General features: G+C 33.9%; 4 protein-coding genes across 6 annotated transcripts in view; 2 read left to right on the forward strand and 2 right to left on the reverse strand.

Annotated features, from left to right (window-relative positions):
* LOC132055770 (ABC transporter B family member 25-like) overlaps nt 1-1,249 on the reverse strand; it is a 6,088-nt gene extending 4,839 nt beyond the window's left edge. The window contains exons 1-2 of the mRNA XM_059447753.1: nt 694-1,249; nt 1-29 (exon numbers count right to left, since the gene is read on the reverse strand). The exon at nt 1-29 is cut by the window's left edge and continues 40 nt beyond it. Coding sequence (XP_059303736.1) covers nt 1-29; nt 694-765 — 101 coding nt within the window. The 5' untranslated portion in view covers nt 766-1,249. The remainder of the gene's footprint in view (nt 30-693) is intronic.
* Nucleotides 1,250-43,745: 42,496 nt separating this feature from the next.
* Nucleotides 43,746-46,222, forward strand: LOC132055771 (cytochrome P450 78A5-like). Its single transcript, XM_059447754.1, has 2 exons — nt 43,746-44,810; nt 45,286-46,222. Exons 1-2 carry the CDS (start codon nt 43,866-43,868, stop codon nt 45,886-45,888), a joined length of 1,548 nt encoding a protein of 515 aa, XP_059303737.1. The 5' UTR covers nt 43,746-43,865; the 3' UTR covers nt 45,889-46,222.
* Nucleotides 46,223-46,968: 746 nt separating this feature from the next.
* Nucleotides 46,969-47,535, forward strand: LOC132057526 (uncharacterized). Its single transcript, XM_059450167.1, has one exon. It carries the CDS (start codon nt 46,969-46,971, stop codon nt 47,533-47,535), a length of 567 nt encoding a protein of 188 aa, XP_059306150.1.
* Nucleotides 47,536-53,868: 6,333 nt separating this feature from the next.
* Nucleotides 53,869-59,896, reverse strand: LOC132055772 (psbP-like protein 1, chloroplastic). 3 transcript variants are annotated; one of them, XM_059447756.1, is made up of 9 exons: nt 59,769-59,896; nt 59,431-59,515; nt 59,231-59,345; nt 58,166-58,249; nt 57,913-57,995; nt 57,467-57,589; nt 57,208-57,279; nt 55,102-55,198; nt 53,869-54,138 (listed from the first exon to the last, which is right to left on the reverse strand). In XM_059447756.1, the coding sequence occupies exons 2-9, from the start codon at nt 59,491-59,493 to the stop codon at nt 54,035-54,037; spliced, it is 741 nt and encodes a 246-aa protein (XP_059303739.1). In that variant the 5' UTR covers nt 59,494-59,515; nt 59,769-59,896; the 3' UTR covers nt 53,869-54,034. The 3 variants fall into 3 exon arrangements, with proteins under 3 accessions (XP_059303739.1, XP_059303738.1, XP_059303740.1); XM_059447755.1 differs by having other exon boundaries at nt 59,718-59,870; XM_059447757.1 differs by lacking the exon at nt 59,769-59,896 and adding an exon at nt 59,588-59,638.
* Between the last annotated feature and the right edge of the window lie 9,302 nt (nt 59,897-69,198).

Consider the following 69,198-nt stretch of genomic DNA (forward strand, 5'->3'; position numbering starts at 1 on the left):
TCTTCAGCACCATTTCTCTTTCTCCCTATCTATAAAGACGATATAAACAGTAAAAACCAAAAAAATAATCTGCTAAAAGACAAAAGATCTCCTTGCCCAATCAAATCCTAAAACTACTGGTGCTCCTCAACATTAGCAAAGTATTGTTTACAATAGTAACTCAACATTACATGCTCTATGATTACAACAACATACCCAGTGTGTCTGGTGAGGGTAGGATGTATGTAGACCTTACCCCTACCTTACATGCTCTATGATTAGGAATCTCAAACAACATTTTTAAGCAATAAACTTCTCCTTAAGCCTAACCGTAGAGAAATGGATTAAGTCAAGTTTCAATTGCCATGTCAATATTCTAACCAAGCTAAACACCCAAACATACGACTATACTTTCCATTAAAACAGTTCAATCTACTCTAAGATAGCCTTGAACCATAAAACCCCATGCAAACACAACAAAACTTGGGTTAATTAATTTGGTCACAATATAAGAACATCATGACCTAACAGCCTAAATTAGCAGAAAATTCCAAATCATGCTATCTGACACCGTAAAATAAATGCTACGTATGATTCAAATACATAAAAATGATGGATAGGAATCCAAACTCGCAATAATCCAACAAGAAAAAAGGGGATTTAATTTATAGATGAAAACAGAAATTGGAAGAAAGTAGAGAAAAATTAACTTACAGGAGGTCTGTCTAATAAAGGAGTTCTGGTATTACCCAAGCCATTGCCATGACCATGCATTCCTGAATACATGGAGTAGTGAAGTGTGGTGACCACAGGTACAGCTACAAAATTTATACTGAAAATTCAAAATCACACAAAGTGTTTGGTCAAGTGAATGATGAAATGGGTGGGTTTATTTGTAGTACATATATAATAGCAAAATAAATTGTCGTCTAGTATTTGACAGGTTATACTCCCTCTGTCCAATTTACGTGGCACATCTCAATTTTAAATTTTGACCGTGAATTCATAGAAGCTTAGTATTAAATGTATATCAAAAAAGTATTATAAATCACAATAATCAACAAATTCAAATATTTAAAAGGCATATAAAGAAATTTCAATCAGATAAAAATTTAATTGACTTTTAAAGTTTTAACTGTATCACATAAATTGATACGAATGGACTATTAGTTTAGAATTTCTCGGAGACCAAGACGCAAGACCCCATGTTCGTATTGCAGTGAATAAAGACAGATTTTGTTTAGGTAATTGCTTATGTCACTAGGAAGGCTGCGGAGATATACTAATAATTTTTTCACTGTGTATGTGTTCTGAAAATTCCCATTACGAGAGCTATAGATATAGACAAATTGTATTTTACGTACCTTTGACTCTTTTTTTTTTTTTCTTCAATCAAATGTCGTATATTTTGGGGGGATTTTACTACTTTCTTGATTGTAAGCCACAGGAAAATTAGCCAGTACAAATGGCTGAAAATAATTAAATAGAAATGAGTTGCTTCGTGGAACTTCTTTGAAAGACGATATAAGTCGTTAAAATTGTCGTGATATCATGCGGGCCCGACCCGGCCTGCGTTTGTTGGTTGGGATCTTTTGACTTTTCAGCATCTTTTCCCTCTACAAAATAAACGGTTAAATACTTACCAAAGATTCAATTCATAAAGGTTAAGCAATTTAATATAATGAAAATGTAAATTATTAATTGTAATTAAATGTTAAAATTCTATACAAATACATAACATGCATCTATTTTTTTTTTGTTTTTTTTTTTGGTTATATTTCACGTATCACTTGAAATATCGAAAATAACTACCTTCACAAGGTAGGGATAAGGTTGCGTATAGACCACCTTCCCCAGACCTCACTTACAATGGCTAAGGGATTCAAAAAGGTAAAGAGAATGTAATTTTTCAAATTTTCCGCCCTTATCCACTTGTGAAATTACATTAGGTATGTTATTGTTGTTGTATCACTTGAAAAAATATGGTAGCCTATTGGATAACAAAGGCTACTATTAAGCTTGTGATATATCGGTTTAATTACAACCAGAGGCGGACCCAGGATTTTAAGACGACGGAGGCACCATCGAAGGAAGATGCACGTTAGTCGAAGCATCAACTTCAAATCCTGAGTCCGTCTCTAATCACAATTTTCTGCAACATCTCATCATTTGAAAATATTGTTAAACACCCATAGAACCGATATAAATAATATATAAATGAAATGGCATAATTGTTTAGAACTCGCTTGCTGCTCGGGTGGTTTGGTGTCAAGTTATACACGTTAGGCTCCTTGTTCGAAACCTGCCAGCAACACGTTTTGTTCCTATTATTTTTTAACTGTCATCTTAAAAAAATGTTGTAGTCTGGACTAGAACTTGGGTCGCGCGCTTATGCACAAGGAGCTAAGGGGCATGCTTACCAACTAACCCACTTCAACAGATATTTCTTAGGGATTTTCTAAGCGCGCACAAGAAGCTAAGGGCATGCTTACCAACTAACCCACTTCAACAGATATTTTTTAGGGATTTTCTTAAAATATATGATAGGTTTTCAAGATATATATATATATATATATATATATATAGTTTTTCTCGAAGTTAAGGGGGGACACGTGCTCCCAACCAGGGGCGGAGCCACCTTGGCTTGAGGGGTGTCAAGCGACACCCTTCGCCGGAAAATTACATTGTATATATAGGTGAAATTTTGATTTTATAGGTATGTATACTAGTGTTGACACCCCTTAACACAAGTTGAAGGCTTAGCTTAGCGGTTAAGGGGTTGCAAAAAGGCTCTAAGATCACGGGTTTAAACCTAGGTCACGACATTTCTATGTTTTTTGACACCCTTTAATATGAATCCTGGCTCCGCCATTGCTCCCAACCGACCAAGTAGGTCCGCCCCTGAAATTTACAACTTAGAGCCTGTTTGGATGGGCTTATGCCTATAAGCTGTTTGCAGCTTATAAGCTAAAAAAAATAGGCCAAACCCATCGACAGACATCCGTACGGTCGTCTACTTAACTTTCACTGAGCACCTAAAGTGACCCTTGTTAATTTAAACAACGAATTGGGTCGTTCTATTCCACCCCAGACAACTTTTTGCCTTGTTTTCGGAGCAAAACCAACACCAAAAGGCGCCACTTCATTGCACATCCACCGACCCAAAAGCCCCACTTTTTAATGGTCAAAACTCCACGAATTTACAAATTAGTGAATTTACAATTAAAATGAGTTGGCACAATTTAATTGAGTTGGCACAATTTAAATGAGCCCAGGCACAATTTAATTGACCACTTAATCCACGTAGGAGACGATTAGTGTTGGTTTTGCTCAGATAATTGCAAAAAGTGTCTAAGTGGAATAGGAATGGCCACCTAAAGTGTCTAAATGGAACAAGGGCCACTTTAGGTCTTTCGAAGTGAAAGAAGTGGACGACCACAAAGTGTTTGTCGATGGGTTTGGCCAAAAAATAAGTTGGGGTAGTCTAACTTATTTTTTTTGGCTTATAAGCTTTTAACATGGCGCTTTAGATAAGTTAAGTCAAATGGGCCCAATTATTTTATTGAGCTTATTTTAAGCATAAAATAGCTTTAAGTCAAGCAAACCAAACAAAAAGTGAAAGCGAACATAAGCAACTTATAAGCCAATCCAAACGGGCTCTTATTGACTACTAAACTGTTCTATTGAGACTATGAGATATGCTTAATCATTATACATATAAAAATTTGCGGGAAAGACACGGAAATGGCCTATAATTTTGAATGAGTGGTTGCTTGGAAATTCAATATGCAGTAGCCAGTAAGTCCATGCGCTGGCTCTCAGGTCTTGTTCTAAAGGATATTCGCACAAGTTCTTAAAGTAAGTAAATATACTCATACAAAATAGATTTTCCACAGGTAGCACACGTGGCTTACCACTTTTTACCTAAAAACAATATTATTAGCAAACAGAACAGCATCTCCTCTGTCCCACAATAAGTGTCACATAAATAAAAAATACGCATATTAAGAAATCAATGATGACGTGTGAAGTTTACCAAATTATTCTTATTTAAAAAAAATTATTTTTTCCTCTTGATGGTTACAGCATGCACAAGTAGTCCATCTTTTGACATTGGGAATACAACTATCATCATTTAGAGTACTACTACTTCTTTTGTCCAAGGGCAAAGTTGGAAAAAACTAGACAATAGATACATTGGTTTCCTAAGGTGACACTTATTATGGGATAAAATTTTTTGGCTAAGGTGACACTTATTATGAGACGAAGGGAGTATTTTAGTAGTCCAGAGCCCACATGTAGATTACACTGGTTATGTTGTTGTTTGTTGTAAACTATTTTAGAGGCGGAGTCAGAATTTAAAATTTATGGATTTTTTTAACTTGTTACTTAATTCATAGTTTGTCTTAGTTATTGAGTTCGCAAATAAATATTTATACATCTCTAATGAATTTTCTCATACAAGTACAAAGTCTAATAAAAAAATTATTGAATTCGACCGAACCCACATATGATACTCTACCTCCACCCCTCCTAAGATCCAATGCGAACAAATCAGTCAAAGGAGCGGAGCTTAGAGCTAAAACAAGCCACCGCCGAGAGAAATAAATGAATTCCAAGATCTTACTTAAACAATTAGATGAAAATCTGAGTAGGATGGTATCTTCAAAGATACCATGAGATGAAAATCTGCTTTCCTTAGTATTTGGAATTGGGCCTCATCCTAAACAGAATTACATACATTGGTATGTTTACATTGCGAGTATTGGACCGTATGCCCAAAGGACCCAATTTTTTGCGCTCATTGTCCTTCAGAGGCACTGGTCTTTAATTTTTGTCCCTCAAATTGCTGGTCTTTAATTTTTATCCTTCGCTTAAAAAGGTGGCCAAAAATACCTAAGGTTATGGGTTCGAACCCCCCCCCCCCCCCCCCCAATTAAAAAAAAAATCGCAAGGCAAGACTTTGCAAAAAATCTGTCTTATGCTGCAGAGTTTGCCTTAAGGCATAACTAAAGTCTGCCTTATGCTGCAAAAGTTGCCTTAGGGCATAACTAAAAGTCTGCCGGAGGCAAACTCTGCCGTATAAGGCAGACTTTTTGCAAAGTCTTGCCTTGTGAATTTTTTTTTTGTTTTTATGACTAATCCGGGAGTAGAATTCAGAAACTCGGGGTATTTTACGCGAAGGATAAAAATTAAAGACCACCCCCAAAGACCCAAAGGACCTCTGGTTTTCCGGCCCCGCTTGCTGGTCCCTGCGACAAGCCCATAGTGAGCATCCAATACTTATGGGTATGTCAGAATTAAATTGGGCTGAAGTTGCAAGTGTGCTGAAATTGGAAGCCCATAGTGAGCATCCAATAATCATTGCAAGTTTCATCATGATTTGAGGTCAAAATCTTGAATGATTATCATAATTTGTTAGTTAAGACAAGTTTTTTGATTGAAATATTGGCGATTCGTCAGCATTTGTGGGAATAATCATAACGACCAATATAGGTTATTGTTAAGGCAAGTTTTGCGCAATATCAAATAAGAAATCCTAACAATCCCCAAACACTTTCCTCAAAATTCTAACGAAATGACGAAAAGGTTATTTTGCACCATATTTCTTAACGAGGTCAAATTTTAGATGATGACACTGCAAGAACCTATTTGTGCAAATCACACTTTTAAGTAATGTGGTTTTAAATCAGTTTGCTTCCTTGAGGTATGAAATTTAGTCACCTTCGTGTAATGGAGATTAGTTAAAGCGAGATAAATTCTTAAATTGATATGCCACTTTATTTTTCAAATTCCGAATATACAACTTCTGTTATAAAATATTTATGAGGAAATTTCACTATAGAGACAAAAGTACAATTAATGTTGTAGGGTACAATCTATATATATAATAAAGCTAGGCAAAACAAGAGTGAAATGGCACCTCTCTTTGGTCAAGGATCCTACTTATCTTTTTTCTCATTTTTTTGACAATTTCTCCTACTTTTCTATTTCTTATTATATGATAAATAATAAATATACTACTCCTCCATTCATTGATATTCTTTAATGTAAAAACTTAGTGGTCTTTATTTCTATTACTCCCACAACTTTTTATTATCATAACCCCTAAATAATTAACAGTCATGTTCGTGGTCATGGCATAATTTGGTATTCCATATTGTAGTCGTATAAATAGATGCATTATAAGATTTTGTTGCAAATATAATAATAAAAAAAATGATCACATCACATTAGTCTCGTGAACGTTACCTTCATATTGTAGTAGCCCAGGCAAACCGATCATTGTCTGTCTTTTGTGCATTTAATCTTTTATGTATTTTGTATTCCATCATTCCATGCGTAGAATTCTAAATAAATTTGTTCATAATTTGAACAATGCAAGTATTTCCTTATACACTTTCGACAAGGAATTCCCAGCAAATCATGGTTGTCTATGGTTGGAGAGGCATTTCATGGCGAGAATGTTTCACACCGGTACATTTTTTAGAATAATGTTGAAGAGGAAGTTGAAAGACAAGGCAAAGATCCATGTATTTCAAGTTGAGTAGTGATTTTCTTCTATATGCAGTTAAGATTTTGGTATTATTTTTTTCGTGATTATTGATTTATGTTATTATTTGCTGTAACATTGAGTTATGTTTTATGTTTCAGTTATAAATTTATTATTCATATAAATTTTTTTTGATATAAATTCAAATTTTCTTTTGGTTTTAAGAGAAAAAGAAGAAGAAAAATAAAGCAAAGGCAATTAAAGATGAGAAAAGAAGCACTTAAAACGAGGAAACCATTTTATGAAAAAGATCAAAATTTTAAAATATTTTATAAAATTTATTATATGGGTAAAATGATTGTGCAGCAGTAAGAGCTTTAGAGAAGAGTTACTATATAAATATACAAAATGTTATAGTGGGTACCCAGTAATAATTAAGATTTTCACTTGCTAGCAGATTATTGAAAACTTATATCGACTATTACAGAGTTCAAATCTATTTAGGATATTCGATAAATAAATGTCTGATGACTTAGGTTGAGGGAACAAGGAAAAAAATTGTAAATTAGATGGTAATTACCTTTTTAATTGTTAGGTTTTAATCAAATTACTTTTGGTTCCTTCTTTTCCTTAAAGTCTATTACGAGGACTCGTGATTTTTTTCTTCTTCTGAATGTTCTGTTATTAGAACGGTATTGGTTCATATTAATCTTTATGTCTAATATTAACTATTTTTTTGTAAAGTGAATACATGGTAATTTTTATTCCTTTAATGGTGTATCTCAAATTTAATGTTGCTGTTACTTCTGCATTATATATGTATATTTGATATGCATTAATTGTTTGATTAGATAAAACTTAAAAAAGCTCAATCGGTAATATATAATACTATACATTACATATAAGTATTTGGTATAAATAAACCAAATTTATGAATTAACCAAAGTGTAAGGTATTCGCCTATTATAAGTCTTTTCTTTGTCACAGTAAAGAGGGAATAACATCTAAATTTATTGTTGGCTTGCTAATCTTTTTGTAATTTACTACATTTTTGAGACCGCGCGAAGTGCTGATAAATTCACTAGTGAAAATGAAATCCTTGTATCAAACTGTAAAATAGGATAAGTATTGGCCAAAGTGGCCAATTTCCCCTTCTCCAAGTTACCACTTTATAAACTTAACCACAACCACTTTAGTATACTTCAAATATAGATATTGCATGAGATCTCAACATGCCGCATTTGCCTAAACATTATCACAAATTGTACCAGACAATTATTTTTTTCCACTCTCGTGATTTGGATATTGGAATTCCGAATAACACATATGGTATCAGTCAAAATACTTTGAAACTTGTTTTGGTTTTATATAGGGGCGGAGCTAACATTCCACTTTAGTAGAATCTAATAGTAGTGGCGGAGCCAGAATTTTCACTAAAATGATTCAGAATATGAAGAAGTAACACACAAAAAAATTAAAGGGATTCAATATATACCAGATATAAAAAATAAAAAAAAAAAACCTTGAATATATAGTATAATGTAGTGTCGAAGGGTGACCCCCTTTGGTCCTACTTGGCGCTGCCCCTACCCATTAGCTTCAACGCATGTATTTATGTTAAGACTTTCACTTATATATAAATAATTTATCAAGAACTCAATAATTTTCATTTTTCTAGAATCTAGAACCCATAAACTTAAAATCCTAGTTCCGCCTCTGGTTCTATATGTTAGATATAAGTAATAATAGACGAAAAATAATTTTATTTGATAATTAAATAAAATATAAAAAAGAAATAATTAAATTAAAATTTCGTAATAGTTGAGTAGGTTGAATTATGACCCGTTGTTTAACTCTTGACCGAAGATACTCATCGTAGCACAAGCAGCCCTTGGCGGGTTATTAACCCACCAATTGACCCCCTTCCCCCCTCTAAATTTAGTGAAATTTGCCCATTTGACACCCTAAACGAATTTAGGGGCTGCAAAGATTATCTGCAGTATGCAAGGTTAAAATTATTTTTGATGTATATATAGTATATGCTAATTAATCCCTTTCACTAGGTATGTTGTTGTTGTTGCTAATTAATCCCTTTGACTTTTTAGAATTTTATTTCTTTATATTTGAATCCATCGATGAAAATTCTAATTTTTTGACTGCACACACTTGTGTATGTTAAATCTTAAATAATGTTTATGTATACGAAGTCTGTAGCAGTTTAAAATGTTAGATTTGCCACTAAGTTTTCTTGAACTATAATTATATATCCAATGTAGCAGCTTCTAGTTTATTATTCGACATCGTTTGCTTCGATTCTTTACCTTCCTAGTTCCTAGTTTGGCCTATGTCATTAGCCTATTCGATCAAATTTTTGAGAATTTAATAATGCTTGTTTTTAAAGTACTTATGTTATTAGAGATTAAGGTGCTTTGTCAAACTTCTGATACAAAAATAAGTAATTTTGGATGGTAATAGAAACAAATTTGTAGGCCCTCATTGGAAGCAGAAGAAGGAGGAGACAACTAAATTTTTCAGGACAATAAAACATGTACCGAATTTTAAAGTTTGATCAATTAACGATTCCAAATTTTTCAACTGGAAAATTTTCATAATATATTTGTACAATTTTCAGATAATATTCTTTACTTTTAAAAATATAAAGAATATCTTTGTTAAAAAATTCAAATTATATGAACTATGAATATACAATTCATTGTTTTTCCTTTCCCACTCACATGCAGGAACTCTCCCACAAATCATAAGAAGCCGACAAGATCACTTCCACTAGGTTAAAACTTATTATAATTGGAAGCAAATCCATATCTAAAATTGGAGGAACAAAAGTAAATCTTCTTTGGCATGTTATCTTGGTAACATTAGGCCAAATGTAAATTAACATTTTTCACTTAAGCACGAGTATCAAACATGTTAAATTATAGATTTGTCTCCATCAAAGTCGGAATCTAATCATTTAGTGTTTATAAAAGTGGAGGAATTTAAGTCAGAAACAAAGGTGATGGATACTCTAATATATAGTGCTTAGCAGCTGTACTATGAGGCTGCTAATTACACCTATTGCTGCATAAATTCTTCAATAGAGAATGACAAAAGAATTATTTTTCTTATAATATAGTAAAATTTTGCTTGGATGCATATCTTATATTTTCGTCAAAAAAAGCGTTGGAAGTTGGTGTGTGTGGCTGCCACAATAAAGCACAAGCCCTTTAATTATTTGTTTTAGGAACAACTTCTTTTGGCATTTCATGCATGTTTCCATACTGCTGGTTGGATCAAGAAATTGATTTGATCTGTGCGAAGAAATTATACCCACAAAATTAAAGTTAGATTTGGATTCTCAATATTATGCTGATACGCGGCATATAAAGAGGGACTAGCAAAAGAAAAAGTAAATATCTGGATTTTACTTTATACTTATTGCATCATGAGTCATGACTAGAATATTGACAGCATAAAACTTAATATCAATTTGAACTCCCTGTGTCTTACCTAATCACCTAGGCATTTAGAAGGACTGTTACATATGCTTTACATGAGGCTACACACGAGGAATATAGTAGGAGTTAATATAGTAAGAGTAATATAGAGAAAATTAAACATGTCGTAAGTCTTAAAAAAGAAAAAGACATTATCAAACACTATATATAGTGATATTTGAAGTTAAATTACAAAAGAATATTTTTAAACCTATTTTTCCAAATCTAAATTTTATATTTCAAAGTTGACGTTGAAATAATTACTCCTTTTTTCTTTATTTTTACCCTCCCTAGGAGCTCCACCTTTTTTGCTCCATTGAATGAACCCACAACCTTAAGGTTGAAGGTGGTCCGTGCTTATACCATCTGAGCAAACACCTTTTGTAGAAATAATTTCTCCGCCAACACTATTAGGCTTAATGAACATTACTAAATTTGGGTTTCAACTTTCAAGTTTGAGAGGGACACTATTCTTTTCAAAGAATGGACCAGATAGGAGTCAACCTTCACCAAAATTTGTAGTAACTAGGAACATTGCAACTTGTGCCTTTTGATGAAGATATTATTATGAACAACTTGCACCTTTGCAACGAGTAATATTTTTTTTATTTGCTTGATCATCAAATTTTATTGACGAGACCAAGCGATCGAGCACATTTTTTTGGATTACAAGTGGTTGGAACTTGTTGATCAGATATAGGATTCTATTCCCCTTCGGTTATAGTATGATGATTTTCTATTGATGGAATAATAGTTGAGGCAGGTTTAGAGCTTGAAATTTATGAATATCTATAGCAACCTCAAATTAATATCATAATAATAATAATCATAATAAGTGAATTCACAGTGGCAAAAACTAGGAATTCATGGTGAACCTAATCCCATAAATTACTTGCTAGGTCCCTGAACTATAGGATTTCATCAATTTGGACCGTACCGTATTAAAATTCCTCATGACCTTGCAAGAAGGGAACGTTCTTGCATTAAACAAAATGTCCAGTTTGAGATGAGAAAATAGTCACCATCAGATTGACCTCCATTAATTCAAAATGGACAAGCATTAACATGATCGAGGTGGCTATAATATACACATTTGCTCCTTTAAGAGCTCTAAAGAATGATGCACAAGTGACCACAAAGTTAGCAAGATAGTAAATAGGTTGAATTTTTTTCTTAGAAAGTAATTAGAACTTACGAGGATAACCTTTAGGGAAAATTTCATAAAGAGCAAACATTTGGGGTTAAAACACCCAGCGTAGCTATAATTTACATAATTACACGGCGTAGCAAACATTTTAGCTTCCCCATCAAAATTTCCTGTATTCATGAATGTAGTGAGTAAAAATGTATTTAAAAATTCTTTTTGTTGTATTCAAGTTAGATTTCGCTGTATTCAAGTCGGATGTATTCAACTAAGTTATATTCAAGTCAAATGTATTTAACTCAACTGTATTCATTGTAGCTACTTTTACATTGTTTTCACTTTATTATATTTAAAATCGATTGTATTAAAAAAAATCCTTCAAAATACACCCCCAAACACTGGAATTTGCACTTAAAAAATTAATAATACACTCAAAAACTGAATACAATAAATAAAATTCATTGTATTCAAAATCAGTGTATTCATTTGTATACAAAAAGATCTTCTTCGAAATACGCGAAAAACATTGTATACACTTTATGTATACACAGATCTGGAAAAAACACTCCCGGTCAGATCTGAAAAGTCCAATCAGATCTGTGTATAAATCAATCTGATATGTGTATTTTCCGGTAATTCGAATGTTAAAGAAAACGACAGATCACAATATGTCTTGCACTGTTGCACTTTCAAAATCACCGGTATTCTCACCGTCTAGGGTTACATCACGGTCTTCTTCTCCTTCACCTTCTTCTCCATCATCATCACCGTTAAGGATACTTAGTATGCAGAAACCTCTATTAAGTAACCTTATTAGAGGTTCTAATACTATTACTACTAGTAGTAGTGATTTTTGTACTGTTTTGAAACGGAAGAGACCGACTGATGTGGTGGTGAAGGGGCATGGCTGCTCCGGTGAACCGGAGCTAGAGCTCCTCGCCAGAGCAATGGGGGGAGGAGGGGAGAGAGAGATGGGAGGGTTTGGTTGGCAGTGAATAACGTGATGATGGGTATTCTACTTTAAATATATATATGTAGCTATTAATTGTATTTAACATATTATTTTTAGTTATAGGATGTAATTAATATAAATTATGCTGCTAAATCTAAATATGTACTAGAGTTAGTTATGCCATATAGTTCTTCCCAACCTTTAAGAACAAATGAAATAGAAAGAAGGAACAAGGCCACGTTCTTAAAAAAGACTAGGACGACGTTAACAGTAACCATATTGTTGCTTAGGATTCTTTTAGTTTTAATGTTTGTCCTTTTATGAACTTTATCTTCGATTTTGATGTTTAATGGCCTGCTTGGCTGTTGGTCATAACTCATAGGTGTAGTTATGTTGTTATTAGTAATGTAAGGTTGGATTATTCAAGTATTATATTTATTTCATCTTCTACCCTACATAAATAATACATAGATCCTTCATAACTTAAACATGTACTAGTTATGTGGGATTGTAAACAAGTAATCAAATACTGTACTTGGTGTGCCAAATTTTATACATAATAAATAAAATGCTACCAAACGTGATACTAGTTATGCTGGTTTTAGTACATGAATAAATCATTTCTTAAATAGCAACCAAACGACCCCAGTTGCAAAGAATTAGTCGGAGTATTTGTTAGGATCAGGAGTTCGGGATAGTGCGGAATTAGACAAAGCAGTCAATTATAGACAATTACACGGATAATAGGAGACAATTATTTAACGTGGTTCGGTCAACTTGACCTGCATCCACAACCAAAAGAGGAACAAATTTACTAATACCAACGGTTACAAAAGAGAGTACAAAACAACAAAAGAGAGTACAAAATAAGAGTAATTAAATACTCTAATATTCCAAAATCCCCAAAAGAATAACCTCACAAGATCACTCCAATAAAGGGTTCACACAAATGTTTCCAACACACAACTCTCTTACAATAATACTCTAAAAGAAGAGAAGAAGACAACGAGAAATAGAAGCTCTTCTATTTATAGCAAGAAGTACTTGGTCTCCAAGTTTGTGATGCCATAGGTAATGTCATGAACAAAGGTATCCACCATACATATTAAAACTTGGTGCCCAAGTTCATTGCTAATAGGCTTATGCCTATATCAAAATGAAGGTCTTATTACAAATCTCCACCTTGGCCTAATTTTGAGTGATATAGTAATTTTGCTCCACCTTCTTCAAAACACCCCAAGGGGCAAATTTCACAATTTCATGATGTCAGAATCAAACGGATCTCCGTCTGATGTCGAAACAGTAGCAATATCTGTAACAGCAGATCCCAACAACATATACAACGTTCGAGACTTACGTGCCTTCATAACCACAAGAGCACCTCGGGAGACTTCAAGAACTCCACCTTCACCTGTGTATTTGCACCCAAGAGATTTTAGAGTGCCCAAAAAGATGAGATTTTTCTTCAACTCAGGAACATATCTAACATTGGTGAGAGTTCTCATCACACCATTGTGCATTTTGATTCGGACTGTACCTTTTCCAACAATTTTGCAGGTAGCATTATTGCCCATCAAAACAACTCCACCTTCAATAGAATCATAGGTAGAAACAAGTCCTTATTGGGACACATATGATGCGAACAACCCGAATCTAAAATCCACTCAGCGTTAGAACTAAAATTATTTTCAGCAACTAAGAATATAGCTCCTTCAATCTCATCAGCTGCAACACTTGCTTCAGCAATGTCAGAATCCTCGTGCTCATTTTCCTTTTCTTTTTCTTTTTTCAACTTAGGATACTCAAATTTAATGTGGCCATTTTTATGACAATAATAACACACTAAATTGTTGTATCTGGACTTTGCATCAGATTTACTCCTAACAAATAAACCAGCCACATGATTTTCACTACCTTCCCCAATAATATCTCTATCTATTTGATCTTTAGATTTCGGCATAGATTTGATTTTTCTATAAGAGATAATTTCCTTCCCATAAAGTATAGTATCTCTAAAATGCTTAAAGGATTGGTGTAGGAAACATATTAACAAAACGGCTTGATCCTCTTCCTCAATCTTAACATCTATATTACTCAAATCCATAAGAATGGAATCAAAAGCGTCAAGATGTGAGAGTATGGAAGTACTTTCATCCATGCGAAATGTGTAAAGCTTCTGCTTTAAGTAGAGTTTGTTCTCTACTATCCTTTTCTTATACAGGCCTTTCAACTTTTCCCACATGCCTTTAGCAGTGGTTTCCAAAGCTACTTCACGCAATACATCATCAGAGAGATTTAGTATAATACTAGATCTCGCCCTTTTATCAAGGCTAGCAAACTCCTCGTCCGTCATTTTTTCTGGTTCGTTCTCCTTTCCTTGCAGCGCCATATCTGAACCATCCTGAACCAGGATAGCTTCCATTTTTAGCTGCCACATACCGAAGTCTGCACTTCGGTCAAATTTCTCAACATAAATCTTCGTTATCGTCATAATGACTTCTAGAACAAAACCCTGATTAACTAGGCTCTGATACCAATTTGTTAGGATCGGGAGTCCAGGATAGTGCGGAATTAGACAAAGCAGTCAATTAAAGACAATAACAAGGATAATAGGAAACAAAGATTTAACGTGGTTCGGCCAACTTGACCGACATCCACAACCAAAAGAGAAGTAAATTTACTAATACCAACGATTACAAAAGACAGTACAAAACACCAAAAGAGAGTACAAAATTAGAGTAATTAAATACTCTAATATCCCAAAAACCCCAAGAGAATAACCTCACAAGATCACTCAAATAAATGGTTCACACAAGTATTTCCCAACGCACAACTCTCTTACAATAATACTCTAAAAGAAGAGAAGAAGACAAAGAGAAAGAGAAGCTCTTCTATTATTTTTTGTTGTGTCTTCAACTATGGAAAGCTCTTCTATTTATAGCAAGAAGTACTTGTTCTCCAAATTTGTGATGCCATGGGTAATGTCATGAACAAATGTATCCACCACACATATTAAAACTCGGTGTCCAAATTTTTTATTAATAGGCTTATGCCTATATCAAAATGAAGGTCATATTACAGTATTACAATCAATTAACATAGCAATAATCCTGGTACTGCCCATAGATAATGTCAAGCTGCTACAAACAAGAAGATATATACTTATAAAAACACGTGCAAAAAAAGATGTACTAACATGTATAGTACTAGATTGTGTATGGTTGAGTTTGTCCTAATTTTGTCCGTAAGTTGCTTCCCCTATTTTTAAATTATTTTGACTTGGCTATGTGAACTTCATACTAGATAAACTTTGTCCAGTGCCACTATTTAAAATGTGTTCTATGTGATATGAATATGGACAATAATAAAGTCGGTGCAAGTGTTTTTTAAGAAACAAATCATATACCTGGTGAGAAAAGAGCATAGAAAAGATGATTCAACTCTCAAATACTCCCTCCGTCCCTATTTTTTGGCACCCATTTAATTTGACACAAAGTTTAAAAAAAAAAAAAGATTGATTTTTAAAATATGTGATTTAAAACACACCATAGACAATTATGTTGATATAAATTATTTCATTAAGAATAAAAGAAAATTTTTAAATTAAATTATTTTTAATTATAAAAAGGTGACATTCTTCTTAGAACAGACTAAAAAGAAAATGATGCCACATAAATTGTAAGAGAGGGAGCTAGTAGCAGTTAACCAAAAACAACAACAAAAAAAAATTTCAAATAGCATGGGTCTTCTTTTTAAGGATGGAGTCATAGTATTTTTGGTGGGATTTCTGAATATCTAAGTTTATTTTGTTAGTTATTAAAAAATAAATTAATCTACTATAGAATTTAATCAGAGTAGCTATTAACAAAAGACAATAATAATTGGCAAAAAAAAAATACTTAAAAGAGGAATTATGCTCCTAGATTGTGATTGAGAGTTTAAAGCCATTTCCTTCGTCCACTAACCTCATGCGCTGTGCATCTGTGATCAAGAAAAGAAGTGAATAATGATCTTTTTATAGTTGAACAGTACGCCGCATACTTTGTTTCTTTTCTCTATTCATATTCATAGTACGATTTGATACTGAGAAAAGAGACGCAGAAGATACACGACATATTTACAACTAAAATATCGTATCGCTATTTTCTTATCATGTGATGGTTTTTGACGAGACAAAAAAAATTTTGCATATCAAAAGATGACATTATTATAACGATAGAAGAATGTAATTAAAAAAAAGTGAAGATTTTAAATAAATTATTTTTAAATATAAAAATATGATCCTCTTTTAGAAATAAAATAATAAAATTATGTGTTTTATACTAAAAACATAGAGACAAAGGAGTATTTACGAAAAACAAAATAGCGTAGTGAATTTTCAGTTTGTTTCACATTTTGTTTTGGCGCTCGAACTATAACATGCTTAGATGGAGCACCTTATGTAGATAAATTAATCACTTGAAATATATCCCTTCTCTAATACGCTATGACTTCATTTAAATGCCAATCGATCTTTACATGTACAATTAATAAAATGAAACTGAGATTTATGTGATTAATTTATCTACATACTTGACGCTTGTGAGCTCGCACAATTTTTTTTTTACAAAAATACGTGTTTAAATTATATAATAAAAATATTTTATCATTTGTTTAAATGCTTTATTGGAATAGATCATAGCTGGAGAGTAGGATTAAACTCATTTATTCCACTAGCTCCCTAACTCTAAGGGGTCGTTTGGTAGATAGTCGAAATTATCCCGGGATTATAATCTCGGGACTAATTTATTCCATCTATTGGGATTATTTTATACCATCTTTTAGATAGTATAAAATAATCCCAGCATAAGTGGGATAAGAAGGTATAAGCTGGGATATCCCAGCACTAATTTTTGGACCATGTTTGGTAGAAGGTATAAATTTATTCTGGATAAATTTATACCTTCTATCAGGATAAATTTATACCTTCTACCAAACACGGTATAAAATTAGTGCTAGGATATCTCAGCTTATACCTTCTACCAAACGACCCCTAAGGGGTCGTTTGGTGCAGGGTATAGGTTGAGATATCCCAGCACTAATTTTTTGTACCGTGTTTGGTAGGAGGTATAAATTTATCGTGGGATAAATTTATATATACTTCCTACCAAACACGGTACAAAATGAAACATAATCCCAAGGGTGGGATATCCCACTAAGGTTGGATTATTTTATCCCATCTTATTTTATCCCATCTGAAAGATGGGATAAATTAATCCCAAAATTATAATTTTGGGATAATTTTAGCTACCTACCAAATGACCCCTAAGAGCAACTCATCCTTTTAGAAATGTTGAGGAAAATGATATTTACCAACAAACTTAAAGGTCGTCAGTAAGGTCAACCAAAATTTTAATTACTCCCTCCATCCCATTTTATCCCATTTTGATTAGATATGGATTTGAGAAATAAAGGAAGTTTTTTAAATTTTTTGATTTAAAATATGTCAAATATATTTATATGGTTATAAATTTCTCGTTAAACGTAAAAGATAAAATTGAAAGTTAAATTATGATAAAATAAGTAAATATGTCATTTTTTTTAAATTGACTAAAAAAAAAAGTTATATAAATTGAGACAGAGGAAGAATAATGCAACTACTCCTAAATAGTGTATCTAATTTTTAATTATTTAAATATATTATTTTAAAAAGATAAAACAACGGATGACCAATTGATAAATTAGAGGAGAGTGTACTTGGTGGGGACCATAGTCCTTCCATCGAGAAAAGCATGTAGGGGGCGTATGAAGGGGAGGGTCAATGAGTAAAATGAGTTGACTATTGGACTATATGGAGTATGCAGAGAGAGGTTATAGGAGAGCTCTGTAGTGTTTGTCTCCCCCTATAATGGGTGATTTTACCGAGGCCAACACTGCTAAACCAAATCTTCATAGGCCCGGTTAAAGGATCCTTGTAGGTACCAGTTAATACGTACCTTCTCATTACTCATCAACCAAACCCTAACACTATTACATTCGTTTTAAAACATACTCATTCCATTTCAACTAAAGACTAGAAACGAAAAACCTAAAGAACTCTCTTTACAAAAAAATATTTAGGGCTTGGAAAGCCACCTGGTAATTAGAATTGGTGTAATTACATGGTAGTAATTACAAAGCCTAATAATTACACAGTAATATAATTATAATGACCTGTTTGTTTGTCATAACGTAATTACAGTTTAATTATAAGCGTGTTGTTTGGTTATACAAGTGTAATTACACAGTTTGTTTAATTTTAAAATAAAAATTAATTATAAAAAATTTAAAATTGATATTTAAAAAATATTGTGCCATTATAAATGATATTAAATTAGTTATTTAATATTTAATGATACATTGTTTCTTAAAAATATATTAATTAATAATCATATATTTGTAACTAATATTGTAAAAGATACTTAATATATATTTTTCAAATTAATAATATTTAATCTTAATTAATTATAAAACTTAAAAGAAGACTTTTTTTGTGAGAACGCCATGGATTGGATGTTTGACAAAAAAATAATATTTATAAATATAATGCCATAATAATATTCAAATGTTTGACACAAAAAATCTATCAAATGTAAGTGAAAAATAAACAACATGCAATGTGAAAGCAAATAACCTAAAATTGAAAATATAACCTAAATTCAAAATTCAAAGGAAAAAAGTTTAACATAATACTCTTATGTCAAATTCTAACATTTTACATAAGTAAGTTCTAACGTAACTTAAGTAAATAATTCAAAAGAAAGGGAAAATATAAGTCTATAGCCTCATTCATAATGAAATTCTACTTTAATAACATCACTTGTTATATGCCAAGTTTGTTAATGACTTATTCTTTCCAATATTAAGAGGTGTAGTTTCAAAAATTAGAATAATAACACGGTTAAGATAAATGAATAAAATAAAAAAATAAAAAAAATACGAGTAATTACATGGAACCACAAGAAGTAAAGGTTGGGAATGAGAAGAAAGGAAATGAAAAATAAATAATATAAAAATAAAAATACATTTTGAAAAATAAAAATAATTAAAAAGTAAAAATAAAAAAGAAATTAAAATAATAGAAATTAAAAATAAATTAAAAATCAAAATAAATTAAAATTAAAAAAAATTAATATAAACAAAAAAGAAATAAACTAAGAAGTAACCCTGTAATTACACCCAATTCTCAACCCCCCTTGAGAATTGGAGAGTGTAAATATACCTTCTCAATTACACCAAATTCTCACCTAACTGTGTAATTACTTGGTCAAACAAATAAGTCAAACTGTGTAATTACATTCAATTCCAATTACCTGGGTGGCTTTCCAAACAGGCCCTTACTTCACATGTTGTACAAGTCATTGTTCCTTCAGTATTTATTTTTATGTATATTAAATTTAATAGACACCAAATTATAGAAAACAAAAGTTTGAATAATGTGATTTTAAACCAAATATGTGTATATCAAAATATCTTGTGGGACTAAACATGTCATGTGAAATGTTACAAAACAATTACGACATATAAATGAAAATGCATAAAGTATAATGTTTTTTTTTTCAAAAGAAACAATAGAGAAAGAATTATAGTATAAGGTTAAAATAAGTACTTAAAAACTATATTGAGGTAGAAGGGGATAAAACGTCAACTATTTAAAGTTAGAAAAAGAAATTGATTTTAAAGCAGAGTTTTAAAGGGAAAATGATTTTCACCATTTAAATAGACAAAGAATGATAATATAAGGATAAAATAAGAATTTAAGTACTATATTGAAATAGAAGAGGATAAAATGTCTATTATTTTAAGTTAGAAAAAGAAATTGAATTTAAAGCAGAGTTTTAAAGGGAAAATGATTTTCACCCTTTAAATAAACATAAATTAAAATGTATAATAAGATGTGACTTAACTTAAATTTACGCTCAACAAGAAACAATAAAATGTCATATATAATTGAAAATTACATAGAGGTGAAATTGAATTCAAGGGCAAAAATAGACATTTTAATTTTTAGGATGATAGGCAAAAACACGGTGATGGATATCGGAGATCTTATTGAACACTCCAATATAGTGATCCAACACTGTTATCGGGAGGCAAATCAAGTCGCGGATGCTATGGCAAAATACAGTCTAGACAACAGGGAGCTTCTTATTTTTGAGCCCAAAGATCTGCCGAGAAAAACCAAAGGCCCCTACATTCTTGGTAAGGCTCAGATGGCTTCATTTCGACACAAGCACAAAAACTAATTTTTTGAGGGCTGATTTTTTTGCTATATATATAATCTATCCGTAGAGCTGTGTATTACCCTGTAATCTGCTGCTTGTAGGACTCCGTTTTTGTAGAAGGTGTTTTGGCTTTTGCCCACTTCTACCCTTTTATGTACTCTCTCCATTTTAATTTATGTGAACCCATTTGATTAAACACGAAATTTAAAAAAGTAGAGAAGATTTTTAAACTTGTGGTGTTAAATGAGTCACATATATTTTGTGTGGCTATAAATCATTGCCTAAAGATAAATTGTTTCCAAATATAGAAAGAGGTTATTCTTTTTGGTACGGATTAATAAGAAAATAGGTTCACATAAATTGAAATAGAGGAAGTATTTCTGAGAAAATGCCATAAATAGTCCCTTATCTATGGGAGTAGATCTAAAGTGGTCCCTTAACTATATACTTACCGATTTTAATCCTTTAACTATCTAAAAACTTATTAAATTTGGTCTCCATCTATTTTTTTTATACAAACAGTGTACAAACTCATAAACCTTCGTGAGATTAATCGTTAAACCATTCCTCAGACCTATATTTCTCTCTCCCTGCTTCTTTTTCCTCAAGTTCATTCTTTAACCTCAACTTTTTTCCTCAAGTTCTCTCTCGCGTTTCGTAACCAATGGACTGTGTCGGTTAAAACTGACCCAGTCCGTCAGTTTTGTTAAAAAAAAAAACTGACGGTCTCACATCCGTTTTTTTTTTTTTAAAAAAAAAAAAATTAAAGAATGAAATGTAGGAACTTGGAGTCAAACCCGGGTATGTTCCTTGGCATTAAAGGGCTTTACCACTAGACCACTGATATTTTTTGTTTATATACTTACATTGATTTAATTTATACTGTTTTTTCGCTCTAAAAACTGACGGACTCCGTTTCCGTCAGTTTTTTTATAAAAAAATAAAAAATAAAAATAAAAAACCGATGGACTCCATCGGTTTATTTTAGGAAATAATATAACAAATAATTATATTTTTTCGCGCATTTTTGTGCAAAAAATAATCGACGCAGTCCGTCGATTTTCTTAAAAAAAAAAAATTAAAAAAATTATTGAAAAAATCGACAGAATCTGTCGATCTTTCCGTTTGTTTTTTTCATCGCACCGTCGGTTTTTACCAATTTTTTAGTAGTGTTTGAGAAGAATGGTTACAGAAATTTTGTGCCTGGGTTTGTCTTTTCAAATTTTAGAGACTCGAGAGCGACACCAGTGCCAGAATGCTCTTCTTCTTTTTTTAATTTTTTTTTTAACGAGAGGAACTTGAGAAAAAAGAAGCAGGGAGAGATAAATATAGGTCTGAGGAATGGTTTAACGATTAATCTCACGAAGGTTTATGAGTTTGCACGCTGTTTGTATAAAAAAAATAGACGGAGACCAAATTTGATAAGTTTTTGGATAATTAAAGAACTAAAACCGATAAGTATATAATTAAGGGACCATTTTAAACCTACTTCTATAAATAAGGGATCATTTATGGTCTTTTCTCGAGCATTTCTTCTCTGACTAATAGAAGTAAGCGCAAAGCGCAAATTATATATACATATAAAAAATATAAAAAATAAAAAAGAGGCAGAGAATGTCTATTAAATGACAAAACTTTGTAACCGTTCAAACACTATTTTTTTTTTCTTTCAATAAAGCCTGTAACTGACTAGTAATACTCGTAGCATTAATACTATTGTTGTCATTGTTTTACCCAAAAAAAAAAAACACTTTATTTTCTAATCTATCTTAAAAAAAAAAAATTGTATATTCAGAAATAATTAAATGAGACCTATCTTTTTTATCTTTAATGAAATAATTTATAAATATATAAATATCTATAATTTATTTTAGATCATAATTTTAAAAATATTTATTTTTTTCTTAAATTTCGTATATAATCAAATTAAATTACACGAATTGAGGCGAAGGAAGTAGTATTGTTGTTGATGAGGTAAGAGGCTAAGGGGGCTAGACGGAAAAGGCTAGCAATTGGTGACTTGATTAAAAAGGTCATCATGCAAACGGCGTCTCAGAGATTTACTGTCCTATCAAATCGAAATGCAGCAGATGTCTTTTGGACCAATTTTTTAACTAAAGATTTCCTTTTAACTAAAGATCTCCTTTTAACTTTTTGGTACAAAAGACAATTGCAATACAACTATCTTGCACTGCCATTTGCCAAGCTGGGAGGCGACTCTCTGATCATACCTTGAACCAAGAGTTTGATCAATCAGCCTCTAAGGGGCCATGGTAGTGGTCGTTGCGAAATATAATTACTCTGTCTACTGTCTTAGGTGCCGTTTGGCCATAAAAGTTATTCACTTTTTTTTTTAAATTAGCATTTGATCATAAAAATTCTGAATACAACTTGAAGTTATATTTCGGAATACTAAAAACTCAAAAAAATTATTTTTATAAAAAATTTCACTTTTTTACAACTACATTTCACCAAAAATTATGGCTAAACAAAACTCCAACTCCAAAATTTCAAAAAAAAAGTGCATTTTTTTTTTATATTTATGGCCAAACGGCACCTTAATGTTGTGTTTAACTAGGCATAAAATTAAATAAAAAATATAATGATCCTTGATATTTGTAATCCAAAATAAGTATCTTTATTCTATTTCAATAAGGCCTTTTGGCCACATTATTTTGGCCATAATAATCTAAATGAGGTAAATTCATATGATTATTTAGATCAAATTTAATAATTTATGCTTACTTATTGTTATTTCTATCTTTTCTTCTCAGAGTTCATATTAATTTAAAATTGTACAATAGAGGTTGTAGTGATTTTTATATAAGTGTGACCAAATTTGAGTCAAATTGGTGTGGCCATTTAACAACTCTCATTGTATTTGAATAATTATAAATTATCTTATTAAGAGTCAAATGAATATTTTAAAATTAAAGTGTTACTCCTACTAAACTCAAAAATTATCTTTTAAAAAAAAAAAAAACTGATTACAAAGAAAATCACATAGGTTAGAATGAATTTTTCCAAAAATGAGATGGTTTATATTTCAATCTATGACTTATTTTGGATTAGAAATTTTAAAAATCTTTCTTCTTTTCTTAAATTTTGTAACCAGACACTTTTACATAAATTAGGACGGAAAAGTAATAGTTATCAATAAAAATATATCAATTAAATAATCCCAACATTCTTTATCTAGTATTGTAATCTCATGATTATTAATCCCCAAACTACCGTCACGGTTCAAACAACTCATTCACCGATCAAACAACTCATTGGTAAACAAGTTTTAAATATCTTGAGTCCACAAAAGAAGACGTAAGATTTCCGTACATCCTATTCTCTCCGGATCTCACTTGTGAATTTTACTGGGTATGTTATTGTTGTTGTATTAAAAGAATAAAACGAATTTTATTTCTAAACTTCATGTCTAATTAACCATATTGATGGAAATGGAGGGATATTAGAACTTACGCCAATTTTTATTCTGTATAAAATATTATCATATATATATATCAAAAATATAAATTTGAGCCTATTATTTTTAATAACATTATACGCTTATACTATCAAGCATGGACTAAAACAACTCAAAAGTATTTATGGGTAATTAACAAATGTATTGATATCGAAGGCACGGAAACCGGAATATCCATATCAGTTTTGGAAGGCGGCGGGCCTTTACTGAGAGTGTCACGACCCAAATCATGGATCATGCGGGCACCCACACTAACCCTCCCTGGTGGGCGAACCCTTCAGATAACTACCTTAATTTGATATAACATGCGGAATAAATACTTTTATTATAAGAAATTTCCAAAATCTGGTCTAGACTCATACAAGAGCTTCTAAGAAGTTTACAATTTGAATAGATAACAGACTCAAACTGGATACGACTTCTGTTTAAGGATAGAGAACAACAGAAATCTAAGGAGAGACTCTGGGTTGCAATAGCTCACCCAAACGTCTTTGACGAATGCCTCAAAACGTCGTGAGACTCCGAACATCACACTCGAAAATAATTCTACACTCCGGAAGAGTGTAGCAAGAGTAGTATGAGCACAACACTAGGCTCGTAGGTATCATAGGCCGACAATGGTTAGTTCACGCATATAAACAAGAAGCAACTAACAAGTAAGCGGATAAGTAATCAAACACGGTACACATCTAGCACGTACGAGAAAGTCTTGCATTAACGATAGTCACGGGGATCTCAATATCTCGGATTATAAGCCTAGGGAGAATTCTATAAACCTCGATTCCATCCGGCCTTTAAAATAAATACTCACAAACAACAACTCGGTAATTCACAAATCAAGAATCAATCGAGAGAATGTGCCATGCAATGACATGAATGACCATTCAAATGGAGTGCTATGCAATGCAATGTCGTGCCATGTAAATGTTATGCAATGCGGTAGTCACCTCTCACACTCCACTCCCGTACACACATGCTATGGCAATGCCTCATAGTCATGACCCATGGGGGACCCGCGAAGTCCATGTACCACTCGCTCCGAATATAACCTCGGATCACGAGCACACTCTCACGATCCCGGCAAAGACCTCGGGCATCGGACACTCCATCGTTCCCGCAAGAAACCTCGGGCAACAAACACTCACAATCTCCCGTGCAGAAACCTCGGAGTCTCTCTCCGTCACTCTCATCTCCGGCGTAAAACCTCGGAGTCTCTCTGTCACTCTCAATCTCCGCAAAAAACCTCGGAGTCTCTCAATCACTCTCCTCACCATTATAACAACATAAGAGTAATATGAAAGCATGTCATGCATGATATCGATCTCAATTATATCACCAACATGCAATAAACAAGTACAAGTCATATTATTGCCCACGGCTCAATCATCAATATTACCCTTCCCTTTCATAAGGTGAGGGAGCTAGTATGTGATAAAGATACAACTAGGTGATAATTACATCACATAGCACATAGAATATGGGATGCATGCCTCGCATGGAATCAACCTCAATAATCACCGCAATCATAGGTTCCATAGATTCATACTAGGAATTGCAATTCAATATTCAATTCTCGCAATAACCTTCCACTTCCATATGACCAGGTGGGAGAACAAGAGAGAGAGAATTATATCAAATACATGAAATCACAATACAATGACAGCTCACATAACAATATCGTAATAATGGCGACGAGCCCACATAACAGTATTACAATAATGGCGACAAGCCCACATAACAGTATCTCAATAATGGCGACAAGCCCACATAACAGCTGGTAATACCAACCTAGATGGAATTTACCTCCACACCATGCCCGAAGGCCTATCATGCTTTCCCCGTCAATCACTACTATTTACATACGTTTCGCTAACCGGAGTCTAGACATAAAGTAAACCGTAACCTACCTCAATGCCGAACAAAGTCACGAACTTTCACGCCAAAGCTTTTTCCTTCTGAAGTGCTTCCGATCGGACCAGGTCTTTAGTTCTTATTCGTCACACAATATGTGTACGCTACCCAATAATACTTCAACCTATATTAAGACGCCAACAACTATGATTAAGCTACAGGGAGATTCAAACGTATTCTAACGTTAGTAACTCCTTTCTAGATGTTTAGGCGATGTTTTCTCTTGTATCTAAACCAACCACATACTACCAATACAACATCAATAATTATGTGTTCAATACCAATCCGGACAGCCCACACAATATTCTAAACAACCCCACATTCATAACATGCAATAACGATTCACATACGGCTTCGACATTCTCAAGTTACTTTTATTAGTTTGTAGCCTTAACGTTTGCATGTAACAACTTATAACAGCCCATCCAACATACAATATGATGTATACTCTTAACTTATAATTATTCTTTCCAACTTAATGAAAACACAAGTCCAAAACAGTCCACTACCACAACATGTCCAAAACAGGTCTCTAACCGACAACATAACGATGTTCGGAATTCTTGCAAACGTTTACGAACATACTAAGCCAACCACATGCGATTTTTATACATCATTTCATGTCTTCTTTTCATATAATTTCAGTAAGTTATGACCAGCTATCCACACGACAAGTACAACATCAATTCATACGCAACTACGCTATATCGTCATTTCTATAATCCTTACAACAATTCTCAAATGACTTTAGTTTCAACTCCAACCATTAAACACCTTCATTTCCATCATAAAATTCATGATAATAACAATCAAAATATCAAGTAAAAACAGTTCACTAACTTCTTCACAAAACAGTCCACACACGGCTACACCATGCTTCAACATCGCTCACATAAAATCATAGATTCAACCATTTTCATACTAACATAACTTCACCTTTAACCTTCCAATTCTTTTCATTCTTTTTACCATGAGATCTATGATAGTAACAACCATATTTATTAAAGAAAATCAGTCCATTAATTCCACCAAAACAGTCCCTACGGCCAACTAACATTCCAACACCAACTTTCATGATTTTATGCATGCGATTCATGTTCGTCAAGTTACAACCATACTTCAACATCAACACATATAACCCCATAACTACCATCATGTTCCAACATCAACACACCTTATTTCATGCATACAACTTATATTCACACATCTACATCACCCTTAATACATGAAAAGAAAGTTAGATCTTACCTTGACAACTTGACTTCTCTACTTGGCTAGAGTTGGTGACTTGAGATGGAAATGGTTCTTGTTGCTCCAAAGACTATCTTCACGTTTTAGGGACCTTCTAAAGGGTTGAAACACCTTGGAAAATAATTTTTGGATCAAGACTCAAAGAGCTCAAAAATCGCCCCTTGGCCGAATGCTCCCTCTTTCCCTCTCTAGGTTTTCTTTCTTTGTGTTGTGTAGTTGAAATGAATTGTGATGGCTGATGTCTTAGTCATTATTTGGTTCAACTTTGATGCCTACAAGTTGGTCACATGCTCCACTTATGGCATGAGTCACTCCATTAACTTTACACTTAAAATTCCATTTTTTTCTACAACTTTAGGCCAAGTGTGGCCAAGCCTCACCTTCTTGTTTCTCCTTTCTTCTTTCTTTTCAATTGTTTACAAGACAATTGTATGTGTGGTGAATGATTCATACACCATCCTTTGTCCATTGTAATTATGCCAAGATGAATGAGCAATATTTAATGTGAAATGATCCCTCCACCATGTTGGGTCTTCCTAAAATAATGTATACTTTCATAAAGTAGTAGATGCTTAAATATTCAAATGCATGCTTCACATGGATGCCTTATTTTCAGTCACTTGGCTGAATTCCACACTCCTTTCTTTCAATTTGGTTGTCCACAATATAATGTAAGTGTAGTGGATGAATCACATTTAAATGTATATTTGTATGTCTCCCATAGTAGTCTTATTTAAGATGACTTTGAGTCATCTTTTGGACATGGCATGTTAATGTTCATATTGGCTCATTGTTGCTACTAATTTTAACTTAACACCATGATTAAGTAGTTCCTAATTTCCATTAATGCTTCTATACCAAACAAAATTTGTAGATAAATTGTGACTTCAAACGAAATCGGAAGTTAAAGTCTCTACTTTGTATCTTGAGATAGTCTTAATACTCAGCCGACTTGAATCATCCATATCTCCTTACCCCGATATCATTTTGACGAGCTGTTTGTTGCGTTGCAAACTAGACTCGATGAACTTAATTTTAGGCTTTTGAAACACCTTAAAACTCCTCATATACTAGGAGATATGCCTCCTACAATATAGGCTAAAATCGGGTCCGTGATTTTACCGAAATTGTTCCGATTCATTTCGTTTAACTTCTAATCCTCTTCCAACCTCATGTAACCTCTTATACATACATATACACAGTCATTTACATCCATAACAATTCATATACATGTCTCAAAGGGTCCGTAGAATCACAATAACCATAAGTAGAACTCACAAAGCTTCGACGAAACTCCAATCGAAAAAGTATATTCCTATCTTTTGTCCATCTTCTATATCATTACTAATAATCTCAAATACTTTAAAAGGTCACTCACATTACCTCATATACATACTCATAACGCGATTTCAAATCCTTTAGGTTACCGAGTCACCTCGAGATACTTAAGACAACCATATTTATAACGATATTCTTACTAACTCGATTAACTTTCCTTGAACCTTCTTAACTCATTCTTTCTTGTTTTAATACAAGTAGCAAGGATTATTATGGAGTGTGACATTCTCCCCTCCTTTAGAACATTCGTCCTCGCATGTCAAATGAGGACTAAAACTCGTCAATTAAATAACCGAATCACCCGTTATCGCAGACTATAGACAGCAAGATTTGACCACGAAAAGGGTGTTTTAGGAATATTATGCCTAAAAGTGCTAAACGACCAAATGGGTCGTTACAGAGAGGAAGAACAGCAAAGGCATGCGCGCATAAGTAACGTTCCCAACTTTCTAACTGTACCCCTCCCCGTGCCGGCGTATTTTTAACGTTTAATTGTTTTTATCTATTCCTTTATTAATTACATTCACATTATTTGACATGATTATTTTTATGAAATTTAGGATTTGATAAAATTCTGAGAAGGATGAGAAAATAGAGCATTTTTAACTTAGGTTTTTCTAAAGATTGTTTAGTCCAAACCTTGTTTATTAGCTCAACGAGTTAGCTTGTTGATACTGTGGTCACAAGTAATGCAATTAATCCAAACTCTATTTATCTTTGATAATGTGAATGTAATTGAAATAAAGATATGAAAATAACGGATAAGATAAACAGATTATTATTGCATTTTCTGGCCAGTGGACAACGATTAATCATAAAAGACAACGATGATTGAAACAATTTCAACAAGTATAGCAACGTTTATTCAGGTGCACTCCCATCCTTCCATGTAGATTCGCCTCTGAGTCCAAACAACTAATTCTCGAATGGTCTAACGGGCGTTTAATGTAGTGCTCACTTGCCAAGTGTCCGATCAAATAGTTTTCAGTACTTGAAATTTTTTACCAATACAAATACCAAATTGCTACCATCCCTATCATAAATCACAACCACGTGAACCGTTGCTAAAATCATTAACATGACCCCCCAAAAAGAGAGTAGACAAACTGAAAACAATTGATAAGATAAACAGACTATTTTAGATTTATAATGCTAAAACAATGTTAATGAGCGTATAATATGCCTCTAAATGGATAAAACATCCAAAAAGAAGGAAACAAAACAATTAGGATATTTTAACCTTATATACTTGACTTACCCTTAGGACAAGTCAAGAGAAACATACCAAAAGTAATTAATGTAACCATCCAAAAAGAAGGAAAGAGAACAATTTAAGCTAAATAACATACAACCTGTGACTATTTGTTTGTTTGCTCCAAGAAAAACATTCAACAACTATAGTGTTACATTTCAACAATTGTAAAACCAGTTCAGTATTCTATTCTTTTTTAGAATCAGTGTTTTAAAAGACGGGGTGTTTTATATTTGTCTCGACGAGGCGTAAGCCCCAAGAATATTTATTTTTATTATTTCATAAAATATTATAATTATAATAAATATTTTTAAATAGATAAAATTACATAAAAAATAAAAGAAAACTGCAAATAAATTATATATAGTAACATTAGTATTTATATTAGTGAGTATCAATTCAAGTCAATAAGATATTAGCCATGTGTTTTAAAAACATTACCTAGGATGTTATTGTAAAAACTTTATTTAATAATATGAAGATTTGAGTAGTTTAGTTCAAAGTTTCAAAACATTGCTCTTAAAACGTAGGTACTATTTTTTTTTTCTCTTGTTATATATATTTTGTACTTCTTTTTACAGTCTTTAATATTATCTAAGAAAAACTTACCATAAAATTCATCGGTAAAAAATTTTGGGGCCTTAAAAGTTTGAGGGTCTAAATCAAAAGCTTTACTAGCCTCACCCTTGAGCTACCCCTGCTTACAAATCGTAATTATATATAACATAATTTTACAAGTATAAACAATACAATGAAATAAAAGCTATTATGGAATATGAATCTAACTCTAATATCTTAACTTTCAAACAATGAAAAAATCACAATTTCTTAAAACAATATTACTATCATACTATTCATTTTATATCAATAAACTTTATCAATATTATAATTAAAACGTAATTCCTTCATGAATAAAATTAAAATTACTTTCAAATAGCAAAATAATAAAATATGATAATTTTGATACATAGGACAAAAGACCAATGACAAGTGAAAATGTACAGTTCGACTGTGTATTTTAAAAGAAATATTAAGTGATATTCACCCTCACAATTTTCACAAATGGTAATTGTGCAATACTTCGACTTGTTATTTGAGTTACACTCAATCTTCTTATTTCTATAGATGAACTATTAATTATCATTCATTTCTTAAAGAATTATGAGGGTCAACAATTTTAATTAAGGAATTTAACATATAATTTGTGTAAGAACGGTTAGGCGAGCCCCGAATGTTAGACGCTAGGCGTGTTTAGAGCATACAGTCGGGCGCAAACCTCATTGGAACTAATCTTCGCACGTGAGCCTCGGGACATTTTGGCGGTGCCTAATTGCCTTTTAAAACACTGCTTAGAGCCATTCTATTTCTTACAAAAAGTCCTTAAAAATGCAGCATCCATGCACCTATTCAAAGACATTTTTGTGATATTGAAAGTTTGCTTAACCATTTCCAGAAACTATAAACAAGTCCAATTACCACTGTCGAGGGTCTGCCTCTCTTTAATTTAGTATCAGTTCAATTCAAGCAGAAATGAGTTTAGAGTAAACGATACGTGTTCAGCGAAACTTAGTAATTTTGATTGGACTTCTAAATTTATCTCAGAAAATTTTTACTATGTTCAAATTATTAATTTAGAATACAACAATTTTTAAAACTAAAATTTTATAAATTTCAAATTATTAATTTACAACGCTCTGAATGCAAATGAATTGAGCAACTATACTCATTTATTTTTTATTATTTTTCTTTTGTGCTGTAATTTGGAGTCTTTCCAACTGACAAGTAAAATAAAAGAGAAAAAAATTCGCCCCCACTTACATGGAGTCCGGAATTAAAATGACACAAAAAAAAAAAAAAAAAAACTTTTGAACCAAAATACCCCAACAAAAAATAAGGTGACATAAGTACATTTACTGCGCTAAAGGACTTAACCGTAACGGCGCGGTTAAGTCCTTTAACACAGTAAAATACTGCGTTATAGAACCAGTAAATTTTTTATTTTTTTTCTATAACTCAGAATTTACTGCGTTATAGAAACAGTAAAAAAAAAAAATTGGCCAACTTTATTTTTTGCAATACTTATTATTTTTTTTCCATACTTTGACCAACGATTAGTCGTGCGTTAAAGACTCTGAAACGTCAATATTTTATATAGAACCTGATATTTTTTTCTGCGTACAATAATATAGGCTCAATACATCAAGGATACGTAAACGTTCGGATCGTCATTTTGGGGGTTGAAAACATGCCCGAAGTAAGTTTTGTTTGAAAATTTTAGATTTAAGTGTTCTATTTTTATAAGGTTATTTTAGTCAACTTTATATATTGAGAAAATTAGTCAACTTTATTTTGAAAAATTGAAACCACAAAAATGAAATTGACATTCACAGCTACATTGCCCTGGGATTTTTACATTGAAATCTATTGCGTATCATCATATTATAAGTAAAGAAGACTAAAAATTTCAAGCCAATTTGGGGGAAAATTGAATAGGATAACAAGTGTTTTTTTAAAAGTCGGTTCGGCCAAACCTCCTTGCGGCCGTTTGTCCGCGTAGATCTTGAAAAAATACACAAGATCAAAAAAAAATCGCGTAAAACGGACATCCCAGCTCAAAGTTATGACCATCTAAAGTTTGACCACTTTACAACTAGTTTTTCTCCCTATATTTTTTAGAATTAGATTATATTCAAAATAAAGTTATGTCTTGATTAACAAATAACACGCTTAACTCAAAACCTTAAAAAATAAAACATTTAAACCTAAAGTTTCCAAATAAAACTTACTTCGGGTACCTTTTCAATCCCTAAAATGACAATCCGAACGTTTACGTATCCTTGATGTATTGAGCCTGCATTATAGTACGCAGAAAAAAATATTAGGTTCTATATAAAATATTGACGTTTTGGAGTCTTGACACACGACTAATCGTTGGTCAAAGTATGGAAAAAAAACACTAAGTGTTGCAAAGAAAAGATTTATTAAAATAAGATGTTGCGATCTTTTTATGGAAAAAAAACACTAAGTGTTCCTTAAGTGTGTTATTTTTTAATGCGTAACTTTATTTCGATTATGTTGCAAAAAAAAAAAATCGCGTAAATCGAACGTCCGAGCGCAAAAAATCGCGTATATTCGAAATGAAGTTACGCTTTAAAAAATAACATACTTAAATCTAAACCCTAAAAATAAAAAACTTTAAGGTAATGACAACGAATCTTCAAACAAAAATAGACGTCTATGTATATAGAACACTTAAACCTAAAGTTTTCAAACAAAACTTATTCGGGCACCTTTTCAACCCCTAAAATGACGATTCGAACTTTACGTATTCTTGATGTATTGAGCCTATATTATTGTATGCAGAAAAAAATATCAGGTTCTATATAAAATATCGACGTTTCGGAGTCTTGACACACGACTAATCGTTGATTAAAGTATGGAAAAAACACTAAGTGTTGCAAAAAATAAAGTTGGCCAAATTTTTTTTTACTGTTTCTATAACGCAATAAAATACTGCGTTAAAGGACTTAACTGAGCCGTTACGGTTAAGTCCTTTAGCGCAGTAAATTACTGCGCTAAAGCCTAAAGGTACTTATATAATTTTTTTTTTTGTTGGGATATTTTGGTTCAAATGATTTTTTTTGGATCATTTTGGTTTCCAACTCACTTACATGATAATGACGTATTCTCTTTTCCCCTTCATTCTTTTTGCCTCAATCTATATACCTGGCCTTATATTGTCCTCAACAAATATTCCACTAGAAATATAACTGAATAAATTTCAGTAACAAAATGAAAAGGAGAGAACGAAAAAAGAAGAAGCCATAATTAAGAGTGTATATATCAATTTAGCTTTGTGTGTAGGAGGAATTTTGTTCGTCTCTGAGAGGGACCAAAAGTCGATACCTTATGTTCTCTGTAAAGATAGGGAGGTCCCCAGAGATTAAAGGAAATGATAATGATGATAATAATAATAATAAATAATAAATATATTACAGTTAATTACTACTATATATATAAGAGAGGATCCTAAAGTTTTGTAATCCTCACATATTTTTTTTCTTCATTTTACTCCTAATTGAAATTTTAATTACCTTGTAAGTTTTAACCCATTTTGATAAATTTGAATAACTATATGAATTTTTCAAATACTACAAGCAGTGATTACGTGAAAAAGGTGATAGTGACAACCACAAATATCTATTTATTCACCAAATTGATCCGAAAGTTATTATATTTATTTTATGTGGAAATGATTATTAACATTATTTCAAATAATCTTTTTTCCTTCGAAATTTATTATAGACAAGTAAAAAAGTAGTCGTGACATTCTCTTCTACCTCGGTGCATGCTTAACTACTAAATTAAAAATTATTTTTCATATAGAACTAAAAACGTCTGAAAAAAGTAATTAAAAGTACAGTTAAACTCTCTGGATAATAATAATAATAATAATAATAATAATAATAATAATAATAATAATAATAAGTAATTCCAAACAAGAGTGATTTTTCATATTTTTGGATATTAGAATGTTTTAAAAAAGATGAGATAATCATAGTTTTATATAATTTAAGACAAATGGTTAGTTAAATTTATACTAAAACTACATCATTTAAGAAATTACAATATAGATTTCTGAAATATAAACAAATTAAATTAAGAAAAAATAAACAATACATCTTTTTTCTTAACATGCATATTTTAAGGACTAAGAAAAATTAAAGTAAGAAAAATAAATAATTATATTTACTTTACAATTCTTGTCATCATTTCAAGACTTTAATTAGTTTAATTTTAAATGCTATCTTTATTTATAAGTTAACTTATATTACAACAAATTTTAGCATTAAATATTTTTTATGTTTCTTGAATAGAGTGATTATTTTTTTTTCTTCCAAAAAATGAGTTAACCAATATAAATTTAATTGAGAAAAAAATAATTAAGTTAATCCAACATATAGGTAAAGCTCAATTTGAATCATTAAGGACTCTAATATCAAAAAAGCTCAGTAAAATAAAAAGGAGAAGAGCTTTGGTGCATGCATTTGTTTGAAATTGAAAAGCAAGTCTAAATAAACTCTAGGATTAATGTTGTTTTTTTAACATACAATTTTTTTATATGATTTAATATTTTAGAAACATTGAGAAATTGTTGAACTACTTTTACAATTGATATAACAATATTACAAAAAAAAAAAAAAAAAACAAAAAAAAAAAAAAAAAAAACTAGAGTAGCATAAAAGCACAGAAAAAAAATTTAAATATAAAGTTTAATATAATTTGGGTCGCTAAGACTGATCAAATCTACTAAGATATATATAACTGTAATATATTTATATTTATTCCCGTAACAGTTCATACTAAAAAGAAAAAATAGTGCGTCATTGATTCCCAATCAAAAAGTCAAAATTGCCCCTAGTTTTTGTTGGTACATTACTTGGGTAAAAAGAAACAGTATGTACTTCAATTTTTTAATTAAATTAATCAAAACATCATTTTTTAAAGCACCTAATTAGACCATGGGTTAAAATATGTGGAAGCTAAAGAGTTGGCGTTTTCTGGAAATTTCTTAACGATTAACAAAAAGATTTAAAAACAAAATTTATTAATAGGATAATACTACTCTTTCTCTGGGTATACACTGGGTATATTGTTGTTGTAATACTACTCCTTTTGTTTCAAGTGATTTTTTAGCTTATACACACTTTTTTTTTAAAAGTGTCGCACAGAAAATTAGAAATATTTTTACTAACTTACCCCTAATTAAATATTTTTAAAAAATTACTTAATAATTTTTTATTATATAAATAAAGATAATTTCAGAAAAATAATATTAATTTCATTTTCAAATCCTAAAGTATCATTTATTTTGAAATAAATAAAAACCCTAAAACATTATATATTTATACTATATATAAGCATGGGTTGGGGCATGGATCGTCGTCTGTCCCCAACTCATGTTAAAAAAAAAAAAAGAGTGGACCCCATGTTAAAAAACTCCAAACTCATGTAAAAAAAAAAAAAAAAAAAAAAGTGGATCTCATATTAAAAAAAATTAAGCAATATCAAAAAAAAAAAAAAAAGTGGACCCCATATTAAAAAAAACAATATAAAAAAAAAAACGTGCACCCCATATTAAAAAATCAAACAATATTCATGTAATTCCCAAAATAATCCCATTAAGTCAATTGTACAGCAAAAAACGTTGACCCCGTATTATTGCTTTTCTTCAAAAGATTAAGTGGTCAAACCATACAATTTTCTTTTTTTTCTTATATTAGCCTGAGATCTAATTTAGATATTTAACTGTTGTATTTGCTATTCTGCCATGTCATTTATTTGTTATGTTTACTAAAATAAATATACTTAAAATATTTATATTTTAATTTTTATTCTTACTCTAATAAATGTGAAAAGAGATTAATGTGGTAAAAGAAAACATAATATTAAATGGAGATCAAATAATAAAATAAGATAAATTAGTTAAATTATAATTCTAATTGACGTTTCCTTAAAAAAAAGTGCAAAAGACAACATGACAAGTAAAATGAGCTAAACCAAGAATATTCACCAAAAATTAAAAAATAGTAGTTCTTCGTTTAAATAGAAAATCAAATTTCTACTTTATTTCGTTTTAAACATGTAAAATTAATTTAATAATTTGAATTAAAATTATCCAAATCAAAATTTTATAAAAAATAATAATTATTGTTTAGGTCCAATTTACATACATTAACAATAAAATATTTTACACCTTTAAATTAATCGAATTAAAATTTAAAGTATCAACTGATGCTTAAATGTTGCTATTATTTTGTCTGAAAGAGAGGAAAATAGTTTCGTTTTAAACAAGTCTTCTCTTTTAAAAAGTATTAATAAATTTTTGCAAACTTTGTATTCATAGCAAACACTAATATAATAAAGTTTTGGATACGGAGCACAAACTACAATATTATATTAATCGTGTTTTGAATATAGTATATATATATATATGTGTGTGTGTGTGTTTATTAGCAATATAATATATATATATATATATGTATATTATCACTACCCAAACAAAACTACATATACATAGATACACTATAATCCAAAGTGTTGGGCCCGTGCCCAACACGGGCATTGGAGGTGGTATCGTCGTCCACCTCCAACTCATGTTAAAAAAAAAAAAAATTAGTGGACCTCATATTAAAAAAAAAAAAAACAATAAAAAAAAGACCCCATTTTAAAAAAATTAAGCAATATAAAAAAACAATTACACACATAAATAAACTATAATCTAAAATGTTGGGTCCGTGCACAGCACGGGCTTACGCCATCTAGTACTATATAGAAACACGAGTTCCATCAGGCAGGATCGTCGTCCTCACATTGCAAATCATTGGTTACCACTTACACGTGGGTGCTACTCATTTTCCTTGGCTAATCCCACATTATTATTTTTTTGGTAACTAACTGTTTTTTCATTACCAAAAGTGAACGTTTACAGCACAAGAAAAAAAAGATAACCTGTTGGACATTGATCCCCACAGTTATCTAAAGCTACATTTCCTATAGTCCAAAGGAACAAACAAACAGAGAAACAAACAAACAGCCATTGCCTAGACTAACAAAAGACATCAGTAATTTCCTAAGGGTAAAAGTTGTAGCCTTCTAACCATGTAGCAATTTTCACATGCTTAACAGCTATGGCGTGAATTTCCTGGATAATAAGCTTAACCAACGCATGTGGGCTTTGCTTCTTGTTCTGGAACACACGAGCATTTCGTTCCTTCCATATGTAGTAGACCGCTGCAGCCAAAGATCATCTTATACACCTCGGCTTTTAGGGATCTTCCTTTTGCAAACACCTCAGCCCATCTTAATTCATCTAGCCACTGGTTTGGACTCCTTCTAATCCCAAGCCAAAGCAGTAGCTTCTGGCATATCACATTGGATACCTCACATACAAAGAATAAGTGATTCACACTTTTATCCTCACTTTCGCATAAAGGGCAGGTTTGATTAGTGGTGACACCCCATTTATAAAGTCTGTCCTTAGTGCTTAGTCTGTCAAGTGCAGCTAGTCGGAGTATAAAGATCCATCTAGGAAGTCCTTTGTTATTGCACACCAATTTCCTCCATGTTACCTTTGGAAACTGCCCTCGCAACTTCTGATAAAATTGCCGAGTTGAGAAGCTGGTCATCTGATGAATGTCCTCCCACTCCATACCTGCTAGCGTGAAGTATTTGGTAGCCTTTAGGATTTTTTGAATGATCCAGGAGGCCTGTTTTGGTATGTCAACTAACATGTTCACGTTCCCATAGTAACTATGTATCCACTTTACCTATAGCTTATCCTTCTTTGTGCATATATTCCATAGTAGCTTGCTAATGGCTGCTTTATTCCAAGTGGCCACATCCAGAATGTTCATGCCTCCAGCAACTTTGGGTGAGCATACTCTTTCCCAAGCCACTAGCGCTTTCTTTGACATCTAAGTGCCTCCGGTCCATAGGAAGTTCCTACAAGTTGCTTCAATCATTTTGGTAACCTTCTTAGGTAGAACAAATACTTGGATTGAGAACAAAACAGATTTGATCAGTTGGGTTCTGCCAGCGTAAGAAAGGAATTTAGTTGTCCAGGACTTGATTCTACCCAAAGATTTTATCTAATAGAGGTTGACATTGAACAATGGAAATCCTCGTAGTGCTTAGGGGAACTCCTAAGTATCTGAATGGTAATTCTCCCTTACTAAACCCCAACATTTCCACAATCTCCTGTTGTTTCTCGCTAGTCATGCCACCACAGTATATGGAGCTTTTGCTCAGGTTTGCTACCAGTCCAGATGCCTTGGAAAAGCTTGTAAAACTGTCAAACAATAGCTGAACAGACCTAGAATCCCCTTTATAGAACAATAGAAGGTCATCAGCAAATCCTAAGTGTATAAGTTTCAGCCTAGCACATTTTGGATGAAATTTAAACTGCGGGTTTCTTCCAAGTTGCTTGAGTAGTCGGCTAAGGTATTCCATGGCCATTACAAATAAGAAGGGGGAGAGAGGGTCACCTTACCTCAGCCCTTTCTTGGCTTCAAAAGGTTGTGTAGGCTACCCGTTTATGACTACAGAATAAGATATGCGTATGTACATAAACCATTATCCACTCCGCAAATTTGCTAGGAAAATTCAGTGATTTAAGGACTTGTTCTAAAAAAGGCCATTCAACCGAGTCGTATGCCCTTTGCATGTCTATTTTGAGCATGCATCTTGAAGAGATTCCCTTCCTGTTGTATCCTTTGACAAGCTCATGACTGAGCAGGATATTATCTGTAATCACCCGACCAGGGACAAATGCAGCTTGACTGTTATCAATAAGGCAATCCATCACAGGTTGTAGTCTTTTAGTGAGCACTTTAGAGATCAACTTGTAGAGTATGGTGCAACAAGAAATAGGCCTGAACTCCTTCACTGTTGATAGATTCTGGATTTTTGGTATTAATGTAACAGTAGTGCAATTTATGGTTTTAAACATTCTAGCTGTCTGAAAGAAATGTCGCACTGCTGTTGTCACCTCATTTCCGATAATTGGCCATGCTTGCTTGACGAAACACGAGTTAAAACCGTCACAACCTGGTGCTTTTAAGTCATCAATACCCTTTAAAGCTTGCCAGACTTCATCTCTGCTAATGGGAGCTATCAAGTCAAGTTGTTGGGACCTACTCAGTACAGGACCAGTAACCATTACCCTAGGGTCAATGGTAGGGAGTTCATCAGCCTTTGTGCCGAGTAGCAGCTTGTAGAATCCTGTGATCTCTTCAGCTATTTCCTCTTTGGATTGCAGTAGTACACCAGCCCCAGAGATTAAGCTTCTAATATGATTTTGGCTGATTCTTTGCTTCATATATGCAAAAAAATATGCTGAATTAGTATCTCCCAGGTGCAGCCATTGTACCCTGGACTTTTGCCTCAATATGCTTTCTTCCACCACAAGCCACTTCTCCAACCCCAATTTTATGTCTTTTTCTTTTGCATACAATTCTGGATCATAATATCGGTATCTGATTTGCTGTTGTATATCCTCCAGTTGCTGCCTCATAGAGTAGATCTTGTTCTCAACAGTTGAGTATTCTCTAACATTGAGGGTCTTCATTCCATCTTTCATAGCCTTGAGCTTTTTCCACACTTTCTCCATTGTCCCCCCTTGCACTGGTACAACCCATATCGTGTCGACAATCATGGAGAAGTCATTATGTTTAGCTAGGTGGTTGAAGAATTTGAAGGGCCTAGCCTGTTTTGCTTGGTGCTCCTCGATGGTAACACAAAGCAACGAGTGATCAGAAAAAAAAGGATCCAGGACATTCACTTCTAGTTGAGGCCACATAGTCATCCAGATTGGGTTAACTAGGGCCCTATCAATTTTGCTTAGAACGTGGCTGTTTGTCCATGTATAGAACCTGCCAATAGATTTTAACTCTGTTAGCCCAGTATATAGCAACAGGTCCTCAAAATCCTTTACTTCGGCATCTACTACTTGACTTCCATTCAACCTATCCTCCCCTTTAAGGACTGCGTTGAAATCCCCCATTACGAGCCAAGGTAGCTGCACATTAGAATTTAAGCTCTCCAACGTGTTCCACATGCTTCTCCTATCATCAATGGTATGCAGGCCATATATAGCCGTAAACACCATTTGTGTGCCCTTATTTAGCCTTTTGATTAGGCCATGGATAATTTGAGAGTCAACATACAGGATTGTTACATCCATTACCCCTTGATTCCATGTCAACCAAATTCTGCCCCTATCAGTGCTACCATAGTTATCATGCCACGTCCATCCTGGTACCGCTTTCTGGATGATCTGGTTAGCTTTGTTCTTGTTCACTCTATGTTCTATAATGGCTATCATATCAATTTGCTCCTTTCTTATTATTCTACTAAACTCTTTGTGCTTATGCAACTTATTGAATCCCCTCACATTCCATGTAGCTACTTTCATTTAGAAATAGATTGATAGTTGGGACTATGCAACCCTATCCCTTTGCTACTTTGTCCTTTCTCAGCCAAGGCAAAAACATTCTGGATCATCTGCTGTAGTGGATTTTCTTCCAACTGGTTAAATCCATTACTGGTCTCAATTTGCTCCAGTGGAGGGGATGTTACTGGACTTTTAGCAGCTGCCTTTCCTACTGCTTGTGTCCACCCACCTTCCTCCTGAGTTTGCTCACCTACTGGAGGATGTGAGGCCTCAGGAATACCCTTTGGCCTTAGGTCCGCTGGTACCTGTTCCTGCCTATTCTTCCATACTTGCATTTGCTTGTGTTCATCTCTATTTTGTGCTTGTTTGGCCTGATCACTCTTCCTGTTGTGAGGCTGGGGATTCTGCTTTGTTTGTTCCTGTGGAGGCTGCGTTGTTTTAGCTGACGGATTCTGCTTTGTTTGTTCCTGTGGAGGCTGCGTTGTTTTAGCTGACGGATTCTGCTTTGGCTTGGTTGGACCTTGAGCAGCCTGCTTAGTCGGTGCCTGCACATTCTGCTTGGGAGGACATACATGCCCAATTTGACAGCAATTCGGACAATATTGTGGCTTCCATTCATATGAGATCTGTTGATCAAACGTTGTACCACTAGGATCCATTACCCTAATAGTATTAGGTAAGGGAGTGGTGATATCCATTTCGACAAGCACACGAGCAAGGAGATCCTCTCCATTTTGGTAGTGCAATCGTCTGCGCAAACTGGGGTGCCTAAACCACTAGCAATTCTACTCAGCGAGTTCATCCCCCAATAGTTCAAGGGGAGGCTGGGAAATTTCACCCAAAGGGGAATGACTTTCAGCACTTTATCCTTGAAACTAAAATTTGCCCTCCAAGGCTTCATAATAGCTGGCTTGTTGTTAATCATATGAGGCCCCGAGTACAGAATGTCATCTCTATCACTAACACTATGGAATTTTAGCACAAAATATCCATCATTGTGATAATAGATGGTAGGCTTATGGTCGAACTTCCTCTGACTTTCAATGAATCTGGATACAGCTGCAAGAGTAGAGGATGCACCTATGACGTAGAGAATCATAGTTGACTTCCAAATCTTAGCCTCTCTTTCCATTTTAGCTTTATCGAGGTGGACGACTTTTATCCCATCCTTCACAGTCGGGGGTACAAATTGGAGATCCATTCCTTTCATTGCCATATTGTTTCCTTCGAAAAGCTGAACCCAGGGCTTCTCCATTGGAGCTGCTTTTGGGAGTTCCAATTTCCTCTGAGTATTCACCTCTCTTTGCACCTTCAATTGACCTCCTTCCGTTTCTACTGGTGGCTTAGTCACACTACCACCTTGTTCTATTGAAGCCCCATCTACTGGTGACTGCACTTGAACGGCAATACTCATATCATCAGCTTGTGTTTGCGGCCCTAGCACTGCTTTCCGGTGATTGGGTTGTTGTTGGGGTTACGACTCCACTCTGGCTAACTTGCGCATCAATAGGTTTTTGTTCCTCAGAGAATCGTCGGTGCACTTGCTTCTGCTTTATTTCTGAGAGTTGGATCTTGTTTGGCGCCGTCGCTTTTCTCCGGCCTCTTGCCATCGGCCTTGACCGACGAGGTTTTAATCGCGTGCCAAGGGTTTTGCTATCGTGCGCCCAGAGAAGAGAGAGAAGAGAGAGAAAATTTTTGCTAATCCCACATTTAATGCTCAATTCCTTTTCTTGAGTGTTGAGGTGGGCCCCTACAATTTTTTATGAATTCACTCCATTCACTTTTATTTTGCATTATTTTAAAAATAAATTTTCACTTTTTCCAAATCCAATATAATTATGCATTAATTAATATGGGTATCATGATAAATTATACACTTCATTTATTATTTCTTAAGGAGTGTGCAAAAGGATATTTTTAGCTTTTATATTTAGTTCAATACAAATAGTTTTACAATTAAGTAAGTATTAATAGCTTTATTTCCTTCTTTCAAATTTAGGCTTATTTAGATAAATGAATTTTTATATAAATAAGAAATTATACTAAATTAGTACTATTTAATTAAGAATAATTTAGTGAAAGTGCTTCCTACTCTCCTGGGGTAAGTAATATTTTAAGGGGTGTGTCCGAGCTAAAAAAATCGTATAATATAAACCTGAGGGAGTATTAGATTACTCTTTACATTTTTTGTCATTATACCTTTTGGTAAAATTTAAGTTACTATGGACACATTTTCGTTTCTAACTAGAGCATTAATAAGACTTTACTAATTACTCTCTTTTCATTTCAATTTACATGGCACTTTTCATTTTTCGAGACTTAATTTGATTAAATCTTGAAGTTAAATTAATTTAGATCAACATAATATTTTTAATTAAAAATAAGATATTTAAAAAATATACAATAAGTACAATACATTACAATTTTAACTGAGGATTAATACTTTTAAGCATAACCTATATGGGAAGAACCAAATTGATTTGTGAGGTTCATCTAATGAATTTAATTTTTTTTTCTTAATTTCATCTAAAACTAAGATTAAATCATTATATTTAACTAACATAAACTCTTACAGTAGGAAATATCACGAGTAAAATTAAAACTTAATAAATACCACGAAATTTGTTTCTATCTATAAGTAAAGAACTTATATACTCACAAATTCATGAAAATGTCATTATTTTTATGTTTTATGATTTTCACCGAGTTGTAATTATTTATACTCCTATAATTTAGATCATGTTACGTTACAAAATGTTCGCGTTTGTATCTCTTTGATATTTGATAATTCTCCCGCCAAACTTCTTTCCTCATAAATAATTTTGTGTTTAAAAATTATCTAACTAGGGGATTAAGTAACTTAAATAACTACGACGACTTATCAACAATACATATTTAACATGTCATTGAATTATATTAATTATGTAGTAAAAAAATATGATTCAAATTATGCTTCCTAAATTAAGATTATTATTACTTATATATCTCGAGTTTGGGCCCGGGCTTAATTTATTCGATGGGGATAAACCCTTCTTATTCTTTGAATTTTAGACAGACTAAAAAAAAATATATCACATAAATTAAAATAAAAGGAATACTATTTTTTGTGTTGGGCCTGTGCTAGCACGGGCTTTCATCATCTAGTTTATTTGGAAACAGAGGGAATATTATCTAAGAAGAGAATTAAAGAATTAAACTAATTGCCTTATAACTCTTCTATTTAACCGTTGTTTCACGCTCTTGGTCTTCTCCACATCTCCACTGTCACCTTCTGCACTTCCCCTCCTCTCTCTCTCTCTCAACTGAGATCAACACATCTTAACTACTCAACACCTGCAAAACAAAAAAACAACACAACCTTTGTAAGCTCAGAAAAATGTATTCTGAATACTCTCAACTCTTCATTCCTTCAACTGCTGTCCTAAACTATGAACTACTTCTATTCTTTTTCATCTTTCTTGCTGTTTTTGCCTTTTGGCTTACCCCTGGTGGACTTGCTTGGTCTTTCTCTAAAGCCCGTGTTTCCATTCCTGGTCCTTCAGGTTTACCTGTTCTTGGTTTGGTCTTAACTTTTACTAGTACGTTAACTCACAGGTTACTAGCAAAGGTCTCTAAAGCCTTAAAAGCTGAATCTTTAATGGCTTTTTCAGTTGGTTTTACTCGTTTTATTATTTCTAGTCATCCTGAGACTGCTAAGGAAATATTAAACAGTTCAGCTTTTGCTGATAGGCCAGTGAAAGAGTCTGCTTATGAGCTTTTGTTTCATAGAGCAATGGGTTTTGCTCCTTATGGTGAGTATTGGAGGAATTTGAGAAGGATTTCTGCTACCCATTTGTTTAGTCCTAAAAGAATAGCGTGTTTTGGGGAGTTTAGAAGAGAGATAGGTAATAAAATGGTGAGTGATATTACCAGTTTGATGGAGAAGGATGGAAGTGTTAAGGTGAAAAGGGTTTTGCATTTTGGGTCATTGAATAATGTGATGACGACTGTTTTTGGGCAAAGTTATGATTTTGAAGGTAAAGATGGGCGGGAGTTGGAGTATTTGGTTAGTGAAGGGTATGAGTTGTTGGGTATATTTAACTGGAGTGACCATTTTCCTTTGTTGGGGTGGTTAGATTTGCAAGGTGTTAGAAGAAGATGTAAAGAACTGGTGGCGAGAGTGAATATATTTGTTGGAAAGATCATTGAGGAACACAGGTTTAAGAGGGTTAATTATGCTGGAAATACTGAAGATGAAGGTTTTCGTGACTTCGTTGATGTTTTGCTCGATCTGGAGAAGGAAAATAAACTCAGTGATTCAGACATGATAGCTGTTCTTTGGGTATTTTTTCTTTAGTCTTTGCCCTTTTGAATTATTCGTTTATTCGTATGATTTTGATGTGAAAATATGACTACTATAATGTGTTTTTTTAAATCTCTTTACTCCCATATATTATTATTTTACATGATTTTGTTAATGGATAATTGGCAAGTGTTTATAAGAACGTATCAGACAAGTAGTTAATGTTCGGTTTTCATTTGCTCCACTCTTTAGATGTTTTATGCGTGTGTCGTTTTTTCCCGTTGTTTAATACTACCCTATTCTTCTGCATAGATGCTTAAATACATCTGTTAAAATGTGTCTTTCTGGTATACTGGTGATGAAGAATCTGAATAATTTTAGCTTTTACTTTCCATGATAGGGAGAGTGCTGATATTCCCCTTCAAGTCTATTTCTATCTGTTTCTTTCAGCATCATATCCTTGTGTATTTGATTTGGGTGCAACTTAGATTATTAATACATTTATCTTCTTCAGGAAATGATATTCAGGGGGACCGATACTGTGACCATCTTACTAGAATGGATTCTTGCCAGGATGGTGCTGCATCCAGATATTCAAGCCAAAGTTCAATGTGAAATAGACACTGTGGTTGGAACTGATAGAGCTGTATGTGATTCGGACTTGCCTAATCTGCCATATCTTCATGCCATAGTGAAAGAGATTCTCAGAATGCACCCACCTGGTCCCTTACTTTCATGGGCTAGGCTTGCAATTCATGATACTAACGTTGGTCAGCACTTCGTCCCAGCTGGAACAACGGCTATGGTGAACATGTGGGCTATTACTCATGATGAAAAAATTTGGTCTCAACCCGAAGAGTTTATGCCCGAAAGGTTCTTGGAACAAGATGTATCCATCATGGGTTCTGATCTTAGGCTCGCTCCGTTTGGTTCGGGTAGGAGGGTGTGCCCTGGCAAGGCAATGGGACTTGCTACTGTCCAGCTTTGGTTAGCTCAGTTGCTTCAAGGATTCAAATGGTTTCCTCCGGATAATGGTGTGGACTTGTCAGAGTGCCTGAAATTGTCAATGGAAATGACACAACCTTTGGTTTGCAAGGCTGTTTCTAGGGTTGGTTGAAAGGTTTTTGTTTGGTTGGTTTTTGATGTTTTGCGTCTTGCTTGATCTCATTAGCCTTAAATTTTTGGACCTTTTAAACGGAGAGATCAGACTTGTTTATAAGTTATGCTAATAGCAGTAGTACTATTAAGTTGTCTTAGCTAGGGAAGATAGGCTAACCAATGGTACCGTTCACTTGGTCCTTTATGCTAGGGATTTGTTTGTTGGCTTTGGTGTTTTTCAACATGCACTGTACACAGCTTCATTTCTACATATCCAAAGCAATATAATCTCTTATGTTTCTCTAAATTAAACGAGTCAATTTCCAATTTTATCCCATAATGTCATTGTGCAACTTGTTCCAATGTCACATGCGACACAATTGGTTCTTAACGTTTTTGTGTGAACTTTGCTTAATTGGTGTAAACAGTAGCATGCAAGTGTGAATGGTCTTTTCCTAATATGAGTGTTCTTCCTTGTTGGGCTGTTTTCCCCCTTTATTTGTCCTATTAACACTTGTACAACTGGGGATTGTCTTCCGGTCCATGCGTTGTCTTGCTCTTCAGTTACAGACTAATTCATGGCGTGTCATCTTATGTGACTATTAATTAGTATTTAGTCCGTTTCAGGTAACTGAATAATAGTTCATAATTACCACGAATAATAAGGTACTAGTCATCCTTATTCCTTATAAGGAAACGTTTCAATTTCTCATTAGTTCCGTACTAGACGTAACTGTTAAAGCAGACAATAGACTACGGTACATGTAATGCTGTTGTAGAAAAAGAAGATCGGAGAATCCAAGAGATGACCACATGACTGATCTAGATGAGTGAATGATAACATGAATTACTTTAATGTGATTAACTATATATATAAATCAATTTACTCACGGAATAATAATACAGTAGATTGTTTTCCCTCTAATTAGTTTGCATGTAAGAATGTATATAATACAAGAACAAGGGGATATCCAGAAGAAGATAGTATCTATTTCGGAGAACCAGTTCGGATTCATACGGGAGTGTTAGACTACAGAAGTTATTCACGTTGTGAGCAGGTTGGTGGAGCAGTATAGGGATAACAAGAATTGACTTGCACATGGTGTTTGTTGACCTAGAGAAGGCTTATGACAGAGTCCCAAGGGAGGTGTTGTGGATATGTCTGGAAGATAGAGGTGTTCCAGTAATTTACATTAGAGCAATTAAGGACATGTATAATGGAGTCAAGACCCGGGTATGGATGGTTGGAGGTGACTTAGAACATTTTTCAGTCACGATGGGCCTGCATCAGGGGTCCACTCTTAGCCTGTTTTTGTTTGCTTTGGCAATGGATGCATTGACAAGCAACATCCAAGGAGAGGTGCCGTGGTGCATGTTGTTTACAGATGACATTGTATTTATTGACGAGTTGCGGAGCGGTGTTAACGCGAGACTGGAGGTTTGGAGACAGACCTTGGAGTCGAAAGGTTTCAAGTTGAGCAGGACTAAGACAAAGTACTTAGAGTGCAAGTTTAGTGATGTGATTCAGGTAGAGGACGAGGACGAGCAACTAGATACTCAGGTCATCCCGAAGAAAGAAAGATTTTGTAGTACCTGGGGTCGATCATCCAAGGGAATGACGAGATTGATGACGATGTCACACGTCGTATTGGAGCGGATCAGATGAAATTGAAGCTCACATCGAAGGTATTATGCGATAAAAAGGTGCCGCCTATACTAAAGGGAAAGTTCTACAAAGTGGTGATTAGACCGACTATGTTGTATGGGACGGAATGCTGGCCAGTTAAGAAAGCCCATGTCCAGAAAATGAAAGTAGCAGAGATACGGATGCTGAGATGGATGTACGGGCATACCAGGAAAGATAGGATTCGGAATGAAGTGATTCGGGATAAGGTGGGTGTGGCCCCATTGGTGGATAAGATACGGGAAAGGAGGTTGAGATGATTTGGTCATGTGCAACGGAGATGCATGGATGTGCCAGTGAGGAGGTGTGAGAGGTCGGCGCAGTGGGCCCGAAGTGAGAGGGAGGGGTAGGCCAAAGAAGGCCTGGGGAGAGGTGATTCGGCAGGATATGGCGCTACTTCAGCTTATTGAGGACATGACCGGTGATAGGAGGAGGTGGAGGTCGAGTATCAGGGTAAAGGGCTAGTATTAGGAGTATTATTATCTTTGTTTACTCGCTTATTTTTTTTAGATCTCTCAAATAGCCTGCTTGCTTCTTTCTTTAATGTCATTTATACTATTATATGCTGCTATTATTGCCTATTATTATTATTATTATTGTCTTTGCACCTTATCTTGAGCCGAGAGTCTATCGGAAACAGTTTTCCTACCTCCCAAGGTAGGGGCAAGATCTGCGTACACTCTACCCTTCCCAGACCCCACTTTGTGAGAATATAATGGGTATGCTGTTGTTATTGTTAATGTTATTAATAGCAGATTTTTATTTCAGTAAAACATGACCCTTTACTACTTTAAGGTTAATTGTCATTTAAAATGTTTTTATTAAAGTTTAATAATACATGTATTTCTATTTTATTTCACATTCTATTCACTATAAAATAATTTATAGTTTTATGTGTAAGTTGATGCATTTTTCTTTCTGTGGGGGACGAAATGGTATTTAGGTGATTTAGTGTTTTAGGCGAATAATCGATCCTTGTATATATTAGTATTTCAGACTTTTGTCCCAAGATATATTTTTCTTATTTTAGAAACTTAAATGACTCGTGAAGGTTTGTGCTTTATATCAGTGTACTGAACTCTGCAACTACTATACTATATGTAAATTTTCAATACAAAGTAATTAGAGGGATAAAAGTAGTGTCAAAATAAATTTATTTATTTAACATCGAGTGTATTATACCTTAATTGATGTTGATGAAACAAGATCCTCATAAAATCTTGCTTAAATAATAAACAAAAGCCTTATACTGTCCTAATTGATCATAAACTTATACATTGTGCTATGTTGTCCCTTTTATCAGCTTTATTCTTGCTAGCTTTATTTTGTGCTCTATTAATTCTTAGCTAGAAAGCATAGCCTTTTGAATGGAGAAAAAAGTAGTAGTATGGCTGATGTTAAAGTAAAGCAAACTACTAAGATTCTCTTGCTCTATTGCTAAGGGGAATTTTGGTTTATGATGAAGATGATAACAAAACAACAATGTGGTAGTCGGTAGAACCAAACAAATAATGATTGAAGAATAAGAACCCCAAGCACAAAAAATGATATGGTTCACTTCTTTTGCTGGTATCTAAATCTTAACTAGCTAGCTTTAAATGTACTAGTAGAATAATTTCCTTTACTTATAATTGTACCCATAATAAAGCTTTTCTCCTTTTTCCCACCTGTATAAAAAAGAAAGATGCATTCGGGATTTGAATATCCAATATTCACAGTGTTTCCATCAATATCAAACGCAACTTGCCTTAGCCTCTTCTCTTTTGCTGATTCTCAGCCAAGCCATTAATTCTCATCTTTTATATATTCTTTTACTCCTCTCACCCTCTTCCTTGAACTAATAATGTACTCATTTGGTTCAAACGGGTTGGCACATGACTCGTTTGTTGACTTGAAATGATTCATCAAACATTTGGTTAAAACAGATCAAAATACAAGCCAAATTAATCCACATAAGCCGGATTTAGAATTTGATCGTTTTTTATTTGAGCTTGGAATTCTACCACGACCCATTTGATTTATTGCGTTCAAAATTTACTAGTTATAGTTATTCGGTGAATAATTTTTTAGCACATGTATGGGGTTCGATCTAAGCTAGTGGTTTCAAATGAATCCATGAGTTACCTTCTATGTCTACCCCTGCAAATCCAAACTTACAAAACTGAAATTAGGGTTGCAAATTATGTAAATTTTGAAGAACTTTAGATAATATTTTAGAAGAAATTACATCAGCTTTCATATTTCTTTTTCAAAAAGAAAAAGTTAAAAAGGAGAGGAGATTGAGTCATATGCTAGGTTAAGATCCATTAGTTATTTAACTCAATTCCCATTTAATTCAAGTAAACTTTGGCAAATTGGAACATGAAACATTTATTAATTTGATTAAATTTTACCGCTCTTAATCCCCAACTCGACAACCTGTTTACGTTCTTCTATTTCTAATTAGTACCAAGTACTACTACTTATTAGTCTTTTGTTTCTCATGAGCACATGACAAAAGCAACCGCATATCCGTACAGAACTTTATCCAAGGCGTGTATGGTTGGGATGATATATCAAAATTTGGATCTTTCGATGAAAACATATGGGCAAAAGCTTGAGAAAGAACCTAAGGGTCGTTTGGTTCGTGTGAGATATTTCATGATTAAATTTGAGGACATATTTATACTTTATTTGGTTGGAGGTATAACTTGGGATGAATTCATACCTTCAACCAAACAAAGCATAAATTTAGTCCGAAACTTAATCCTGGATATCCCACTTATTTTATTATTTTATCTCACCTCCCAGAAGCATAAATTAACTCAAGAATTATAATCTTAAGATAACTTAGTCTGCGAAGAGTATTGTAAGGAAATAGGGCATCTCCTATTATTCTTTGAGTTGTGTCTGATATTTATTTTGAGACCTGATTAATTCAGATTTACTTCCGTCGCTTATTATTCCATATTTTTTATATGATGATGTAGGAATTGCAAAGCGAAGGGAATATATCATAAGTGGACAAGGAAGATTAATTATTCCTTTGACCACCAATGATTTTTTTCTTCATAATTTTTTGCCTCTCTCCAACTTCTACTCCAAGTTTTGCTCTTTAAATTTCGAATATTAGCTACTCATCTGCATGCGCTTCCGATGGATTCTCTCTTGGGATTGTGCTGATTAATTATTTACTTTATTAGATTTGTTAAGGTTCCCTTTGCATTTCATATTATAAAGTTACAACATGACTAATAACTAGTTCCAATTAACTAATATTTCTTTAATGTCCAGTTTAGATAAGTCTTGCTGATATGCATCGAGTTGTAACAACTAACATGTACTATATATATAGAGTCTATGTTCTTAACTGTTTAGAGTACAAATGTTCTTAACTGTTTAGAGTACAAATGTTCTTAATCGAAAACTACGTCAAAAAATTAATCAAGATCTTAAGAGTGGTTTGGTTAAAGCTATACGTGGAGGAGTAGCTACCGTCAATAGTGGTGAATCCACATACTGCCATAGTACCATATGAGGGGCAACAATAAACATAAGTTTGATGCAAAAAAGGAAATGCCCAAAGGCGAACAAGAATTCCTTGCTTTTCCTACGATGCCTTCTCTGGATTGTGACAGCCAGAAATTCACACAACAAAATTTAAAAAGAAATTACTAAATAATCATACTTGAAATTTGAATCTCACTACTGAAAAATTAGTACTATTTTCTCTCTGGAAAATGTTCAGTGCCTGTTCCCAATGAATGTCAGACGGAAAAACTTAAATAATAGTGTTTTCACACGGAAAAATTAAGAAGTTTTAAAAATGCTTTTAATAGAACATTTTCCCATCAAGTATTTTAAAATGAATTTGGTTCGGTGGGAATGAGGTAGGAAAATCTTGTTCTATAACACAAATTTCCGATTGAATGTCAGTGGGAAAAACCTCTGTTTCTAGTCGTGTCTACAACTTAAATAGACTTTTGAAACCCATTTTTACTATAACATTAGAATTATTCCTCACGTCAAGGAGATCCAACCGCTTATATATCACAAAAATTTACTCTTGCCCTATTTAATTTCCAACAAAGGGGATTTAGGTGAACCCTTCCCGATCTACTTAGTTTCGTTGCTGATCTGAATTATTTTCTTTTGAGTTTAAGTTCTGGGCAGTAATGGTCTAGATTATTTGTACACGATTAGATTATTTTAAAGGTAATCAAAGGTAACTATCCATCATATATGAAATTACTAACTCGGAAAAATAAGTCGAACAACCTTCAATAACTGATTGAAATTGGACTGATACGTAGAAATTTATTATACGGTCAGTGGATATAAGTTAAATCATTTGTTGTTTTGTTTTGTACGGGTGGAGGTGTGTACAAGTATACTCTTTTTGGTGTTCTCCAGGCAATGGAATAGCATGATTATGGTGAAATCAAATAATGGAAAGTTATTTCCCTTTCGAATGTAATCTGGAGAATAAGTTCTCATTGTGAAGTTACTATAAATGATAAAAACACAACAATCGGAAGTGCTAGTGCATATACCAATGAACAAAATCGAAGTCCAATCAAAATCAAGTAGCATGGCAATTAAAAAGTGGTTAATACTTAGCTGTATACTGATTCTGCTGATGATCAATTCAAGAACATTTCTTATCATATATTTATGAAGATGACAGTCACTTAGTTGTGGGATGCCCTGTGATGATTCTTACTCTCATCTTGGACCCCCTGATAATTTGATGCATGTACTATATATCAATTTATTAATTAAACCCTTAATATCCCTTATCTCAACAAGTATGATGCTATTGATTATTGTATTATCCCCACTCTCATATAAACTAATTAGCTAGGGTCATTGGAATACGTGTGCTGAATTTAGAATATTAAGGAAATTATAGAGCTACACGAAGAAATCATCTTTTATGCGCACTTACAGTTTGAACGAAAGAAACCGATCCTATAATTTTTTTTTATTATTATTATATCTTATTTGCACATCTTTTATGTATCTCCTATGAAAAGGGATCATATAGTTAAAATAACATTTGTAAAGATTACAAAATCAAATATCACGAGATACTAAGGTCTCGTTGATTATGGATTATACATATAATTTAATTAGATAATTAGGCAGTGTTTTTATTAGTTTAATTATAATGTGCGGGGTGATTATTGCGTACACTAGTGCTTAGTGTTTGTAGGATATGTTAAAAAAAACATAAACAAGGGGTACCCTTGCTTCTTATCTTTCATACAGTGTATGTCTCTGCTTGTGAAAGAACCCTTAAAATACAAATTTTTGTGCCAACTGAAAAAGGAGGACAATTTAATACCATAAATTTAGCTATCACTATGTGCTGTTCTGAACCAATTTTGACACATCTGAAAGATCCAGCCGAAACATTGTAGGACATTTGTATACATGTATTCTTAATTAATTAGTTATCATATGATTAAACATAAAAAGTTTGTACTCCTCGCTGCTAGTGTGAATGGGGATCCACAAGAACTCCCATGAAACTGCCTAATCTGGCCTCTTTCCACTTGCTTTTTTCGCCTTTATCTAATGACAGCAATCATGGCAAATAATGATGTTTAAGGGCATAAATTAAAGATAACAAGCTTCATCTTAAAGTAACGTTTATTATACACAAAAAACTGCTGTGTGGTACAGGGAAACATAATCTTGTTCCCATGAAAATGACACAAAGGTCGCTTTTTTCTCATGCATTATTTAGAGGGTAACTTAATATATGTGTACTAATCCTTTTACTATGAACTTAAAAGTTCCTCCTTGTTTAAGATCATCATTTCCTGATGCGCTCCGAACCAAGAATTGGCTCAATGAGAGGACAAAAATGTGGGTTCAAAAATCATGCAGTTCATGCTTGGGAAATTTGGATAATGGATAAGACCGAATACAATTGCATGCCATTCTCATTCTTCTGTTAATTTGGAGCACATTTGCTGTGAACGGTAAAACAAACTACTCAGCTTTTTACGCATGATTTCAGGGCTTATACGTGCCATGCACATTATGTGTATTCATCTGCATGGAACGAAAAAATTAACGTAATTTTTTTCTACTCTTGTGAATTTTGCCGACTTAGCACTTTTCAGAAAGAAAAAATTAGTTTGAATCTGCAACCACCCCCTCCCCAAACAAAGTTCTGCCGTTTCGAAGAGTAGGTTGGCTATTTCTTGTTTCTTTTGGTTTAAAATCTGAAGAGCTTACATGCTAGATATGTGGTTCAGGGCAAAAGACTATGAGTGCAGTAAAGAAAAGAAAATGCAGGTTAACATTGAAATAGAACAATGAAGATTCAACAAAGGCAGCTGGCATAAAATCTGTAATGCCATTTTCCCAAGCAATGGTTGTGAATGAGCAAAATACTCATATCTACATTACTTATACAACCTCTAGTCTTAACTATTTAAAGATGAAAACTGTGATATTAACAACAAAAAGAACACGTTATTAAAGTATACTACACATTGAAAATTTGGAAGGAATCCACCACAGCATGTAGTCTATCCTTCATCTTCTCCCATCTCCTCTCATTTGCCCCAGTTGTCAATGTATAGAACTTTCCTGCATTAGGATTCATCATTCAAATGGGAATATTAGGAAGTTTATGAATATTCAAATTCCATGCCAAATCAGAGAAGAAAAGAACTTGGCGTGATGCAGTGATTTTAGACGCAAAACTAGCAAATACAATAGGAGGAACGGACCAGGATACGCATAAAATCGGAGCATTAAGCTTTCGTTTAAATTAAACAATGAAAATCTTCTCATCAATTCAAGAGATTCATGAGCTAAGGACTGCTAATCACAATAATATCTAACCTTCAAGTTGATTTCGTTACACGAAAGATTCAAATTAAATTCTAGATACAGAGCAATCAGGATTCCGAAGAGAACAGATAAACAGAACAAATATAAATTATAGACCGCATCAGCATTTTGGTTTTTAGGGGTTTCAACCCTCTTCCATAATCCACTTCTTTCTCTGTTATCCCTGATAAGCCAAAAAGGCCTAAATCTATAACATGTTGATAGCAAAGATGGTCACTAATGTCCCAATCACTTGCATGATTCATGAATTATGAGGTAGAAGCTAACTAATAAACCTTATTGTCAATGTAGATAAAACCAACTATATATGTCATCATAATATTAATTGATGGAAACAAAACTATGGTGATAGATGGGAATACAGGAGACCGAATTAGTTCTTGCTAAATTGATAATCCCGCAGGTTAGCGAGAAAATCACCGTGCATCAGTTTTTCACGCTCAGCGGAATGTCCTCGAGAAATAAATTGCTGCACCTTGCAACTAATTAGTAGTACTTAATACTAAAAACTACAATAGTAGTGCAAGAACTTGGCAGGTAACCAAGTTCTACTGCACAAAGGCAGGAAAGTGAGACCTTTTCTTTTATCAGCCTCGCGGAAAGAATTTGAAACATCGAAGTCAGCAAAGAAGTAAAGAAGTAAAACTTTCTCCATAGCATGCAGATCTCAATTAAAACCTAAGTTACGTTTCATACCATTGCCAATACAGACTGCAGTGAGGGCATGCCGAGTGTAGTTTGGGGCTTGTGCAGTAAATTCAAATGTGTAATAGGCTCTGCCATCAATGTCACGCTACAAAATGATCAGAAAATGACCATCAAATAAATTTAGATACATCAAATGGCTATGTATAAACTGATATCAGACAACATGAACCTGCTAAAAAGTAGTAAGCCTATGAGGAATATAATAGCTTGCAGAATTAGGCAAATAAGAGATGAATCTTAATCCTATTCTCATTTTTCTAACAAAGCCATCATTTCCTTAGAGTCAGTAGTGTGCACCAAGAAGGTGCTCATGATTTGACAAAACCAGACGCCAAACCTCACCAGTTCTTATGAAGAATCTATGCACTGTGAAGTAAAGCAGGTAGAAAAGTCAAGCTAAAAGCTGTTTACTGGAAATGTCAACATTCCATGCGTGTCAGATGTAAAAAAATTTAAGAATTTAGTTTCGCTTTATGATAGGCTAAACATTTATTCCTTTCATTAGTACAAATGGGAAGAAAACGAGCTAGATGACTAAATGACATTATGACGATCGCCGCATGACTGTGAGTTAGCCCTTCTCACTCTTCTTCATTTCTTGGGAGTTGTGTAGGTTGAGTTTTTTTTATGGTTTAGTAAAATCTCGTTACCTTCTGGAAGGACTGCGAAAGGCAGCAGAACTAGGAGGGATTACTAGTTCTAGTGAGTTTAAATATTTTCCCTGTTATATATTTCAATTATGACAACAGGTGACGTGTACCAACATATGGAAATAAGTTATCTTGTAATAGCTATATGCCATATCTACATATGATAGCAGTTGCAGAAGTAGCCCTAGCTTACTCCAGTGAAGCCAATCTAAGCAATTCATGACCTCAATCCAAGGAAAAGGGCAGCCTGGTGCACTAAGCTCCCGCTATGACGGGATCCGGGGAAGGGCCAGGACCACGAGGGTCTATTGTACGCAGGCTTACCCTGCATTTCTGCAAGAGGCTGTTTCCGCGGCTCGAACCCGTGACCTCCTGGTCACATGGCAGCAACTTTACCGGTTACGCCAAGGCTCCCCTTCATGACCTCAATCCAAGAATAACTAGAAATTGAATCAGGGGAAGAGTGAATCATTTCTGTGTGTTGATTAGGAAACTGATAGTTTGTCATCCTAACCGGTTAAATAAATATAACAAAAAAGGTCACGCCCTACTGAAGCACTGGGAAAATGTTGATCATGACTTCTAGTTTATCTTACATCATATAAATTGTCAACAGATGATCATTAGTAGATATCCTTCAGGATTTCATATAATAACTAGCTTTCTAATTCCAAAAAGAAAAAGCGGGTGGGGAGAGATCACTGCATGGTAGAAAATGAAGAAACCGGTTTTCCGAAAACCAAAATTTTCTCCAATACTTGTGCTCTTCAAATAGACCTGAGTGCCAATAGCTAAGAGAATATTGGACCACAGGACACCAGTCAAAATAGGTGCACCAACTCAACATGAACTGTAAAAAAATGGAGATAAATATATGCCTTTCAAGAAAAGTTCAAGGACTTCTGAAAAGGTTCACTGAACAAGAATTAGATAACTTCATGACTAACTGCTGCACAGTAAGAAAAAAGGATCGAAAGGAAAAAGAGAAAGAACTGTAACTTGACTTCTGTGAATTGAGCATATTAACATCTTTGCCTCTTGTTTTGAGTTCATCGAATATCACAACAGAGGCGCTCACATTGTAACTGTAAACATTCATGTTCCTTCTAACATAAGTAGCACTGAGCTAAGAAATGATTTTGCTTCTTGTTTTAAGATCATGGATCCAGAGAAAACACATCTTAAACTAGCTTGAGACTAAGGTGTAGTTGTTGTTGCAATAACATAGCTTTACAAATACTTAAGCTTTCTTTCTTGTAAGGCCAAATGGACTTTTAAGGGCACAAGATATCAAAACATATTAACCAATTGATTCAATCCAGAATGAAGATATGCTAAGGCTCTGAAAGGTTTACTAAACAGTAACACCAATGGTAGTTCAGCACGACAAGTACTCAATCAACTACAAATTTTTCAGCGATGGAAGAAATATCAAACTACACACCTCTGCCGCATCAATCAGTTTTGTTTTCTGAGAAGGTGATGCTAAAAACTTTTTTATTAAAATTTCAGCAACCTGCAATGAGAATAGTTTCTGGTGAGATTACATTCATGAGTGCCCACAATCACAAATTAACAAGAAATCCAGTAAGCATCTAACTACCTTTTGCAGCAAAATAATCCAAAACACCAAACAGTTATATCTTATATGTAGCACCTGTTATGTAAATATCCGGGATAAATGATCTAGCATTTCAACAAACCTGTTGTGGCGAACCAAAATCTCGTATGTCCTCTTTACTGCTTGGTACCAAATTTACGCTAGCACTTTCTAGTGGTTCAATAACATCTTTGAAAACTTTATCTTCGCCTTCAACAACAACTTCCTGGGCAAGGGTAAAAAGTAAATCAAGAAAATGTTAAAGAAAAACTGAATCAATGGATAAGACAAGTGTAATTTAGATGGGGAAAGTGGTTTAGAAAATCAAAATTGCAACTATAATATTTTTTAAAAATTAGTTGAATTATATAAAAGGTGACTAATTTTTTAAAGGAATTTATGGAGTAAAGAACTGAAATTGCTAAACCACAAATGCAGCTCCATACTCCTGTTTCTCTAGCAAATTGTTTACATAACTATGACATTAGAACAAAGACAACCGTCAAAAAAACTAACAGACAAGATTATAGTAATCAAGTGCAGAACGACCTGCCACCCAAAAGGATAGAGGAAAGAGTATCCATCCTTCTTGTCTGTGACAGGCAGAAATCCCTTCTTATTTTCTGCAGCAACTGAGCCATATCAAAGGGTGTACTCTTAGGATTTCAGCCATTAAAATTTCAACAATCAACAAAATAGATGGAAAATAACTGGGTACGATACATCACAACTTCATTTCGTCAAACTTTGAAACAAAAGTATAGGGAATTAAAAGGTCAAGATACTGCATGAAGACTTTTACATGATATTGGTGTCTGAGAAGTCATCAGCAACAACGGGACAATTGTTGGTCCGATTGCAAGAAATTGACGTCTCCCAAGTCTATCTGTAAAAGGGAACGGATAGAGGAAAATAGTGACTAGTCCATCTTTGGTGCCAAAAAGTCAGTCAGCATCGGACAAGATGATGTACTGCCAGCACTATTCTCACATCATATACCGAGAACAAGAGCCTGTTATGACCATATCAAGCATCTGGGATAACACTTAATTCAAGCTCAAAGAACTCAAATGCAAGGTCATCCAACAAACAACATTTCAGATATAATATACAAATGTGTTAATAACAATCAGTTCATGCATTATCACTAAAGGTTTGTCCTTCAATTTAGATTTTAATTTACTTCAAAATCCTTTATAAGGCAGCAATGTTGGATTCACTTCTCTTCATCATCAAGAAATTATATCCTCTACCTGGAAGTAGATTCACTTTATACTCATCAAAACAGCAGGTTAAAGTGAACCGAATTAATATAATCATATAAAAAGCCAATGGAAGATTACACTATAGAACTACACAACCCTGATTTGGACAGCATAAGTATACACTCAGGTAAATTAAATCCTACACAGAAGCCTACACTATGAAACTGTGTAGAGCTCTTCCTTCACTTTGCATAGGACTTTTATCATTAAACTAAACGATTGAGAGTAGACAAAATAAGACGCTGTCTGAGTAAATTCATTGCACTTTAAAGCTTAACGTTCAATCACATTTCATCTTATTAGTCAAGGCCTTACTTAGAGGGATCTAATTTGACAGCTCAATCAGACTCCGTTAAGAAACTCGAAATACTCTCACTGTCACCCATGATAAAAAATAACTTCAACATGCTTGTCCCATGAAAAAAGATCACGTGAGGTGGCATGTTAAGAAGATATAATTAAGTAAATAAAACATTTTTTTTTCACAGCTTAAAGCTTTTAAATAAGATGGTCACACAATTTAACAGAAAGTAATAAGATGGTCACACAATTTAACAGAAAGTAATAAGATGGTCACACAATTTAACAGAAAGTAATCTAACCTTGGCTAGAGGAAATGGAAATTTCAGTCACATTCTCTGACCTGATAACACATCCAGGACCCCTACGGTTGTGACCATTCTTCCTAAACCACCCCACTTGATGCATCACATCCATCTATATAAGTGAAGAGATTAACTTTTAAAAAAAAGGGATATATTTTCAGTGCTAAGCATGATGCAAAAAGAACGTGAAACGGTACCTGAGATGCTGCATTTGGCAAGTATGCATGATACGGGGTAGTAAACTTTTGCACTGACACCATTTCTCAAAATCCTAACCAAAACCTGCAAAATTGAGAAATCATAAACAAGAATACACATTATTTAGCCAATCAAATTTATATGAGCTTCTTATACTCAAATGCTTTCCAATTGGATTGTTTCTCAGTGAACATTGACACATAATCAATGGCGCTTCTAGTATGTTCCAGTTCTACGTGCTTTTTACCACGATATATAAGGTAACATGAGTAATTGATACAGTTACCTTACAATGTCGCTAACTAACGGTGACGGAGCGTCCTTGTCACGCGCCTACCCGAAGAAGTAAGACAGCTGGTTTCAGTTTGTGCAATCTTCCACGTCCCAACCCACATAAGTATCATCCAACATCTCAATTATCCACTCACCTCTTTTGCTCTCCATCCATTATTATATGGAGAATAACTTAAATACCCTCCCAATTTTAAAAAAAAAAAAATGATTCTTATTTTCTCTTCCAATTTTAGATTAATACATTATTTTCCCTCCGCTTTCAATTAAACTTTTAAATATTTGTTCCTTTAGAGCAATTCTTATTTTTTAGCAAACATGCTATTATTATCCTTTTTTAATTTATGTTAGGAATTTACTTATAGAACAAATCAAATAGCACTTCTACATTGAGAAAAATGAAATTAAGCATATATTAAGAACATTGATATAATGAAAAAATAAGCATAATACAAATAAATTGCTCGTATCAATGTTTTGCTGATAGTAATTAAAGCTCAAAAATCTATTTCCGCAATTGAAAATGTATTAGATGAGAATTCTTAGAATATATTCAATGTACGTACATACTATAATACGTGTGTAAATTTAACAAAAATATATCATATTTCAATTATGTATAGTCGAGTTGAAAGTAGGGACGTGTTGGTAATTCTGATCCTATCCGCGGATCTACGCATGGGTGGTGTGGTTCAAAATATCACTTTTAGAGAGATGAATTTATAGTCTAGTTTATAAGTTTAGATGAATCCAGTAGCCAACTCGGCCGAATATTACCTTGTTCCATGCGGTATCACGGAAGAGTCCGGAACCAAGGTGACCCAAAAAAAAAAATACGGAAAAGGCTCAAATATGCCATCGAACTATCGGAAATAGGCTGGGTTTATCTTGCTCGTCAATAGTTTGGACCGTTTATCGAACTAGTGAGCTATAGAAATAGGCTCATTTATCTTCGTACTATAGGAAATGACTCATTTATCTTTCATTCAATAGTTTGACTCATTTATCCATCGTTTATTCTGCAAAATGACTCATCCATGCCATATTTCATTAAAGCTGATTTTACAATACCATATATGACATGTGGCCTCCAACTAGATTATGGTTGTGGGTGAGCAGGGTGTATGGGTCGAATTTTTTCTTAATTTAATATTTAAAATTGGGCTGGTTTAATTAAACGATGTAGACCTCTAATTGGAGGCCACATGTCATATCTTGTATTATAAAACCGGCGTTAATGAAAATGGCATGGATGAGTCATTTTGGTAACGAGTAATGGCATAAATGAGTCAAACTATTGATGAGTGGCATAAATGAGTCATTTCCTATAGTTCGATGGCATAAATGAGCCATTTCCTATAGTTCGATGGCATAAATGAGCCAAACTATTGACGAGTGGCATAAATGACCATTTCCTATAGTTCGATGGCATATTTGAGCCTTTTCCGAAAAAAATATTTTGAATCAAAATACCCCAACAAAAAAAAAAATGTTATAAAAGTATCTTTTAGCGCGAAAAAATACAAGCGCTAAAGCACTTAACCGTAACGACCCGTTAAGTGCTTTTGTGATATTTTCTTGCGCTAAAGGAATTTCTCTCACCTATAGCGCAAAAAATCTTGCTTATAGGACACCACCATTTTCCAAAAACATTGACTCTTATTACAATTTCACTCCTTTTTACGTAGTTTAGCCAAATATTAATCATGCTTTGAGACTCCGGAACTTCAATATTTTATATATAACCCTACTTATATTTGTACAATTAATAAGATAGGCTCGATACATCAAGAATACGCAAAACTTTAGATTGTCGTTTTAGTGGTTGAAAAGTGCTCGAAGTCCTTTTTTGTTTGAAGACTTGTAGTCATTAGCTTTACGTTATTTATCTTTTAAGGTTTCGCTTATTTTTAAATTAATACATAACTTTATGTCGAATGTGTCACGTTTTTTTTTTATTATCAATTTAGGGTGTGAAACTATAAACAATAATAAAAACTAAGATAATATTTATAAATATGCAAAAAAATATATAATATTTACGATAAATTGTACAACACTAATGTATATACACTATCGAGGATGGGTCCCACATGTAGTATGCTGGATAAGGCTCATACCATTCCTACCGCCCTCGCCATCGTCTCCATCGCCCCTTTTCCTCTTAATAACCGGGCGCTCCAAGTTATGATCATCTTCTTTTCCCCAGGCCCGTGCGCCCTTGACTAGAATGTGCTTCTTCTTGGGATCTGGTCCCGCTAGCACGGGCAGAACCTCATCATGACCTGGGCCTGGAAACTCGAACTCTTCCTCGTCGGAAGTCGCCACCGCAGGCGCTGGAGGATGAACCTGAAAAGTATATAAATATTAGTACCATTTCTTAGTTATATTGAATACATTAACGTTTGTTGAATAATCAAACACCGTATGTCGACGGGCGCACGAGTAGGCTCCGAGATGGGTCCGGTGGTGAATATGAGGTAGTCTCCCGGACGAGATCTTTATTCGAAGTCCAAGTAAAGGTTATAAAAATTAAATAAATATTTACCTTATATTGAATAAAATTAATTTTAAGTAAAAAACTTACATGCGCCTCGGTAATCTCATGAGAAGACACCTCTGCCTCGGCAGGCTGATGAGAATGCTCCTGAATGGGTCGCTCCTGTGGACTCACTGGCGCCGAATCCTAAAATATGAAAAAAAAAATGAAATAATAAGTAACATACATATTTAAAATAAGTACTTTAAATAATCAAATATGTCTATTAAATATTGACCTTATATTGAATAAAATAAATTTTAATAAAAAGCTTACCTGTGGCTGGACAGTCACCTGGGAAGACACCGCTGGCTCGGCAGACCCATGAGAAAACACACACGAGTGGGTGGCTCGGTGGACCGGCGCCTCGAATCCTAAAACATAAAATATTACTAAATAATGAGTAACATATATATTTAAAATAAATAATTTAAATGAACAAATAAGTATTTTAAATACTAACCAGGATAAAAAACTTATCGAAGTCAAGAATCCTGGCTCCCTCTAAATTCCTCACAGGCCGCTCATCAGCTAATGAAGCGCGTAATGTCGCCCAATCAACGTTATCATGCTCCTCCATGTATGCATTCTAGCTCGGCTGTGATGAAGACCCAGGTATCTCAGCAAGTAAGAGCGTCGGCGTAAACGTAGGTGAGTCCCCAGGTGAGCTGCCACCGGCCTGGAACGGCTGCGCGGATGGACTAGGCCGGAACGCCCTGCGGAATGGGATCGGCCTCATCGCCTATCTACCGGATGGTGTCCTCCACCACCAGGTTCCTCTAGTACCGTATCCTCTACGCGCGGCGTCCTCACGACGATGCGGCCTCCTCCCTCTCAGGGAGTACCGGTCCTCCTCACGAGGTCTTTGATACTCGGCCCTACGGAATAGGCTCCTCCATGCGCCTAATCTCTCCTGCCTGCTGGATACCATCCTCTGATATCCGTACCATCTCCGACGCAAGCCCCGCAAGCCTAGGGTAAGGCATATGCTCTAACCCCAAGATGCGTAAACGCTGTACGGCCACCAGCTACATTAGTGTTCAACTGTAAAAAAAAAAAAAAAAAGTTATTTTTTAAAACGTAACAATTAATTCAATCAAATAAATCTAAATACGATGAACTTACTAATGCCTCGTACTACCCCGCGAGTCTTAGGTATCCCTATCCCTAGGGGATGCAAGGCGGGTTGCGGGTCAATCGGCGTGTGATCCGATGATACCGGCGCGTGTAATCCTCGATAGGGAGTCAAATGGCCAACCACCGCTAAAGTGCCCAACTTTGTTCTCCCAACGGTGGAGGGGCGGACATCCATGAAAGCCAGAAAATCATCATCGACGGCGGCCGTCGTCCCGCGGTAATGTCCGAGCTCATGACGGACGTCGGGGGTATACTACCGTGTATGCCCAACGTCGTAAGACACGCTCGGGCGTGGTCCTTACGATGTCCGGTGTATCCGATGGATATCGCGACCTCCAAACCCCCCCGGCCCGCCCCGCAAAAGGCGCGGCAAACCATCTAATATATAGCGGCGTACGACGTCCGTATAAATAGGCACGTAACATATAAATACAAATCGGTAATCACCAGTAGAAAAGACGTTTAATTAAATTAATAATGTAAAGTTAAATAGTTTTATCGCATCGTCCGTCATGTGATCAAAGGGCGGTCCGGAATGGAAGAATACGTGGTGCGTATCCACATCCGGTCAAAACTCACTTTCCACCTCACCGTAAGGCATGTCGATCTCGAGGTGATGCTTTCGTACGGTACGAAAAGGCGGCAAAGATTCTCTCCCACGCCCATAACTGTAAGCGATATTAGAAAATACGATTTTTAAGTCGTCGTTTCAAGATGTTTGTCTACATTAAAGGAACGCACACTTAAAATATTACCTGGAGAAGAGCAAAAAATTCACACACATCTCTGACAACACCAATAGACGCTCGGTATAGACGCCAAAACAGCACCACCCCAGTTGTAGTCTCCTAAGCGGTCCAGATGCTCCAAGAAAACCACATAACGTAAACTGACAAAGGCACCCGATGAGTTTGGGAACAAGATGCCCCCGAATATAATAAGCAGGTACAAACGGGCATGACGATCAACATCATCCTGCAGGGTGTCGTCCACAACCGGATCCAGACCCTCTAAATAAGTGGAGAGTGTACTAAGGCCGAACCCGATCGTCCCGATATCGGGCCGGCGGCATCGAGGGCACGAAGTGGGTGAGCCTAGTCAACTCGCCGTCGCCCACGTCGACCGGGGAGGAGACTCGTAGCGAGTGCATGGTGGCTCTCCCCTACTGCGGCATCTAAAGAGGACCTCCACATCACGAAGTGTAATCCCGGCCTCGCCGGTGCGAAGATGGAAGATATGTGTCTGCGGCCTCCACCGCTCAACCATGGCCGTGATGAGTGCCCCGATCGGTTCGTACCCGAGCCAACGGACACGCAACGGTGAGACGTCGCCCCGAAGCAATATCTCCCGAGACGCGAAGGTGTGGGGGTGCTCGCGTAAAAAGAGTCCCCGCTCTCCGTGGCCTACGGGAACGGATCTAGTAGATATCCTTATAATCGCCCATAAGTAATAACTCTGACCTATGATTTCCTTGCAAAGACAATATTGATCTATCAGCGGGCCCCGGGTGAACAGCGGGCCCCGGGTGATCATCGGGCCCTGGGTGATCATTGGGCCCAGGGGGAACATTCGGATTCATGAAAGAGTCCGTGCGACCAGTATAAACTAAATTAGTTATTATTCTTGAAATGAAAGATAAATTATATTAACTAATTAATAATTCGTAGGGAATATGTGAATTATGTAGTATTATATCTTGTGAATAATTAACATGGGATATGCAGTAAATTTAATATGTGATAGTAAGGACATATATGTGATGGCAAAGACTGTTAAGTTAATTACTTTTGAATTATGTGATGGCAAAGACTTTTAAGTTAATTAGTTTGGGAATCGAAATTCAGCAGTAATATTTGTTTAGAACTCTATTTTGAATATGTGATATATTTTTAGTTGACCAAATAGCCAACACAACTACGATAAAATTAGACTAAAAGAGTATATTAAATCGACCACATATTTTCCCACAAACTTTACATTTTTTTCGTTAACTTATGTATTTATGAAAAGAAGAACTTTAAATATTCTTTTTTAGATAATCTTTTTTTATTTAACATATATATTCATGCTTTTAAAATAATATAGATTAACAATTCATAATCATTTATAACTTGTTTGGATGGTTGTTACCTATTGTATTATATTATGTTGTTAGTTTAAATACAATGTTTGCTTTGATTGTTACTTTAATTTTATTGTTATGTAATGACGAAAGGTCCTATTTTATGTAACCACTGATGTGGTCCTATACAATACAACACAACACAATACGATACATTATGAAACAATACATAACAATCATCCAAACAAAGTGTTAACAAAATAATAATTCATTACCAATCAACTTCTTTCAATTCATAAACAATATTTAACAACTAATTGATTCATAATCAATATTTAACAAATAATCAATTAACAAAATAATAATTCATTAACAATTAACAAATTAACAACTCATAAACATATAACAATTAACAATTCATAAACATTTAACAAATTAACAATTCATAAACATTTAACAAATAATGAATTAAACAAAAAAAAAAAAAAATTGGAACAGTGGCAAAAGCCACTGCCCAGTCCGAACAAGAACAAACATTTTTTTTTTTTTTGAAAAATAGCAAGGATTAAATGTTAAGCATGCTTAGAATATAATGTATATAACAAAATAATAACAAAGTTCCACGTGAGAAAATATTAATCGAAGATTTTTTGTAGAGTTATTTTAATCGAGTTGTACGCCGTTTTTTCCCAAAATTCGAACTTAGAATCTTGCTCCTTGACTTGAATATACCGAGAATCTAAACTTTGCCGACGAAATTTAATAAAAAATGACGTTTTTAGATGTGGGGACCACCTCGGTTTCTCCTCCAATGGCGTTTTTCAATTTTTTTTTTTTTTTTGCCACTGGAGGGACCAGTGATGGAACTCGACGGGATTTATGTTGGGTCATATAGCGCAGTATTTTATTGCGCTATAGGTAAGAGAAAAATTTCTTTTTTAATGGGACCGTTACGGTTAAGTGCTTTAGCGCAGTAAAGGTACTTTTGTAACCTTTTTTTTTGTTGGGGGTATTTTGGTTCAAAATGTTTTTTTTGGAGTCATTTTGGTTCCGGACTCTATCACGGAACACTGCTTGGTCAAACTAAATATGTGTATAAAAAATAATAAGAAAAATAAAAATACTGGGTGGAATATAAAGAATTACACCAATTGTCATTAAATATTATAATTATTTATTTATTTGTTCACTTCTTCAAATATTAGCACATTGCTACTAGCTACTTTTGGTCTTGCTATGAACCGAGGGTTTTTCGGAAACAATCTCTTTGCCTTCCCAAGATAGAGTTAAGGTCTGCGTACAAATTAACCTCGCCAGACCCCACTTATAAAATTATACTGGATATGTTTTTTGTTGTTCCTAAAATAATAGCACCGCTTGCGATTTTTTTTTTAGTATTGAATGACAACAACATGTTAAAATTTGTAAAAATAATGTCCATTTTCTTTTTTGGTCCTCTTAATGCAAAATCATATGGCACAGTTTTAATTTAAGATATAAATTTTCATGATTTAATTTAAGATATAAATTTTCATGATAATATCTTGAAGTTTTGCTTGTGAAATTAAAATTTTGTAATAGTGGCTAGTTTTATTACTACTACTATTAATGAGGGGGAATGAGATGAGCTTCCCATTCAGACTAATTCACTCTTCTGCTTGGGTACTTTTGTAATTGTCGGTTTTTGTTACTGAGTTGTATTGAACTATTTAGTTTTGGGACTTGATTTTTTGCTGTGTTGACCGAATAACCAAGAATGTTTGCTCTAATTCTCATTGCACCCTTGTGCTGGAATTGATTGAGTTGTAAAAGTCACATTTTACCCCCCCCCCCTCCTCTCCCAACCCCACCTTTTGCACATTTTTTACAATAAATGCATTTGTAGACTTCTGTAAATTCAATGAATACTTAGCCTTCCTTTTCGGGGGCGAAGAGAGGAAGGGCTAAGGGCGGCAACCCTGTTAGACGAAAAATTACATTATTTATACGTGATTGAAATTATTTATTTATATATATATAAATTAAAGGCTTCGTCACATCATTTTTCAATGCCCAAAAAGGCATTACAGCTGCTGATGTCACATGAAAGTGACACATGGTCTCATAAATTCACAAGTGTCAGGTCCATGTGCTATCAAATATATTTTCTTCTTATTCTTAAACGTAAACTTCATGAGTTGTACTCCATCCGTCCCATTTTATACGAAGGTGTTTGAGCACATGAAATTTAAGAAACAACGGAAGACTTTAGAAACTTATGGTCTAAAACAAACTATAGAAATTTGTGTGGCTATAAATCATTTCACTAGGGTAAAAAGGTAAGTTTAAAGTTGAATTGTTACTAAATATAGAAATGTGTTATTCTTTTTTGGAACTGACTAAAAGAAAATTGTCATATAATTTGAGACGGGAGTATAAAAGAAAGCTCATTTTTGCAGACATTAGTAATATACATGAAAGGGGATTGAAAATTTTGATATTAGAATCATAATGCAGCTCTAAAATGGGGGACTAGCAGAGCTTAATAAAAATTTGACAAAAGTATCATGATGAACTCCTTAAAATCTTTTATGCTGTAGATAATAAAAATCTTATTTTGCTAAAACTATCAAAATTACTCTTACTGAATTTCATGTTTAAAGTGTCAACAAATTTTTTATGCTATAGATAAAAATAAATTTTCACATCATTCAGCATAAGTTAAACAAACTACTTATTTACCCATGCTGATTAGCCCAACGTGATGATAAAGCAAGCTCCATTTAGAATTTGATTTTCAGGTAATAGTTGAGACCAACAAAATTATGATTTTTTTTCCTTTTCAACGAGTGATTTAACATTAACTTTAAAGTTACGAGTTACCTGAAAAATATTGTAATTTTGCCACAACTGAACATAAGAAATAAAATTCTAAGAAGATATAAAAACTGTAAGAAACATGTATGAAATGTGTATATATATATGCAAAGTTTTTAATACAGTTTTCATACACAAGTTTTGAACGACTTTCTAAGCCTTGAGCGAGATATACACATTTTATACACAAAATTTTGAGCGATTTTTTAAGCCTTAAATATTGCATAGTTGTAGTTGTATTAATTTTTTCCAGAAACCTAACATGAACGTTATATACAAAAAATGTGATCGAAATTCTAAGCCTCGAGCGAGATATACATAATTCATACTGTTTTTATACATAAAATGAGCGAAAGCTTTAAGCCTTGAACCAAATATACACATTTCATACAGTTTTGATACACAAAATTATGAGCGAACTTTTTAAACTTTAAGCGAGATAAACACATTTCACACATTTTTTATACACAAAATTGTGAGCGATTTTTTTAAGCCTTGAGTAGAATTTTTTTTAATTATTTTAAAAAAATGTTTTTAAAAATAATTCTTTTTCTAAAAAATATTTAAAAAAAAAGAACTTGAGCGAACATTTCGTATATATTTTGTAAGAAATCTATTTCAATATTTTATAAACTAAAAAATTCCGTAATATTTCATAAATACTTTTCTTATTATGTATATATAGGTCAATCATCCAATACCTTTGTTCATGTTGGGGCCGGCAAAGCCCGGGCTATCGTCACTAGTTTAATCATAGGGCAATTGGTGCGAATGCCCCTCTTTTGGGCTGGTCTTTAGATTTTGCCCCTCAAAATGGTGGTCTTTAAGTATTGCCTTCCGAACAAAAGCAACATAGTAAAAATCCACTACCCCTAACCGTTA

This window comes from Lycium ferocissimum, chromosome 5, assembly GCF_029784015.1.
Source record: "Lycium ferocissimum isolate CSIRO_LF1 chromosome 5, AGI_CSIRO_Lferr_CH_V1, whole genome shotgun sequence".
NCBI lineage: Eukaryota > Viridiplantae > Streptophyta > Magnoliopsida > Solanales > Solanaceae > Lycium > Lycium ferocissimum.

Bases quoted from the DNA above. Each gene is read 5' to 3' on its own strand.
- LOC132055771 (XM_059447754.1), top strand. From the start codon at position 43,866: ATGTATTCTGAATACTCTCAACTCTTCATTCCTTCAACTGCTGTCCTA. The intron at 44,811-45,285 runs GTATTTTTTCTT...TATCTTCTTCAG, and splicing joins ACATGATAGCTGTTCTTTGG to GAAATGATATTCAGGGGGAC.
- LOC132057526 (XM_059450167.1), top strand. From the start codon at position 46,969: ATGGTGTTTGTTGACCTAGAGAAGGCTTATGACAGAGTCCCAAGGGAG.
- LOC132055772 (XM_059447756.1), bottom strand. From the start codon at position 59,493: ATGGTGTCAGTGCAAAAGTTTACTACCCCGTATCATGCATACTTGCCA. The intron at 57,280-57,466 runs GTTTGTTGAAAT...TTCTCATTGCAG, and splicing joins ATTTTGGTTCGCCACAACAG to GTTGCTGAAATTTTAATAAA. The intron at 54,139-55,101 runs GTATGAAACGTA...ATCCTAATGCAG, and splicing joins TGCAGTCTGTATTGGCAATG to GAAAGTTCTATACATTGACA.